General features: G+C 44.4%; 1 protein-coding gene across 1 annotated transcript; it reads left to right on the top strand.

Annotated features, from left to right (window-relative positions):
- The first annotated feature begins 62,031 nt into the window (after positions 1-62,031).
- On the top strand, positions 62,032-64,523 carry LOC143962589 (uncharacterized). The gene is made up of 3 exons (XM_077471876.1): positions 62,032-62,177; positions 63,229-63,385; positions 64,370-64,523. Exons 1-3 carry the CDS (start codon positions 62,069-62,071, stop codon positions 64,446-64,448), a joined length of 345 nt encoding a protein of 114 aa, XP_077328002.1. The 5' UTR covers positions 62,032-62,068; the 3' UTR covers positions 64,449-64,523.
- Positions 64,524-72,089: the final 7,566 nt, after the last annotated feature.

Raw genomic sequence — 72,089 nt, 5'->3', positions numbered from 1 at the left:
GGGGGTCCCTGGCGCTATAAAAAGCTGCGGCGAACCTAAATACCTACCTGCCTAACTAGCGTCACCTGTGACACTAATACAGCGATCAGAAAAACGATCGCTTATTAGGCTGGGTTCACACTGGAGCGATGCGGGAACGCCACGAATGCGCGGCGGGTTCCCGCATCGCATGCCTCCCGGCGGCAGTTCACACTGCCCTATGCGAACTGCTGGGAGTGTCAGTGAAATGTTAATGACACCCCCAGATCAGTTCGCATGTCGCAGTGCGATCTGCAAACTTGGATCGCATGGTGTGAACACCCATGCGATCCAATTCTGCTGCGGACCAAAAAAAGGGTCCCGTGCGAGTTTGCGGCGGGTGCGGCGGGTGCGACACGAATTCAGCCATACTATCTGTATAGCTGAACTCGAATCGCACAGAGATCGGATGTGATTTGCACTGCAGTGCGGTGCGAATCACATCCGTTCTCATAAACCGCTGCAATGTGAACCCAGCCTTAGTGACACTGGCGACGGGGGGTGATCACGGGGTTAAACCTTTATTGGGGGGGTTAGGGGGGTACCTTAGAACTAAAGGGGGCTAACCCTAACTGCCCTAACAGTTATTACAGTCACAAATGACACCCGCCGGGTGATCAGGGGGTTAAACCTTTATTAGGTAATAAATGGCGGGTGCCCTGAAACTATAAAAAAATAACTAACCAACCAGCGTCACCTGTAACAGTTATATGGTGATCACTGGTGAAAGGGTTAACTAGGGGGCAATCAGGGGGCTTTATGCGGTAGTATATGGGGGTCCCTGGCGCTATAAAAAGCTGCGGCGAACCTAAATACCTACCTGCCTAACTAGCGTCACCTGTGACACTAATACGGCGATCAGAAAAATGATCGCTTATTAGGCTGGGTTCACACTGGAGCGATGCGGAAACGCCACGAATCCGCGGCGGGTTCCCGCATCGCATGCCTCCCGGCGGCAGTTCACACTGCCCTATGCGAACTGCTGGGAGTGTCAGTGAAATGTTACTGACACCCCCAGATCAGTTCGCATATCGCAGTGCGATCTGCAAACTCGGATCGCATGGTGTGAACACCCATGCGATCCGATTCTGCTGCGGGCCAAAAAAAGGGTCCCGTGCGAATTTGCGGCGGGTGCGGCGGGTGTGGTGGGTGCGGCGAATGGCTGAACTCGAATCGCACAGAGATCGGATGTGATTTGCACTGCAGTGCGGTGCGAATCACATTCGTTCTCATAAACCGCTGCAATGTGAACCCAGCCTTAGTGACACTGGCGACGGGGGGTGATCACGGGGTTAAACCTTTATTGGGGGGGTTAGGGGGGTACATTAGAACTAAAGGGGGCTAACTCTAACTGCCCTAACAGTTATTACAGTCACAAATGACACCAATGCAAAAAAAAAATAAAAAAAAAAAAAAAAAAATGACATTGGTGTCACTGTGACTGAGGGAGAGGGGTAATTGGGGGGGTGATCGGGGGGTAAAGGGGGGGTGTGAGTGTGCCTGGCATGTTCTACTGTGTGTGTGTAGAGTGTTGGTGCAACTCACCGATCCGCTCTCCTCCGTGTCGGAACGAAAAATACCGACACGGAGGAGAGAATACATCACTTCCTCTCCTGTGTTTACATTACAGGAGAGGAAGTGATGTCACGGGGATTTCTATTCGTCGGGAGCGATCGCGAGGGGGTGGCCATGAATGAATGGCCGCCCCCTCGTCCCGGATCGCTCCCGGACGAAAACCGACCGCCGCAGGCACCGGGCGGGGGCCCGATCGGGCCCCCGACCCGCGGGAAGGCAGGGACGTACAGGTACGCCCATATGCCTGCCCGTGCCATGCTGTCGACGTACATCGTCGTGCGGCGGTCGGCAACTGGTTAAATATAAAATCTATCAGTTTCCAAGTCTGAAATGTGGCGGCTGGTATGAGGTGTGTGATGTCACAGTGAGCTGCAAATCTGTTCAAACCGGACTTCAGTTGTTTGAAAACATTACTGTATTGGGAGCTGACCGAATCACATTGTCAGATTGTGTCTCCTGTGATTATCACTGCTTTTTTATTCAATTATTTTGCTATCGTACTATTATTGTATATATTGCTATTATTATTATCTCTATTAAACATTTTTCTTTTTTTCAGGTACACCGGCATCAGTCACCACCACCATGCCATCATGACATTGGTCCCGTGGAAGACAATCCCGTCAGGAAGGCGGTGATGTTCAAATTGCTCACAGAACAACTTCGGAGGAGACAGGAGGAGGCAGAAAACCAGAGCTGCTCTCCCCCGAAGACACGTATGCTGGACAACACCCACCATAGTGTAACACCCTTCTTTCCAGGTGCCCTGAAAACATCATGGGGTATGCATACCAGTATCTATGTTTTTTGGTATTTTCTGCTAGAAGTAGAAAATGCTTAGAAAAAAATATACTTCAGACCATTACTACTGAAAAGGAGTCGCTTCATCCTGATTGAATCACCACCTCTCAGGTGAGCACTCCAGAACACTACTTCCGAAAAGGAGTCGCTTCATCCTGATTGAATCACCACCTCTCAGGTGAGCACTCCAGACCACTACTACCGAAAAGGAGTCGCTTCATCCTGATTGAATCACCACCTCTCAGGTGAGCACTCCAGAACACTACTTCCGAAAAGGAGTCGCTTCATCCTGATTGAATCACCATCTCTCAGGTGAGCACTCCAGAGCATTACTCCAGAAAGGGAGTCTCTGAGCGATCGGCAGTGTTTGATCCATTGGTTCTCAGTTTAGAGGCGCCGAGGGGCAGATACAACATCCACCTAGGTATTTATGGTACTGAAAAAAACACCCAGCATACAGGTCAAGAGAAGTGGTACTGTGGAGAGTCCATGCATACAGAATAAGAACAGATACTGAGAATTATGCCCAGTATACCCAGTCACTAAAATGACCATAGTATTGTTTATTTAAATATAAAATCTATCAGTTTCCAAGTCTGAAATGTGGCGGCTGGTATGAGGTGTGTGATGTCACAGTGAGCTGCAAATCGGTTCAAACCGGACTTCAGTTGTTTGAAAACATTACTGTATTGGGAGCTGACCGCATCACATTGTCAGATTGTGTCTCCTGTGATTATCACTGTTTTTTATTCAAATATTTTTCTATCGTACTATTATTGTATATATTGCTATTATTATTATCTCTATTAAACATTTTTATTTTTTTCAGGTACACCTGCATCAGTCACCACCACCATGCCATCATGACGTCGGTCCCGTGGAAGACAATCCCGTCAGGAAGGCGGTGAGGCTCAAATTGCTCACAGAACAACTTCGGAGGAGACAGGAGGAGGCAGAAAACCGGAGCCGCTCTCCTCCGGAGACAGGTATGCTGGACAACACCCACCATAGTGTAACACCCTTCTTTCCAGGTGCCCTGAAAACATCATGGGGTATGCATACCAGTATCTATATTTTTTTGTTATTTTCTGCTAAAAGTAGAAAATGCTTAGAAAAAAATATACTTCAGACCATTACTACTGAATAGGATTCGCTTCATCCTGATTGATCCACCACCTCTCATGTGAGCACTCCAGACCATTACTACCCTAAAGGAGTTGCTTTATCCTGATTGAACCACCACCTCTCAGGTGAGCACTCCAGACCATTACTACCGAAAAGGAGTCGCTTCATCCTGATTGAATCACCACCTCTCAGGTGAGCACTCCAGCCACTACTTCCGAAAAGGAGTCGCTTCATCCTGATTGAATCACCACCTCTCAGGTGAGCACTCCAGACCACTACTACCGAAAAGGAGTCGCTTCATCCTGATTGAATCACCACCTCTCAGGTGAGCACTCCAGACCACTACTTCCGAAAAGGAGTCGCTTTATCCTGATTGAACCACCACCTCTCAGGTGAGCACTCCAGACCATTACTACCAAAAAGGAGTCGCTTTATCCTGATTGAACCACCACCTCTCAGATGAGCACTCCAGACCATTACTATCGAAAAGGAGTCGCTTTATCCTGATTTAACCACCACCTCTCAGGTGAGCACTCCAGACCATTACTCCAGAAAAGAAGTCGCTGAGCGATCTGCAGTGTTTGATCGATTGGTTCCCAGTGTAGAGGCGCAGAGGGGCAGATACAACATCCACCTAGGTATTTATGGTACTGAAAAAAACACCCAGCATACAGGACAAGAGAAGTGGTACTGTGGTGAGTCCATTCATATAGAATAAGAACAGATACTGAGAATTATGCCCAGTATACCCAGTCACTAAAATGACCATAGTATCGTTCATTTAAATATAAAATCTATCAGTTTCCAAGTCTGAAATGTGGCGGCTGGTATGAGGTGTGTGATGTCACAGTGAGCTGCAAATCAGTTCAAACCGGACTTCAGTTGTTTGAAAACATTACTGTATTGGGAGCTGACCGAATCACATTGTCAGATTGTGTCTCCTGTGATTATCACTGTTTTTTATTCAATTATTTTGCTATCGTACTATTATTGTATATATTGCTATTATTACTTTCTCTATTAAACATTTTAATTTTTTTCAGGTACACCGGCATCAGTCACCACCACCATGCCATCATGACGTCGGTCCCATGGAAGACAATCCCGTCAGGAAGGCGGTGAGGCTCAAATTGCTCACAGAACAACTTCGGAGGAGACAGGAGGAGGCAGAAAACCGGAGCCGCTCTCCCCCGGAGACAGGTATGCTGGACAACACCCACCATAGTGTAACACCCTTCTTTCCAGGTGCCCTGAAAACATCATGGGGTATGCATACCAGTATCTATATTTTTTTGTTATTTTATGCTAAAAGTAGAAAATGCTTAGAAAAAAATATACTTCAGACCATTACTACTGAAAAGGATTCGCTTCATCCTGATTGATCCACCACCTCTCATGTGAGCACTCCAGACCATTACTACCCTAAAGGAGTTGCTTTATCCTGATTGATCCACCACCTCTCAGGTGAGCACTCCAGACCACTACTACCGAAAAGGAGTCGCTTCATCCTGATTGAATCACCACCTCTCAGGTGAGCACTCCAGACCACTACTTCCGAAAAGGAGTCGCTTCATCCTGATTGAATCACCACCTCTCAGGTGAGCACTCCAGACCACTACTACCGAAAAGGAGTCGCTTCATCCTGATTGAATCACCACCTCTCAGGTGAGCACTCCAGACCACTACTTCCGAAAAGGAGTCGCTTTATCCTGATTGAACCACCACCTCTCAGGTGAGCACTCCAGACCATTACTACCGAAAAGGAGTCGCTTTATCCTGATTGAACCACCACCTCTCAGATGAGCACTCCAGACCATTACTATCGAAAAGGAGTCGCTTTATCCTGATTGAACCACCACCTCTCAGGTGAGTACTCCAGACCATTACTCCAGAAAAGAAGTCGCTGAGCGATCGGCAGTGTTTGATCGATTGGTTCCCAGTGTAGAGGCGCAGAGGGGCAGATACAACATCCACCTAGGTATTTATGGTACTGAAAAAAACACCCAGCATACAGGGCAAGAGAAGTGGTACTGTGGTGAGTCCATTCATACAGAATAAGAACAGATACTGAGAATTATGCCCAGTATACCCAGTCACTAAAATGACCATAGTATCGTTCATTTAAATATAAAATCTATCAGTTTCCAAGTCTGAAATGTGGCGGCTGGTATGAGGTGTGTGATGTCACAGTGAGCTGCAAATCAGTTCAAACCGGACTTCAGTTGTTTGAAAACATTACTGTATTGGGAGCTGACCGAATCACATTGTCAGATTGTGTCTCCTGTGATTATCACTGTTTTTTATTCAATTATTTTGCTATCGTACTATTATTGTATATATTGCTATTATTATTTTCTCTATTAAACATTTTTATTTTTTTCAGGTACACCGGCATCAGTCACCACCACCATGCCATCATGACGTCGGTCCCATGGAAGACAATCCCGTCAGGAAGGCGGTGAGGCTCAAATTGCTCACAGAACAACTTCGGAGGAGACAGGAGGAGGCAGAAAACCGGAGCCGCTCTCCCCCGGAGACAGGTATGCTGGACAACACCCACCATAGTGTAACACTCTTCTTTCCAGGTGCCCTGAAAACATCATGGGGTATGCATACCAGTATCTATATTTTTTTGTTATTTTCTGCTAAAAGTAGAAAATGCTTAGAAAAAAATATACTTCAGACCATTACTACTGAAAAGGATTCGCTTCATCCTGATTGATCCACCACCTCTCATGTGAGCACTCCAGACCATTACTACCCTAAAGGAGTTGCTTTATCCTGATTGAACCACCACCTCTCAGGTGAGCACTCCAGACCATTACTACCGAAAAGGAGTCGCTTCATCCTGATTGAATCACCACTTCTCAGGTGAGCACTCCAGACCACTACTTCCGAAAAGGAGTCGCTTCATCCTGATTGAATCACCACCTCTCAGGTGAGCACTCCAGACCACTACTACCGAAAAGGAGTCGCTTCATCCTGATTGAATCACCACCTCTCAGGTGAGCACTCCAGACCACTACTTCCGAAAAGGAGTCGCTTTATCCTGATTGAATCACCACCTCTCAGGTGAGCAATCCAGACCATTACTCCAGAAAAGAAGTCGCTGAGCGATCGGCAGTGTTTGATCGATTGGTTCCCAGTGTAGAGGCGCAGAGGGGCAGATACAACATCCACCTAGGTATTTATGGTACTGAAAAAAACACCCAGCATACAGGACAAGAGAAGTGGTACTGTGTTGAGTCCATTCATACAGAAAAAGGACAGATACTGAGAATTATGCCCAGTATACCCAGTCACTAAAATGACCATAGTATCGTTCATTTAAATATAAAATATATCAGTTTCCAAGTCTGAAATGTGGCGGCTGGTATGAGGTGTGTGATGTCACAGTGAGCTGCAAATCAGTTCAAACCGGACTTCAGTTGTTTGAAAACATTACTGTATTGGGAGCTGACCGAATCACATTGTCAGATTGTGTCTCCTGTGATTATCACTGTTTTTTATTCAATTATTTTGCTATCGTACTATTATTGTATATATTGCTATTATTACTTTCTCTATTAAACATTTTAATTTTTTTCAGGTACACCGGCATCAGTCACCACCACCATGCCATCATGACGTCGGTCCCATGGAAGACAATCCCGTCAGGAAGGCGGTGAGGCTCAAATTGCTCACAGAACAACTTCGGAGGAGACAGGAGGAGGCAGAAAACCGGAGCCGCTCTCCCCCGGAGACAGGTATGCTGGACAACACCCACCATAGTGTAACACCCTTCTTTCCAGGTGCCCTGAAAACATCATGGGGTATGCATACCAGTATCTATATTTTTTTGTTATTTTCTGCTAAAAGTAGAAAATGCTTAGAAAAAAATATACTTCAGTCCATTACTACTGAAAAGGATTCGCTTCATCCTGATTGATCCACCACCTCTCAGGTGAGCACTCCAGACCATTACTACCGAAAAGGAGTCACTTCATCCTGATTGAATCACCACCTCTCAGGTGAGCACTCCAGACCACTACTTCCGAAAAGGAGTCGCTTCATCCTGATTGAATCACCACCTCTCAGGTGAGCACTCCAGACCACTACTACCGAAAAGGAGTCGCTTTATCCTGATTGAATCACCACCTCTCAGGTGAGCACTCCAGACCATTACTCCAGAAAAGAAGTCGCTGAGCGATCGGCAGTGTTTGATCGATTGGTTCCCAGTGTAGAGGCGCAGAGGGGCAGATACAACATCCACCTAGGTATTTATGGTACTGAAAAAAACACCCAGCATACAGGACAAGAGAAGTGGTACTGTGGTGAGTCCATTCATATAGAATAAGAACAGATACTGAGAATTATGCCCAGTAAACCCAGTCACTAAAATGACCATAGTATCGTTCATTTAAATATAAAATCTATCAGTTTCCAAGTCTGAAATGTGGCGGCTGGTATGAGGTGTGTGATGTCACAGTGAGCTGCAAATCAGTTCAAACCGGACTTCAGTTGTTTGAAAACATTACTGTATTGGGAGCTGACCGAATCACATTGTCAGATTGTGTCTCCTGTGATTATCACTGTTTTTTATTCAATTATTTTGCTATCGTACTATTATTGTATATATTGCTATTATTATTTTCTCTATTAAACATTTTTATTTTTTTCAGGTACACCGGCATCAGTCACCACCACCATGCCATCATGACGTCGGTCCCATGGAAGACAATCCCGTCAGGAAGGCGGTGAGGCTCAAATTGCTCACAGAACAACTTCGGAGGAGATAGGAGGAGGCAGAAAACCGGAGCCGCTCTCCCCCGGAGACAGGTATGCTGGACAACACCCACCATAGTGTAACACCCTTCTTTCCAGGTGCCCTGAAAACATCATGGGGTATGCATACCAGTATCTATATTTTTTTGTTATTTTCTGCTAAAAGTAGAAAATGCTTAGAAAAAAATATACTTCAGACCATTACTACTGAAAAGGATTCGCTTCATCCTGATTGATCCACCACCTCTCATGTGAGCACTCCAGACCATTACTACCCTAAAGGAGTTGCTTTATCCTGATTGATCCACCACCTCTCAGGTGAGCACTCCAGACCACTACTACCGAAATGGAGTCGCTTCATCCTGATTGAATCACCACCTCTCAGGTGAGCACTCCAGACCACTACTTCCGAAAAGGAGTCTCTTCATCCTGATTGAATCACCACCTCTCAGGTGAGCACTCCAGACCACTACTACCGAAAAGGAGTCGCTTCATCCTGATTGAATCACCACCTCTCAGGTGAGCACTCCAGACCACTACTTCCGAAAAGGAGTCGCTTTATCCTGATTGAACCACCACCTCTCAGGTGAGCACTCCAGACCATTACTACTGAAAAGGAGTCGCTTTATCCTGATTGAACCACCACCTCTCAGATGAGCACTCCAGACCATTACTATCGAAAAGGAGTCGCTTTATCCTGATTGAACCACCACCTCTCAGGTGAGTACTCCAGACCATTACTCCAGAAAAGAAGTCGCTGAGCGATCGGCAGTGTTTGATCGATTGGTTCCCAGTGTAGAGGCGCAGAGGGGCAGATACAACATCCACCTAGGTATTTATGGTACTGAAAAAAACACCCAGCATACAGGACAAGAGAAGTGGTACTGTGGTGAGTCCATGCATACAGAATAAGAACAGATACTGAGAATTATGCCCAGTATACCCAGTCACTAAAATGACCATAGTATCGTTTATTTAAATATAAAATCTATCAGTTTCCAAGCCTGAAATGTGGCGGCTGGTATGAGGTGTGTGATGTCACAGTGAGCTGCAAATCGGTTCAAACCGGACTTCAGTTGTTTGAAAACATTATTGTATTGGGAGCTGACCGATTCACATTGTCAGATTGTGTCTCCTGTGATTATCACTGTTTTTTATTCAATTATTTTACTATCGTACTATTATTGTATATATTGCTATTATTATTTTCTCTATTAAACATTTTTATTTTTTTCAAGTACACCGGCATCAGTCACCACCACCATGCCATCATGACGTCGGTCCCATGGAAGACAATCCCGTCAGGAAGGCGGTGAGGCTCAAATTGCTCACAGAACAACTTCGGAGGAGACAGGAGGAGGCAGAAAACCGGAGCCGCTCTCCCCCGGAGACAGGTATGCTGGACAACACCCACCATAGTGTAACACCCTTCTTTCCAGGTGCCCTGAAAACATCATGGGGTATGCATACCAGTATCTATATTTTTTTGTTATTTTCTGCTAAAAGTAGAAAATGCTTAGAAAAAAATATACTTCAGACCATTACTACTGAAAAGGATTCGCTTCATCCTGATTGATCCACCACCTCTCATGTGAGCACTCCAGACCATTACTACCCTAAAGGAGTTGCTTTATCCTGATTGATCCACCACCTCTCAGGTGAGCACTCCAGACCACTACTACCGAAATGGAGTCGCTTCATCCTGATTGAATCACCACCTCTCAGGTGAGCACTCCAGACCACTACTTCCGAAAAGGAGTCGCTTCATCCTGATTGAATCACCACCTCTCAGGTGAGCACTCCAGACCACTACTACCGAAAAGGAGTCGCTTCATCCTGATTGAATCACCACCTCTCAGGTGAGCACTCCAGACCACTACTTCCGAAAAGGAGTCGCTTTATCCTGATTGAACCACCACCTCTCAGGTGAGCACTCCAGACCATTACTACTGAAAAGGAGTCGCTTTATCCTGATTGAACCACCACCTCTCAGATGAGCACTCCAGACCATTACTATCGAAAAGGAGTCGCTTTATCCTGATTGAACCACCACCTCTCAGGTGAGTACTCCAGACCATTACTCCAGAAAAGAAGTCGCTGAGCGATCGGCAGTGTTTGATCGATTGGTTCCCAGTGTAGAGGCGCAGAGGGGCAGATACAACATCCACCTAGGTATTTATGGTACTGAAAAAAACACCCAGCATACAGGACAAGAGAAGTGGTACTGTGGTGAGTCCATGCATACAGAATAAGAACAGATACTGAGAATTATGCCCAGTATACCCAGTCACTAAAATGACCATAGTATCGTTTATTTAAATATAAAATCTATCAGTTTCCAAGCCTGAAATGTGGCAGCTGGTATGAGGTGTGTGATGTCACAGTGAGCTGCAAATCGGTTCAAACCGGACTTCAGTTGTTTGAAAACATTATTGTATTGGGAGCTGACCGATTCACATTGTCAGATTGTGTCTCCTGTGATTATCACTGTTTTTTATTCAATTATTTTACTATCGTACTATTATTGTATATATTGCTATTATTATTTTCTCTATTAAACATTTTTATTTTTTTCAAGTACACCGGCATCAGTCACCACCACCATGCCATCATGACGTCGGTCCCATGGAAGACAATCCCGTCAGGAAGGCGGAGAGGCTCAAATTGCTCACAGAACAACTTCGGAGGAGACAGGAGGAGGCGGAAAACCGGAGCCGCTCTCCCCCGGAGACAGGTATGCTGGACAACACCCACCATAGTGTAACACCCTTCTTTCCAGATGCCCTGAAAACATCATGGGGTATGCATACCAGTATCTATATTTTTTGTTATTTTCTGCTAAAAGTAGAAAATGCTTAGAAAAAAATATACTTCAGACCATTACTACTGAAAAGGAGTCGCTTCATCCTGTTTGAGCCACCACCTCTCAGGTGAGCACTCCAGACCATTACTACCCTAAAGGAGTTGCTTTATCCTGATTGAACCACCACCTCTCAGGTGAGCACTCCAGACCACTACTGCCGAAAAGGAGTCGCTTCATCCTGATTGAATCACCACCTCTCAGGTGAGCACTCCAGACCACTACTACCGAAAAGGAGTCGCTTCATCCTGATTGAATCACCACCTCTCAGGTGAGCACTCCTGACCACTACTTCCGAAAAGGAGTCGCTTTATCCTGATTGAACCACCACCTCTCAGGTGAGCACTCCAGACCATTACTACCGAAAAGGAGTCGCTTCATCCTCATTGAATCACCATCTCTCAGGTGAGCACTCCAGAGCATTACTCCAGAAAAAGAGTCGCTGAGCGATCGGCAGTGTTTGATCCATTGGTTCTCAGTGTAGAGGCGCCGAGGGGCAGATACAACATCCACCTAGGTATTTATGGTACTGAAAAAAACACCCAGCATACAGGACAAGAGAAATGGTACTGTGGAGAGTCCATGTATACAGAATAAGAACAGATACTGAGAATTTTTCCCAGTATACCCAGTCACTAAAATGACCATAGTATCGTTTATTTAAATATAAAATCTATCAGCTTCCAAGCCTGAAATGTGGCGGCTGGTATGAGGTGTGTGATGTCACAGTGAGCTGCAAATGGGTTCAAACCGGACTTCAGTTGTTTGAAAACATTATTGTATTGGGAGCTGACCGAATCACATTGTCAGATTGTGTCTCCTGTGATTATCACTGTTTTTTTTCAATTATTTTGCTATCGTACTATTATTGTATATATTGCTATTATTATTTTCTCTATTAAACATTTTTATTTTTTTCAAGTACACCGGCATCAGTCACCACCACCATGCCATCATGACGTCGGTCCCATGGAAGACAATCCCGTCAGGAAGGCGGAGAGGCTCAAATTGCTCACAGAACAACTTCGGAGGAGACAGGAGGAGGCGGAAAACCGGAGCCGCTCTCCCCCGGAGACAGGTATGCTGGACAACACCCACCATAGTGTAACACCCTTCTTTCCAGGTGCCCTGAAAACATCATGGGGTATGCATACCAGTATATATATTTTTTGTTATTTTCTGCTAAAAGTAGAAAATGCTTAGAAAAAAATATACTTCAGACCATTACTACTGAAAAGGAGTCGCTTCATCCTGTTTGAGCCACCACCTCTCAGGTGAGCACTCCAGACCATTACTACCCTAAAGGAGTTGCTTTATCCTGATTGAACCACCACCTCTCAGGTGAGCACTCCAGACCACTACTGCCGAAAAGGAGTCGCTTCATCCTGATTGAATCACCACCTCTCAGGTGAGCACTCCAGACCACTACTACCGAAAAGGAGTCGCTTCATCCTGATTGAATCACCACCTCTCAGATGAGCACTCCAGACCACTACTTCCGAAAAGGAGTCGCTTTATCCTGATTGATCCACCACCTCTCAGGTGAGCACTCCAGACCATTACTACCGAAAAGGAGTCGCTTCATCCTGATTGAATCACCATCTCTCAGGTGAGCACTCCAGACCATTACTCCAGAAAAGGAGTCGCTGAGCGATCGGCAGTGTTTGATCCATTGGTTCTCAGTGTAGAGGCGCCGAGGGGCAGATACAACATCCACCTAGGTATTTATGGTACTGAAAAAAACACCCAGCATACAGGACAAGAGAAGTGGTACTGTGGAGAGTCCAAGCATACAGAATAAGAACAGATACTGAGAATTATGCCCAGTATACCCAGTCACTAAAATGACCATAGTATCGTTTATTTAAATATAAAATCTATCAGCTTCCAAGCCTGAAATGTGGCGGCTGGTATGAGGTGTGTGATGTCACAGTGAGCTGCAAATCGGTTCAAACCGGACTTCAGTTGTTTGAAAACATTATTGTATTGGGAGCTGACCGAATCACATTGTCAAATTGTGTCTCCTGTGATTATCACTGTTTTTTATTCAAATATTTTGCTATCGTACTATTATTGTATATAATGCTATTATTATTATCTCTATTAAACATTTTTATTTTTTTCAGGTACACCGGCATCAGTCACCACCACCATGCCATCATGACGTCGGTCCCGTGGAAGACAATCCCGTCAGGAAGGCGGTGAGGCTCAAAATGCTCACAGAACAACTTCGGAGGAGACAGGAGGAGGCAGAAAACCGGAGCCGCTCTCCCCCGGAGACAGGTATGCTGGACAACACCCACCATAGTGTAACACCCTTCTTTCCAGGTGCCCTGAAAACATCATGGGGTATGCATACCAGTATCTATATTTTTTGTTATTTTCTGCTAAAAGTAGAAAATGCTTAGAAAAAAATATACTTCAGACCATTACTACTGAAAAGGAGTCGCTTCATCCTGTTTGAGCCACCACCTCTCAGGTGAGCACTCCAGACCATTACTACCCTAAAGGAGTTGCTTTATCCTGATTGAACCACCACCTCTCAGGTGAGCACTCCAGACCACTACTACCGAAAAGGAGTCGCTTCATCCTGATTGAATCACCACCTCTCAGGTGAGCACTCCAGACCACTACTTCCGAAAAGGAGTCGCTTTATCCTGATTGAACCACCACCTGTCAGGTGAGCACTCCAGACCATTACTACCGAAAAGGAGTCGCTTTATCCTGATTGAATCACCATCTCTCAGGTGAGCACTCCAGAGCATTACTCCAGAAAAGGAGTCGCTGAGCGATCGGCAGTGTTTGATCGATTGGTTCCCAGTGTAGAGGCGCAGAGGGGCAGATACAACATCCACCTAGGTATTTATGGTACTGAAAAAATCACCCAGCATACAGGACAAGAGAAGTGGTACTGTGGTGAGTCCATGCATACAGAATAAGAACAGATACTGAGAATTATGCCCAGTATACCCAGTCACTAAAATGACCATAGTATCGTTTATTTAAATATAAAATCTATCAGTTTCCAAGCCTGAAATGTGGCGGCTGGTATGAGGTGTGTGATGTCACAGTGAGCTGCAAATCGGTTCAAACCGGACTTCAGTTGTTTGAAAACATTATTGTATTGGGAGCTGACCGATTCACATTGTCAGATTGTGTCTCCTGTGATTATCACTGTTTTTTATTCAATTATTTTGCTATCGTACTATTATTGTATATATTGCTATTATTATTTTCTCTATTAAACATTTTTATTTTTTTCAAGTACACCGCCATCAGTCACCACCACCATGCCATCATGACGTCGGTCCCATGGAAGACAATCCCGTCAGGAAGGCGGAGAGGCTCAAATTGCTCACAGAACAACTTCGGAGGAGACAGGAGGAGGCGGAAAACCGGAGCCGCTCTCCCCCGGAGACAGGTATGCTGGACAACACCCACCATAGTGTAACACCCTTCTTTCCAGGTGCCCTGAAAACATCATGGGGTATGTATACCAGTATCTATATTTTTTGTTATTTTCTGCTAAAAGTAGAAAATGCTTAGAAAAAAATATACTTCAGACCATTACTACTGAAAAGGAGTCGCTTCATCCTGTTTGAGCCACCACCTCTCAGGTGAGCACTCCAGACCATTACTACCCTAAAGGAGTTGCTTTATCCTGATTGAACCACCACCTCTCAGGTGAGCGCTCCAGACCACTACTGCCGAAAAGGAGTCGCTTCATCCTGATTGAATCACCACCTCTCAGGTGAGCACTCCAGACCACTACTACCGAAAAGGAGTCGCTTCATCCTGATTGAATCACCACCTCTCAGTTGAGCACTCCAGACCACTACTTCCGAAAAGGAGTCGCTTTATCCTGATTGAACCACCACCTCTCAGGTGAGCACTCCAGACCATTACTACCGAAAAGGAGTCGCTTCATCCTGATTGAATCACCATCTCTCAGGTGAGCACTCCAGAGCATTACTCCAGAAAAGGAGTCGCTGAGCGATCGGCAGTGTTTGATCCATTGGTTTTCAGTGTAGAGGCGCCGAGGGGCAGATACAACATCCACCTAGGTATTTATGGTACTGAAAAAAACACCCAGCATACAGGACAAGAGAAATGGTACTGTGGAGAGTCCATGTATACAGAATAAGAACAGATACTGAGAATTTTTCCCAGTATACCCAGTCACTAAAATGACCATAGTATCGTTTATTTAAATATAAAATCTATCAGCTTCCAAGCCTGAAATGTGGCGGCTGGTATGAGGTGTGTGATGTCACAGTGAGCCGCAAATCGGTTCAAACCGGACTTCAGTTGTTTGAAAACATTATTGTATTGGGAGCTGACCGAATCACATTGTCAGATTGTGTCTCCTGTGATTATCACTGTTTTTTATTCAATTATTTTGCTATCGTACTATTATTGTATATATTGCTATTATTATTTTCTCTATTAAACATTTTTATTTTTTTCAAGTACACCGGCATCAGTCACCACCACCATGCCATCATGACGTCGGTCCCATGGAAGACAATCCCGTCAGGAAGGCGGAGAGGCTCAAATTGCTCACAGAATAACTTCGGAGGAGACAGGAGGAGGCGGAAAACCGGAGCCGCTCTCCCCCGGAGACAGGTATGCTGGACAACACCCACCATAGTGTAACACCCTTCTTTCCAGGTGCCCTGAAAACATCATGGGGTATGCATACCAGTATCTATATTTTTTGTTATTTTCTGCTAAAAGTAGAAAATGCTTAGAAAAAAATATACTTCAGACCATTACTACTGAAAAGGAGTCGCTTCATCCTGATTGAATCACCACCTCTCAGGTGAGCACTCCAGACCACTACTACCGAAAAGGAGTCGCTTTATCCTGATTGAACCACCACCTCTCAGGTGAGCACTCCAGACCATTACTACCGAAAAGGAGTCGCTTCATCCTGATTGAATCACCATCTCTCAGGTGAGCACTCCAGAGCATTACTCCAGAAAAGGAGTCGCTGAGCGATCGGCAGTGTTTGATCCATTGGTTCTCAGTGTAGAGGCGCCGAGGGGCAGATACAACATCCACCTAGGTATTTATGGTACTGAAAAAAACACCCAGCATACAGGACAAGAGAAGTGGTACTGTGGAGAGTCCATGCATACAGAATAAGAACAGATACTGAGAATTATGCCCAGTATACCCAGTCACTAAAATGACCATAGTATCGTTTATTTAAATATAAAATCTATCAGCTTCCAAGCCTGAAATGTGGCGGCTGGTATGAGGTGTGTGATGTCACAGTGAGCTGCAAATCGGTTCAAACCGGACTTCAGTTGTTTGAAAACATTATTGTATTGGGAGCTGACCGAATCACATTGTCAGATTGTGTCTCCTGTGATTATCACTGTTTTTTATTCAAATATTTTGCTATCGTACTATTATTGTATATAATGCTATTATTATTATCTCTATTAAACATTTTTATTTTTTTCAGGTACACCGGCATCAGTCACCACCACCATGCCATCATGACGTCGGTCCCATGGAAGACAATCCCGTCAGGAAGGCGGTGAGGCTCAAATTGCTCACAGAACAACTTCGGAGGAGACAGGAGGAGGCAGAAAACCGGAGCCGCTCTCCCCCGGAGACAGGTATGCTGGACAACACCCACCATAGTGTAACACCCTTCTTTCCAGGTGCCCTGAAAACATCATGGGGTATGCATACCAGTATCTATATTTTTTTGTTATTTTCTGCTAAAAGTAGAAAATGCTTAGAAAAAAATATACTTCAGACCATTACTACTGAAAAGGATTCGCTTCATCCTGATTGATCCACCACCTCTCATGTGAGCACTCCAGACCATTACTACCCTAAAGGAGTTGCTTTATCCTGATTGATCCACCACCTCTCAGGTGAGCACTCCAGACCACTACTACCGAAATGGAGTCGCTTCATCCTGATTGAATCACCACCTCTCAGGTGAGCACTCCAGACCACTACTTCCGAAAAGGAGTCGCTTCATCCTGATTGAATCACCACCTCTCAGGTGAGCACTCCAGACCACTACTACCGAAAAGGAGTCGCTTCATCCTGATTGAATCACCACCTCTCAGGTGAGCACTCCAGACCACTACTTCCGAAAAGGAGTCGCTTTATCCTGATTGAACCACCACCTCTCAGGTGAGCACTCCAGACCATTACTACTGAAAAGGAGTCGCTTTATCCTGATTGAACCACCACCTCTCAGATGAGCACTCCAGACCATTACTATCGAAAAGGAGTCGCTTTATCCTGATTGAACCACCACCTCTCAGGTGAGTACTCCAGACCATTACTCCAGAAAAGAAGTCGCTGAGCGATCGGCAGTGTTTGATCGATTGGTTCCCAGTGTAGAGGCGCAGAGGGGCAGATACAACATCCACCTAGGTATTTATGGTACTGAAAAAAACACCCAGCATACAGGACAAGAGAAGTGGTACTGTGGTGAGTCCATGCATACAGAATAAGAACAGATACTGAGAATTTTTCCCAGTATACCCAGTCACTAAAATGACCATAGTATCGTTTATTTAAATATAAAATCTATCAGTTTCCAAGCCTGAAATGTGGCGGCTGGTATGAGGTGTGTGATGTCACAGTGAGCTGCAAATCGGTTCAAACCGGACTTCAGTTGTTTGAAAACATTATTGTATTGGGAGCTGACCGATTCACATTGTCAGATTGTGTCTCCTGTGATTATCACTGTTTTTTATTCAATTATTTTACTATCGTACTATTATTGTATATATTGCTATTATTATTATCTCTATTAAACATTTTTATTTTTTTCAGGTACACCTGCATCAGTCACCACCACCATGCCATCATGACGTCGGTCCCGTGGAAGACAATCCCGTCAGGAAGGCGGTGAGGCTCAAATTGCTCACAGAACAACTTCGGAGGAGACAGGAGGAGGCAGAAAACCGGAGCCGCTCTCCTCCGGAGACAGGTATGCTGGACAACACCCACCATAGTGTAACACCCTTCTTTCCAGGTGCCCTGAAAACATCATGGGGTATGCATACCAGTATCTATATTTTTTTGTTATTTTCTGCTAAAAGTAGAAAATGCTTAGAAAAAAATATACTTCAGACCATTACTACTGAATAGGATTCGCTTCATCCTGATTGATCCACCACCTCTCATGTGAGCACTCCAGACCATTACTACCCTAAAGGAGTTGCTTTATCCTGATTGAACCACCACCTCTCAGGTGAGCACTCCAGACCATTACTACCGAAAAGGAGTCGCTTCATCCTGATTGAATCACCACCTCTCAGGTGAGCACTCCAGCCACTACTTCCGAAAAGGAGTCGCTTCATCCTGATTGAATCACCACCTCTCAGGTGAGCACTCCAGACCACTACTACCGAAAAGGAGTCGCTTCATCCTGATTGAATCACCACCTCTCAGGTGAGCACTCCAGACCACTACTTCCGAAAAGGAGTCGCTTTATCCTGATTGAACCACCACCTCTCAGGTGAGCACTCCAGACCATTACTACCAAAAAGGAGTCGCTTTATCCTGATTGAACCACCACCTCTCAGATGAGCACTCCAGACCATTACTATCGAAAAGGAGTCGCTTTATCCTGATTTAACCACCACCTCTCAGGTGAGCACTCCAGACCATTACTCCAGAAAAGAAGTCGCTGAGCGATCTGCAGTGTTTGATCGATTGGTTCCCAGTGTAGAGGCGCAGAGGGGCAGATACAACATCCACCTAGGTATTTATGGTACTGAAAAAAACACCCAGCATACAGGACAAGAGAAGTGGTACTGTGGTGAGTCCATTCATATAGAATAAGAACAGATACTGAGAATTATGCCCAGTATACCCAGTCACTAAAATGACCATAGTATCGTTCATTTAAATATAAAATCTATCAGTTTCCAAGTCTGAAATGTGGCGGCTGGTATGAGGTGTGTGATGTCACAGTGAGCTGCAAATCAGTTCAAACCGGACTTCAGTTGTTTGAAAACATTACTGTATTGGGAGCTGACCGAATCACATTGTCAGATTGTGTCTCCTGTGATTATCACTGTTTTTTATTCAATTATTTTGCTATCGTACTATTATTGTATATATTGCTATTATTACTTTCTCTATTAAACATTTTAATTTTTTTCAGGTACACCGGCATCAGTCACCACCACCATGCCATCATGACGTCGGTCCCATGGAAGACAATCCCGTCAGGAAGGCGGTGAGGCTCAAATTGCTCACAGAACAACTTCGGAGGAGACAGGAGGAGGCAGAAAACCGGAGCCGCTCTCCCCCGGAGACAGGTATGCTGGACAACACCCACCATAGTGTAACACCCTTCTTTCCAGGTGCCCTGAAAACATCATGGGGTATGCATACCAGTATCTATATTTTTTTGTTATTTTATGCTAAAAGTAGAAAATGCTTAGAAAAAAATATACTTCAGACCATTACTACTGAAAAGGATTCGCTTCATCCTGATTGATCCACCACCTCTCATGTGAGCACTCCAGACCATTACTACCCTAAAGGAGTTGCTTTATCCTGATTGATCCACCACCTCTCAGGTGAGCACTCCAGACCACTACTACCGAAAAGGAGTCGCTTCATCCTGATTGAATCACCACCTCTCAGGTGAGCACTCCAGACCACTACTTCCGAAAAGGAGTCGCTTCATCCTGATTGAATCACCACCTCTCAGGTGAGCACTCCAGACCACTACTACCGAAAAGGAGTCGCTTCATCCTGATTGAATCACCACCTCTCAGGTGAGCACTCCAGACCACTACTTCCGAAAAGGAGTCGCTTTATCCTGATTGAACCACCACCTCTCAGGTGAGCACTCCAGACCATTACTACCGAAAAGGAGTCGCTTTATCCTGATTGAACCACCACCTCTCAGATGAGCACTCCAGACCATTACTATCGAAAAGGAGTCGCTTTATCCTGATTGAACCACCACCTCTCAGGTGAGTACTCCAGACCATTACTCCAGAAAAGAAGTCGCTGAGCGATCGGCAGTGTTTGATCGATTGGTTCCCAGTGTAGAGGCGCAGAGGGGCAGATACAACATCCACCTAGGTATTTATGGTACTGAAAAAAACACCCAGCATACAGGGCAAGAGAAGTGGTACTGTGGTGAGTCCATTCATACAGAATAAGAACAGATACTGAGAATTATGCCCAGTATACCCAGTCACTAAAATGACCATAGTATCGTTCATTTAAATATAAAATCTATCAGTTTCCAAGTCTGAAATGTGGCGGCTGGTATGAGGTGTGTGATGTCACAGTGAGCTGCAAATCAGTTCAAACCGGACTTCAGTTGTTTGAAAACATTACTGTATTGGGAGCTGACCGAATCACATTGTCAGATTGTGTCTCCTGTGATTATCACTGTTTTTTATTCAATTATTTTGCTATCGTACTATTATTGTATATATTGCTATTATTATTTTCTCTATTAAACATTTTTATTTTTTTCAGGTACACCGGCATCAGTCACCACCACCATGCCATCATGACGTCGGTCCCATGGAAGACAATCCCGTCAGGAAGGCGGTGAGGCTCAAATTGCTCACAGAACAACTTCGGAGGAGACAGGAGGAGGCAGAAAACCGGAGCCGCTCTCCCCCGGAGACAGGTATGCTGGACAACACCCACCATAGTGTAACACTCTTCTTTCCAGGTGCCCTGAAAACATCATGGGGTATGCATACCAGTATCTATATTTTTTTGTTATTTTCTGCTAAAAGTAGAAAATGCTTAGAAAAAAATATACTTCAGACCATTACTACTGAAAAGGATTCGCTTCATCCTGATTGATCCACCACCTCTCATGTGAGCACTCCAGACCATTACTACCCTAAAGGAGTTGCTTTATCCTGATTGAACCACCACCTCTCAGGTGAGCACTCCAGACCATTACTACCGAAAAGGAGTCGCTTCATCCTGATTGAATCACCACTTCTCAGGTGAGCACTCCAGACCACTACTTCCGAAAAGGAGTCGCTTCATCCTGATTGAATCACCACCTCTCAGGTGAGCACTCCAGACCACTACTACCGAAAAGGAGTCGCTTCATCCTGATTGAATCACCACCTCTCAGGTGAGCACTCCAGACCACTACTTCCGAAAAGGAGTCGCTTTATCCTGATTGAATCACCACCTCTCAGGTGAGCAATCCAGACCATTACTCCAGAAAAGAAGTCGCTGAGCGATCGGCAGTGTTTGATCGATTGGTTCCCAGTGTAGAGGCGCAGAGGGGCAGATACAACATCCACCTAGGTATTTATGGTACTGAAAAAAACACCCAGCATACAGGACAAGAGAAGTGGTACTGTGTTGAGTCCATTCATACAGAAAAAGGACAGATACTGAGAATTATGCCCAGTATACCCAGTCACTAAAATGACCATAGTATCGTTCATTTAAATATAAAATATATCAGTTTCCAAGTCTGAAATGTGGCGGCTGGTATGAGGTGTGTGATGTCACAGTGAGCTGCAAATCAGTTCAAACCGGACTTCAGTTGTTTGAAAACATTACTGTATTGGGAGCTGACCGAATCACATTGTCAGATTGTGTCTCCTGTGATTATCACTGTTTTTTATTCAATTATTTTGCTATCGTACTATTATTGTATATATTGCTATTATTACTTTCTCTATTAAACATTTTAATTTTTTTCAGGTACACCGGCATCAGTCACCACCACCATGCCATCATGACGTCGGTCCCATGGAAGACAATCCCGTCAGGAAGGCGGTGAGGCTCAAATTGCTCACAGAACAACTTCGGAGGAGACAGGAGGAGGCAGAAAACCGGAGCCGCTCTCCCCCGGAGACAGGTATGCTGGACAACACCCACCATAGTGTAACACCCTTCTTTCCAGGTGCCCTGAAAACATCATGGGGTATGCATACCAGTATCTATATTTTTTTGTTATTTTCTGCTAAAAGTAGAAAATGCTTAGAAAAAAATATACTTCAGTCCATTACTACTGAAAAGGATTCGCTTCATCCTGATTGATCCACCACCTCTCAGGTGAGCACTCCAGACCATTACTACCGAAAAGGAGTCGCTTCATCCTGATTGAATCACCACCTCTCAGGTGAGCACTCCAGACCACTACTTCCGAAAAGGAGTCGCTTCATCCTGATTGAATCACCACCTCTCAGGTGAGCACTCCAGACCACTACTACCGAAAAGGAGTCGCTTTATCCTGATTGAATCACCACCTCTCAGGTGAGCACTCCAGACCATTACTCCAGAAAAGAAGTCGCTGAGCGATCGGCAGTGTTTGATCGATTGGTTCCCAGTGTAGAGGCGCAGAGGGGCAGATACAACATCCACCTAGGTATTTATGGTACTGAAAAAAACACCCAGCATACAGGACAAGAGAAGTGGTACTGTGGTGAGTCCATTCATATAGAATAAGAACAGATACTGAGAATTATGCCCAGTATACCCAGTCACTAAAATGACCATAGTATCGTTAATTTAAATATAAAATCTATCAGTTTCCAAGTCTGAAATGTGGCGGCTGGTATGAGGTGTGTGATGTCACAGTGAGCTGCAAATCAGTTCAAACCGGACTTCAGTTGTTTGAAAACATTACTGTATTGGGAGCTGACCGAATCACATTGTCAGATTGTGTCTCCTGTGATTATCACTGTTTTTTATTCAATTATTTTGCTATCGTACTATTATTGTATATATTGCTATTATTATTTTCTCTATTAAACATTTTTATTTTTTTCAGGTACACCGGCATCAGTCACCACCACCATGCCATCATGACGTCGGTCCCATGGAAGACAATCCCGTCAGGAAGGCGGTGAGGCTCAAATTGCTCACAGAACAACTTCGGAGGAGATAGGAGGAGGCAGAAAACCGGAGCCGCTCTCCCCCGGAGACAGGTATGCTGGACAACACCCACCATAGTGTAACACCCTTCTTTCCAGGTGCCCTGAAAACATCATGGGGTATGCATACCAGTATCTATATTTTTTTGTTATTTTCTGCTAAAAGTAGAAAATGCTTAGAAAAAAATATACTTCAGACCATTACTACTGAAAAGGATTCGCTTCATCCTGATTGATCCACCACCTCTCATGTGAGCACTCCAGACCATTACTACCCTAAAGGAGTTGCTTTATCCTGATTGATCCACCACCTCTCAGGTGAGCACTCCAGACCACTACTACCGAAATGGAGTCGCTTCATCCTGATTGAATCACCACCTCTCAGGTGAGCACTCCAGACCACTACTTCCGAAAAGGAGTCTCTTCATCCTGATTGAATCACCACCTCTCAGGTGAGCACTCCAGACCACTACTACCGAAAAGGAGTCGCTTCATCCTGATTGAATCACCACCTCTCAGGTGAGCACTCCAGACCACTACTTCCGAAAAGGAGTCGCTTTATCCTGATTGAACCACCACCTCTCAGGTGAGCACTCCAGACCATTACTACTGAAAAGGAGTCGCTTTATCCTGATTGAACCACCACCTCTCAGATGAGCACTCCAGACCATTACTATCGAAAAGGAGTCGCTTTATCCTGATTGAACCACCACCTCTCAGGTGAGTACTCCAGACCATTACTCCAGAAAAGAAGTCGCTGAGCGATCGGCAGTGTTTGATCGATTGGTTCCCAGTGTAGAGGCGCAGAGGGGCAGATACAACATCCACCTAGGTATTTATGGTACTGAAAAAAACACCCAGCATACAGGACAAGAGAAGTGGTACTGTGGTGAGTCCATGCATACAGAATAAGAACAGATACTGAGAATTATGCCCAGTATACCCAGTCACTAAAATGACCATAGTATCGTTTATTTAAATATAAAATCTATCAGTTTCCAAGCCTGAAATGTGGCGGCTGGTATGAGGTGTGTGATGTCACAGTGAGCTGCAAATCGGTTCAAACCGGACTTCAGTTGTTTGAAAACATTATTGTATTGGGAGCTGACCGATTCACATTGTCAGATTGTGTCTCCTGTGATTATCACTGTTTTTTATTCAATTATTTTACTATCGTACTATTATTGTATATATTGCTATTATTATTTTCTCTATTAAACATTTTTATTTTTTTCAAGTACACCGGCATCAGTCACCACCACCATGCCATCATGACGTCGGTCCCATGGAAGACAATCCCGTCAGGAAGGCGGTGAGGCTCAAATTGCTCACAGAACAACTTCGGAGGAGACAGGAGGAGGCAGAAAACCGGAGCCGCTCTCCCCCGGAGACAGGTATGCTGGACAACACCCACCATAGTGTAACACCCTTCTTTCCAGGTGCCCTGAAAACATCATGGGGTATGCATACCAGTATCTATATTTTTTTGTTATTTTATGCTAAAAGTAGAAAATGCTTAGAAAAAAATATACTTCAGACCATTACTACTGAAAAGGATTCGCTTCATCCTGATTGATCCACCACCTCTCATGTGAGCACTCCAGACCATTACTACCCTAAAGGAGTTGCTTTATCCTGATTGATCCACCACCTCTCAGGTGAGCACTCCAGACCACTACTACCGAAATGGAGTCGCTTCATCCTGATTGAATCACCACCTCTCAGGTGAGCACTCCAGACCACTACTTCCGAAAAGGAGTCGCTTCATCCTGATTGAATCACCACCTCTCAGGTGAGCACTCCAGACCACTACTACCGAAAAGGAGTCGCTTCATCCTGATTGAATCACCACCTCTCAGGTGAGCACTCCAGACCACTACTTCCGAAAAGGAGTCGCTTTATCCTGATTGAACCACCACCTCTCAGGTGAGCACTCCAGACCATTACTACTGAAAAGGAGTCGCTTTATCCTGATTGAACCACCACCTCTCAGATGAGCACTCCAGACCATTACTATCGAAAAGGAGTCGCTTTATCCTGATTGAACCACCACCTCTCAGGTGAGTACTCCAGACCATTACTCCAGAAAAGAAGTCGCTGAGCGATCGGCAGTGTTTGATCGATTGGTTCCCAGTGTAGAGGCGCAGAGGGGCAGATACAACATCCACCTAGGTATTTATGGTACTGAAAAAAACACCCAGCATACAGGACAAGAGAAGTGGTACTGTGGTGAGTCCATGCATACAGAATAAGAACAGATACTGAGAATTATGCCCAGTATACCCAGTCACTAAAATGACCATAGTATCGTTTATTTAAATATAAAATCTATCAGTTTCCAAGCCTGAAATGTGGCGGCTGGTATGAGGTGTGTGATGTCACAGTGAGCTGCAAATCGGTTCAAACCGGACTTCAGTTGTTTGAAAACATTATTGTATTGGGAGCTGACCGATTCACATTGTCAGATTGTGTCTCCTGTGATTATCACTGTTTTTTATTCAATTATTTTACTATCGTACTATTATTGTATATATTGCTATTATTATTTTCTCTATTAAACATTTTTATTTTTTTCAAGTACACCGGCATCAGTCACCACCACCATGCCATCATGACGTCGGTCCCATGGAAGACAATCCCGTCAGGAAGGCGGAGAGGCTCAAATTGCTCACAGAACAACTTCGGAGGAGACAGGAGGAGGCGGAAAACCGGAGCCGCTCTCCCCCGGAGACAGGTATGCTGGACAACACCCACCATAGTGTAACACCCTTCTTTCCAGATGCCCTGAAAACATCATGGGGTATGCATACCAGTATCTATATTTTTTGTTATTTTCTGCTAAAAGTAGAAAATGCTTAGAAAAAAATATACTTCAGACCATTACTACTGAAAAGGAGTCGCTTCATCCTGTTTGAGCCACCACCTCTCAGGTGAGCACTCCAGACCATTACTACCCTAAAGGAGTTGCTTTATCCTGATTGAACCACCACCTCTCAGGTGAGCACTCCAGACCACTACTGCCGAAAAGGAGTCGCTTCATCCTGATTGAATCACCACCTCTCAGGTGAGCACTCCAGACCACTACTACCGAAAAGGAGTCGCTTCATCCTGATTGAATCACCACCTCTCAGGTGAGCACTCCTGACCACTACTTCCGAAAAGGAGTCGCTTTATCCTGATTGAACCACCACCTCTCAGGTGAGCACTCCAGACCATTACTACCGAAAAGGAGTCGCTTCATCCTCATTGAATCACCATCTCTCAGGTGAGCACTCCAGAGCATTACTCCAGAAAAAGAGTCGCTGAGCGATCGGCAGTGTTTGATCCATTGGTTCTCAGTGTAGAGGCGCCGAGGGGCAGATACAACATCCACCTAGGTATTTATGGTACTGAAAAAAACACCCAGCATACAGGACAAGAGAAATGGTACTGTGGAGAGTCCATGTATACAGAATAAGAACAGATACTGAGAATTTTTCCCAGTATACCCAGTCACTAAAATGACCATAGTATCGTTTATTTAAATATAAAATCTATCAGCTTCCAAGCCTGAAATGTGGCGGCTGGTATGAGGTGTGTGATGTCACAGTGAGCTGCAAATGGGTTCAAACCGGACTTCAGTTGTTTGAAAACATTATTGTATTGGGAGCTGACCGAATCACATTGTCAGATTGTGTCTCCTGTGATTATCACTGTTTTTTTTCAATTATTTTGCTATCGTACTATTATTGTATATATTGCTATTATTATTTTCTCTATTAAACATTTTTATTTTTTTCAAGTACACCGGCATCAGTCACCACCACCATGCCATCATGACGTCGGTCCCATGGAAGACAATCCCGTCAGGAAGGCGGAGAGGCTCAAATTGCTCACAGAACAACTTCGGAGGAGACAGGAGGAGGCGGAAAACCGGAGCCGCTCTCCCCCGGAGACAGGTATGCTGGACAACACCCACCATAGTGTAACACCCTTCTTTCCAGGTGCCCTGAAAACATCATGGGGTATGCATACCAGTATATATATTTTTTGTTATTTTCTGCTAAAAGTAGAAAATGCTTAGAAAAAAATATACTTCAGACCATTACTACTGAAAAGGAGTCGCTTCATCCTGTTTGAGCCACCACCTCTCAGGTGAGCACTCCAGACCATTACTACCCTAAAGGAGTTGCTTTATCCTGATTGAACCACCACCTCTCAGGTGAGCACTCCAGACCACTACTGCCGAAAAGGAGTCGCTTCATCCTGATTGAATCACCACCTCTCAGGTGAGCACTCCAGACCACTACTACCGAAAAGGAGTCGCTTCATCCTGATTGAATCACCACCTCTCAGATGAGCACTCCAGACCACTACTTCCGAAAAGGAGTCGCTTTATCCTGATTGATCCACCACCTCTCAGGTGAGCACTCCAGACCATTACTACCGAAAAGGAGTCGCTTCATCCTGATTGAATCACCATCTCTCAGGTGAGCACTCCAGACCATTACTCCAGAAAAGGAGTCGCTGAGCGATCGGCAGTGTTTGATCCATTGGTTCTCAGTGTAGAGGCGCCGAGGGGCAGATACAACATCCACCTAGGTATTTATGGTACTGAAAAAAACACCCAGCATACAGGACAAGAGAAGTGGTACTGTGGAGAGTCCAAGCATACAGAATAAGAACAGATACTGAGAATTATGCCCAGTATACCCAGTCACTAAAATGACCATAGTATCGTTTATTTAAATATAAAATCTATCAGCTTCCAAGCCTGAAATGTGGCGGCTGGTATGAGGTGTGTGATGTCACAGTGAGCTGCAAATCGGTTCAAACCGGACTTCAGTTGTTTGAAAACATTATTGTATTGGGAGCTGACCGAATCACATTGTCAAATTGTGTCTCCTGTGATTATCACTGTTTTTTATTCAAATATTTTGCTATCGTACTATTATTGTATATAATGCTATTATTATTATCTCTATTAAACATTTTTATTTTTTTCAGGTACACCGGCATCAGTCACCACCACCATGCCATCATGACGTCGGTCCCGTGGAAGACAATCCCGTCAGGAAGGCGGTGAGGCTCAAAATGCTCACAGAACAACTTCGGAGGAGACAGGAGGAGGCAGAAAACCGGAGCCGCTCTCCCCCGGAGACAGGTATGCTGGACAACACCCACCATAGTGTAACACCCTTCTTTCCAGGTGCCCTGAAAACATCATGGGGTATGCATACCAGTATCTATATTTTTTGTTATTTTCTGCTAAAAGTAGAAAATGCTTAGAAAAAAATATACTTCAGACCATTACTACTGAAAAGGAGTCGCTTCATCCTGTTTGAGCCACCACCTCTCAGGTGAGCACTCCAGACCATTACTACCCTAAAGGAGTTGCTTTATCCTGATTGAACCACCACCTCTCAGGTGAGCACTCCAGACCACTACTACCGAAAAGGAGTCGCTTCATCCTGATTGAATCACCACCTCTCAGGTGAGCACTCCAGACCACTACTTCCGAAAAGGAGTCGCTTTATCCTGATTGAACCACCACCTGTCAGGTGAGCACTCCAGACCATTACTACCGAAAAGGAGTCGCTTTATCCTGATTGAATCACCATCTCTCAGGTGAGCACTCCAGAGCATTACTCCAGAAAAGGAGTCGCTGAGCGATCGGCAGTGTTTGATCGATTGGTTCCCAGTGTAGAGGCGCAGAGGGGCAGATACAACATCCACCTAGGTATTTATGGTACTGAAAAAATCACCCAGCATACAGGACAAGAGAAGTGGTACTGTGGTGAGTCCATGCATACAGAATAAGAACAGATACTGAGAATTATGCCCAGTATACCCAGTCACTAAAATGACCATAGTATCGTTTATTTAAATATAAAATCTATCAGTTTCCAAGCCTGAAATGTGGCGGCTGGTATGAGGTGTGTGATGTCACAGTGAGCTGCAAATCGGTTCAAACCGGACTTCAGTTGTTTGAAAACATTATTGTATTGGGAGCTGACCGATTCACATTGTCAGATTGTGTCTCCTGTGATTATCACTGTTTTTTATTCAATTATTTTGCTATCGTACTATTATTGTATATATTGCTATTATTATTTTCTCTATTAAACATTTTTATTTTTTTCAAGTACACCGCCATCAGTCACCACCACCATGCCATCATGACGTCGGTCCCATGGAAGACAATCCCGTCAGGAAGGCGGAGAGGCTCAAATTGCTCACAGAACAACTTCGGAGGAGACAGGAGGAGGCGGAAAACCGGAGCCGCTCTCCCCCGGAGACAGGTATGCTGGACAACACCCACCATAGTGTAACACCCTTCTTTCCAGGTGCCCTGAAAACATCATGGGGTATGTATACCAGTATCTATATTTTTTGTTATTTTCTGCTAAAAGTAGAAAATGCTTAGAAAAAAATATACTTCAGACCATTACTACTGAAAAGGAGTCGCTTCATCCTGTTTGAGCCACCACCTCTCAGGTGAGCACTCCAGACCATTACTACCCTAAAGGAGTTGCTTTATCCTGATTGAACCACCACCTCTCAGGTGAGCGCTCCAGACCACTACTGCCGAAAAGGAGTCGCTTCATCCTGATTGAATCACCACCTCTCAGGTGAGCACTCCAGACCACTACTACCGAAAAGGAGTCGCTTCATCCTGATTGAATCACCACCTCTCAGTTGAGCACTCCAGACCACTACTTCCGAAAAGGAGTCGCTTTATCCTGATTGAACCACCACCTCTCAGGTGAGCACTCCAGACCATTACTACCGAAAAGGAGTCGCTTCATCCTGATTGAATCACCATCTCTCAGGTGAGCACTCCAGAGCATTACTCCAGAAAAGGAGTCGCTGAGCGATCGGCAGTGTTTGATCCATTGGTTTTCAGTGTAGAGGCGCCGAGGGGCAGATACAACATCCACCTAGGTATTTATGGTACTGAAAAAAACACCCAGCATACAGGACAAGAGAAATGGTACTGTGGAGAGTCCATGTATACAGAATAAGAACAGATACTGAGAATTTTTCCCAGTATACCCAGTCACTAAAATGACCATAGTATCGTTTATTTAAATATAAAATCTATCAGCTTCCAAGCCTGAAATGTGGCGGCTGGTATGAGGTGTGTGATGTCACAGTGAGCCGCAAATCGGTTCAAACCGGACTTCAGTTGTTTGAAAACATTATTGTATTGGGAGCTGACCGAATCACATTGTCAGATTGTGTCTCCTGTGATTATCACTGTTTTTTATTCAATTATTTTGCTATCGTACTATTATTGTATATATTGCTATTATTATTTTCTCTATTAAACATTTTTATTTTTTTCAAGTACACCGGCATCAGTCACCACCACCATGCCATCATGACGTCGGTCCCATGGAAGACAATCCCGTCAGGAAGGCGGAGAGGCTCAAATTGCTCACAGAACAACTTCGGAGGAGACAGGAGGAGGCGGAAAACCGGAGCCGCTCTCCCCCGGAGACAGGTATGCTGGACAACACCCACCATAGTGTAACACCCTTCTTTCCAGGTGCCCTGAAAACATCATGGGGTATGCATACCAGTATCTATATTTTTTGTTATTTTCTGCTAAAAGTAGAAAATGCTTAGAAAAAAATATACTTCAGACCATTACTACTGAAAAGGAGTCGCTTCATCCTGATTGAATCACCACCTCTCAGGTGAGCACTCCAGACCACTACTACCGAAAAGGAGTCGCTTCATCCTGATTGAATCACCACCTCTCAGATGAGCACTCCAGACCACTACTTCCGAAAAGGAGTCGCTTTATCCTGATTGAACCACCACCTCTCAGGTGAGCACTCCAGACCATTACTACCGAAAAGGAGTCGCTTCATCCTGATTGAATCACCATCTCTCAGGTGAGCACTCCAGAGCATTACTCCAGAAAAGGAGTCGCTGAGCGATCGGCAGTGTTTGATCCATTGGTTCTCAGTGTAGAGGCGCCGAGGGGCAGATACAACATCCACCTAGGTATTTATGGTACTGAAAAAAACACCCAGCATACAGGACAAGAGAAGTGGTACTGTGGAGAGTCCATGCATACAGAATAAGAACAGATACTGAGAATTATGCCCAGTATACCCAGTCACTAAAATGACCATAGTATCGTTTATTTAAATATAAAATCTATCAGCTTCCAAGCCTGAAATGTGGCGGCTGGTATGAGGTGTGTGATGTCACAGTGAGCTGCAAATCGGTTCAAACCGGACTTCAGTTGTTTGAAAACATTATTGTATTGGGAGCTGACCGAATCACATTGTCAGATTGTGTCTCCTGTGATTATCACTGTTTTTTATTCAAATATTTTGCTATCGTACTATTATTGTATATAATGCTATTATTATTATCTCTATTAAACATTTTTATTTTTTTCAGGTACACCGGCATCAGTCACCACCACCATGCCATCATGACGTCGGTCCCATGGAAGACAATCCCGTCAGGAAGGCGGTGAGGCTCAAATTGCTCACAGAACAACTTCGGAGGAGACAGGAGGAGGCAGAAAACCGGAGCCGCTCTCCCCCGGAGACAGGTATGCTGGACAACACCCACCATAGTGTAACACCCTTCTTTCCAGGTGCCCTGAAAACATCATGGGGTATGCATACCAGTATCTATATTTTTTTGTTATTTTCTGCTAAAAGTAGAAAATGCTTAGAAAAAAATATACTTCAGACCATTACTACTGAAAAGGATTCGCTTCATCCTGATTGATCCACCACCTCTCATGTGAGCACTCCAGACCATTACTACCCTAAAGGAGTTGCTTTATCCTGATTGATCCACCACCTCTCAGGTGAGCACTCCAGACCACTACTACCGAAATGGAGTCGCTTCATCCTGATTGAATCACCACCTCTCAGGTGAGCACTCCAGACCACTACTTCCGAAAAGGAGTCGCTTCATCCTGATTGAATCACCACCTCTCAGGTGAGCACTCCAGACCACTACTACCGAAAAGGAGTCGCTTCATCCTGATTGAATCACCACCTCTCAGGTGAGCACTCCAGACCACTACTTCCGAAAAGGAGTCGCTTTATCCTGATTGAACCACCACCTCTCAGGTGAGCACTCCAGACCATTACTACTGAAAAGGAGTCGCTTTATCCTGATTGAACCACCACCTCTCAGATGAGCACTCCAGACCATTACTATCGAAAAGGAGTCGCTTTATCCTGATTGAACCACCACCTCTCAGGTGAGTACTCCAGACCATTACTCCAGAAAAGAAGTCGCTGAGCGATCGGCAGTGTTTGATCGATTGGTTCCCAGTGTAGAGGCGCAGAGGGGCAGATACAACATCCACCTAGGTATTTATGGTACTGAAAAAAACACCCAGCATACAGGACAAGAGAAGTGGTACTGTGGTGAGTCCATGCATACAGAATAAGAACAGATACTGAGAATTATGCCCAGTATACCCAGTCACTAAAATGACCATAGTATCGTTTATTTAAATATAAAATCTATCAGTTTCCAAGCCTGAAATGTGGCGGCTGGTATGAGGTGTGTGATGTCACAGTGAGCTGCAAATCGGTTCAAACCGGACTTCAGTTGTTTGAAAACATTATTGTATTGGGAGCTGACCGATTCACATTGTCAGATTGTGTCTCCTGTGATTATCACTGTTTTTTATTCAATTATTTTACTATCGTACTATTATTGTATATATTGCTATTATTATTTTCTCTATTAAACATTTTTATTTTTTTCAAGTACACCGGCATCAGTCACCACCACCATGCCATCATGACGTCGGTCCCATGGAAGACAATCCCGTCAGGAAGGCGGAGAGGCTCAAATTGCTCACAGAACAACTTCGGAGGAGACAGGAGGAGGCGGAAAACCGGAGCCGCTCTCCCCCGGAGACAGGTATGCTGGACAACACCCACCATAGTGTAACACCCTTCTTTCCAGATGCCCTGAAAACATCATGGGGTATGCATACCAGTATCTATATTTTTTGTTATTTTCTGCTAAAAGTAGAAAATGCTTAGAAAAAAATATACTTCAGACCATTACTACTGAAAAGGAGTCGCTTCATCCTGTTTGAGCCACCACCTCTCAGGTGAGCACTCCAGACCATTACTACCCTAAAGGAGTTGCTTTATCCTGATTGAACCACCACCTCTCAGGTGAGCACTCCAGACCACTACTGCCGAAAAGGAGTCGCTTCATCCTGATTGAATCACCACCTCTCAGGTGAGCACTCCAGACCACTACTACCGAAAAGGAGTCGCTTCATCCTGATTGAATCACCACCTCTCAGGTGAGCACTCCTGACCACTACTTCCGAAAAGGAGTCGCTTTATCCTGATTGAACCACCACCTCTCAGGTGAGCACTCCAGACCATTACTACCGAAAAGGAGTCGCTTCATCCTCATTGAATCACCATCTCTCAGGTGAGCACTCCAGAGCATTACTCCAGAAAAAGAGTCGCTGAGCGATCGGCAGTGTTTGATCCATTGGTTCTCAGTGTAGAGGCGCCGAGGGGCAGATACAACATCCACCTAGGTATTTATGGTACTGAAAAAAACACCCAGCATACAGGACAAGAGAAATGGTACTGTGGAGAGTCCATGTATACAGAATAAGAACAGATACTGAGAATTTTTCCCAGTATACCCAGTCACTAAAATGACCATAGTATCGTTTATTTAAATATAAAATCTATCAGCTTCCAAGCCTGAAATGTGGCGGCTGGTATGAGGTGTGTGATGTCACAGTGAGCTGCAAATGGGTTCAAACCGGACTTCAGTTGTTTGAAAACATTATTGTATTGGGAGCTGACCGAATCACATTGTCAGATTGTGTCTCCTGTGATTATCACTGTTTTTTTTCAATTATTTTGCTATCGTACTATTATTGTATATATTGCTATTATTATTTTCTCTATTAAACATTTTTATTTTTTTCAAGTACACCGGCATCAGTCACCACCACCATGCCATCATGACGTCGGTCCCATGGAAGACAATCCCGTCAGGAAGGCGGAGAGGCTCAAATTGCTCACAGAACAACTTCGGAGGAGACAGGAGGAGGCGGAAAACCGGAGCCGCTCTCCCCCGGAGACAGGTATGCTGGACAACACCCACCATAGTGTAACACCCTTCTTTCCAGGTGCCCTGAAAACATCATGGGGTATGCATACCAGTATATATATTTTTTGTTATTTTCTGCTAAAAGTAGAAAATGCTTAGAAAAAAATATACTTCAGACCATTACTACTGAAAAGGAGTCGCTTCATCCTGTTTGAGCCACCACCTCTCAGGTGAGCACTCCAGACCATTACTACCCTAAAGGAGTTGCTTTATCCTGATTGAACCACCACCTCTCAGGTGAGCACTCCAGACCACTACTGCCGAAAAGGAGTCGCTTCATCCTGATTGAATCACCACCTCTCAGGTGAGCACTCCAGACCACTACTACCGAAAAGGAGTCGCTTCATCCTGATTGAATCACCACCTCTCAGATGAGCACTCCAGACCACTACTTCCGAAAAGGAGTCGCTTTATCCTGATTGATCCACCACCTCTCAGGTGAGCACTCCAGACCATTACTACCGAAAAGGAGTCGCTTCATCCTGATTGAATCACCATCTCTCAGGTGAGCACTCCAGACCATTACTCCAGAAAAGGAGTCGCTGAGCGATCGGCAGTGTTTGATCGATTGGTTCCCAGTGTAGAGGCGCAGATGGGCAGGTACAACATCCACCTAGGTATTTATGGTACTGAAAAAAACACCCAGCATACAGGACAAGAGATGTGGTACTGTGGAGAGTCCATGCATACAGAATAAGAACAGATACTGAGAATTATGCCCAGTATACCCAGTCACTAAAATGACCATAGTATCGTTTATTTAAATATAAAATCTATCAGTTTCCAAGCCTGAAATGTGGCAGCTGGTATGAGGTGTGTGATTTCACAGTGAGCTGCAAATCGGTTCAAACCAGACTTCAGTTGTTTGAAAACATTACTGTATTGGGAGCTGACCGAATCACATTGTCAGATTGTGTCTCCTGTGATTATCAGTGTTTTTTATTCAAATATTTTTCTATCGTACTATTATTGTATATATTGCTATTATTATTTTCTCTATTAAACATTTTTATTTTTTTCAAGTACACCGGCATCAGTCACCACCACCATGCCATCATGACGTCGGTCCCATGGAAGACAATCCCGTCAGGAAGGCGGAGAGGCTCAAATTGCTCACAGAACAACTTCGGAGGAGACAGGAGGAGGCGGAAAACCGGAGCCGCTCTCCCCCGGAGACAGGTATGCTGGACAACACCCACCATAGTGTAACACCCTTCTTTCCAGGTGCCCTGAAAACATCATGGGGTATGCATACCAGTATCTATATTTTTTGTTATTTTCTGCTAAAAGTAGAAAATGCTTAGAAAAAAATATACTTCAGACCATTACTACTGAAAAGGAGTCGCTTCATCCTGTTTGAGCCACCACCTCTCAGGTGAACACTCCAGACCATTACTACCCTAAAGGAGTTGCTTTATCCTGATTGAACCACCACCTCTCAGATGAGCACTCCAGACCACTACTGCCGAAAAGGAGTCGCTTCATCCTGATTGAATCACCACCTCTCAGGTGAGCACTCCAGACCACTACTACCGAAAAGGAGTCGCTTCATCCTGATTGAATCACCACCTCTCAGATGAGCACTCCAGACCACTACTTCCGAAAAGGAGTCGCTTCATCCTGATTGAATCACATTCTCTAAGGTGAGCACTCCAGAGCATTACTCCAGAAAAGGAGTCGCTGAGCGATCGGCAGTGTTTGATCCATTGGTTCTCAGTGTAGAGGCGCCGAGGGGCAGATACAACATCCACCTAGGTATTTATGGTACTGAAAAAAACACCCAGCATACAGGACAAGAGAAGTGGTACTGTGGAGAGTCCAAGCATACAGAATAAGAACAGATACTGAGAATTATGCCCAGTATACCCAGTCACTAAAATGACCATAGTATCGTTTATTTAAATATAAAATCTATCAGCTTCCAAGCCTGAAATGTGGCGGCTGGTATGAGGTGTGTGATGTCACAGTGAGCTGCAAATCGGTTCAAACCGGACTTCAGTTGTTTGAAAACATTATTGTATTGGGAGCTGACCGAATCACATTGTCAAATTGTGTCTCCTGTGATTATCACTGTTTTTTATTCAAATATTTTGCTATCGTACTATTATTGTATATAATGCTATTATTATTATCTCTATTAAACATTTTTATTTTTTTCAGGTACACCGGCATCAGTCACCACCACCATGCCATCATGACGTCGGTCCCGTGGAAGACAATCCCGTCAGGAAGGCGGTGAGGCTCAAAATGCTCACAGAACAACTTCGGAGGAGACAGGAGGAGGCAGAAAACCGGAGCCGCTCTCCCCCGGAGACAGGTATGCTGGACAACACCCACCATAGTGTAACACCCTTCTTTCCAGGTGCCCTGAAAACATCATGGGGTATGCATACCAGTATCTATATTTTTTGTTATTTTCTGCTAAAAGTAGAAAATGCTTAGAAAAAAATATACTTCAGACCATTACTACTGAAAAGGAGTCACTTCATCCTGTTTGAGCCACCACCTCTCAGGTGAGCACTCCAGACCATTACTACCCTAAAGGAGTTGCTTTATCCTGATTGAACCACCACCTCTCAGGTGAGCACTCCAGACCACTACTACCGAAAAGGAGTCGCTTCATCCTGATTGAATCACCACCTCTCAGGTGAGCACTCCAGACCACTACTTCCGAAAAGGAGTCGCTTTATCCTGATTGAACCACCACCTGTCAGGTGAGCACTCCAGACCATTACTACCGAAAAGGAGTCGCTTTATCCTGATTGAATCACCATCTCTCAGGTGAGCACTCCAGAGCATTACTCCAGAAAAGGAGTCGCTGAGCGATCGGCAGTGTTTGATCGATTGGTTCCCAGTGTAGAGGCGCAGAGGGGCAGATACAACATCCACCTAGGTATTTATGGTACTGAAAAAATCACCCAGCATACAGGACAAGAGAAGTGGTACTGTGGTGAGTCCATGCATACAGAATAAGAACAGATACTGAGAATTATGCCCAGTATACCCAGTCACTAAAATGACCATAGTATCGTTTATTTAAATATAAAATCTATCAGTTTCCAAGCCTGAAATGTGGCGGCTGGTATGAGGTGTGTGATGTCACAGTGAGCTGCAAATCGGTTCAAACCGGACTTCAGTTGTTTGAAAACATTATTGTATTGGGAGCTGACCGATTCACATTGTCAGATTGTGTCTCCTGTGATTATCACTGTTTTTTATTCAATTATTTTGCTATCGTACTATTATTGTATATATTGCTATTATTATTTTCTCTATTAAACATTTTTATTTTTTTCAAGTACACCGCCATCAGTCACCACCACCATGCCATCATGACGTCGGTCCCATGGAAGACAATCCCGTCAGGAAGGCGGAGAGGCTCAAATTGCTCACAGAACAACTTCGGAGGAGACAGGAGGAGGCGGAAAACCGGAGCCGCTCTCCCCCGGAGACAGGTATGCTGGACAACACCCACCATAGTGTAACACCCTTCTTTCCAGGTGCCCTGAAAACATCATGGGGTATGTATACCAGTATCTATATTTTTTGTTATTTTCTGCTAAAAGTAGAAAATGCTTAGAAAAAAATATACTTCAGACCATTACTACTGAAAAGGAGTCGCTTCATCCTGTTTGAGCCACCACCTCTCAGGTGAGCACTCCAGACCATTACTACCCTAAAGGAGTTGCTTTATCCTGATTGAACCACCACCTCTCAGGTGAGCGCTCCAGACCACTACTGCCGAAAAGGAGTCGCTTCATCCTGATTGAATCACCACCTCTCAGGTGAGCACTCCAGACCACTACTACCGAAAAGGAGTCGCTTCATCCTGATTGAATCACCACCTCTCAGTTGAGCACTCCAGACCACTACTTCCGAAAAGGAGTCGCTTTGTCCTGATTGAACCACCACCTCTCAGGTGAGCACTCCAGACCATTACTACCGAAAAGGAGTCGCTTCATCCTGATTGAATCACCATCTCTCAGGTGAGCACTCCAGAGCATTACTCCAGAAAAGGAGTCGCTGAGCGATCGGCAGTGTTTGATCCATTGGTTTTCAGTGTAGAGGCGCCGAGGGGCAGATACAACATCCACCTAGGTATTTATGGTACTGAAAAAAACACCCAGCCTACAGGACAAGAGAAATGGTACTGTGGAGAGTCCATGTATACAGAATAAGAACAGATACTGAGAATTTTTCCCAGTATACCCAGTCACTAAAATGACCATAGTATCGTTTATTTAAATATAAAATCTATCAGCTTCCAAGCCTGAAATGTGGCGGCTGGTATGAGGTGTGTGATGTCACAGTGAGCCGCAAATCGGTTCAAACCGGACTTCAGTTGTTTGAAAACATTATTGTATTGGGAGCTGACCGAATCACATTGTCAGATTGTGTCTCCTGTGATTATCACTGTTTTTTATTCAATTATTTTGCTATCGTACTATTATTGTATATATTGCTATTATTATTTTCTCTATTAAACATTTTTATTTTTTTCAAGTACACCGGCATCAGTCACCACCACCATGCCATCATGACGTCGGTCCCATGGAAGACAATCCCGTCAGGAAGGCGGAGAGGCTCAAATTGCTCACAGAACAACTTCGGAGGAGACAGGAGGAGGCGGAAAACCGGAGCCGCTCTCCCCCGGAGACAGGTATGCTGGACAACACCCACCATAGTGTAACACCCTTCTTTCCAGGTGCCCTGAAAACATCATGGGGTATGCATACCAGTATCTATATTTTTTGTTATTTTCTGCTAAAAGTAGAAAATGCTTAGAAAAAAATATACTTCAGACCATTACTACTGAAAAGGAGTCGCTTCATCCTGATTGAATCACCACCTCTCAGGTGAGCACTCCAGACCACTACTACCGAAAAGGAGTCGCTTCATCCTGATTGAATCACCACCTCTCAGATGAGCACTCCAGACCACTACTTCCGAAAAGGAGTCGCTTTATCCTGATTGAACCACCACCTCTCAGGTGAGCACTCCAGACCATTACTACCGAAAAGGAGTCGCTTCATCCTGATTGAATCACCATCTCTCAGGTGAGCACTCCAGAGCATTACTCCAGAAAAGGAGTCGCTGAGCGATCGGCAGTGTTTGATCCATTGGTTCTCAGTGTAGAGGCGCCGAGGGGCAGATACAACATCCACCTAGGTATTTATGGTACTGAAAAAAACACCCAGCATACAGGACAAGAGAAGTGGTACTGTGGAGAGTCCATGCATACAGAATAAGAACAGATACTGAGAATTATGCCCAGTATACCCAGTCACTAAAATGACCATAGTATCGTTTATTTAAATATAAAATCTATCAGCTTCCAAGCCTGAAATGTGGCGGCTGGTATGAGGTGTGTGATGTCACAGTGAGCTGCAAATCGGTTCAAACCGGACTTCAGTTGTTTGAAAACATTATTGTATTGGGAGCTGACCAAATCACATTGTCAGATTGTGTCTCCTGTGATTATCACTGTTTTTTATTCAAATATTTTGCTATCGTACTATTATTGTATATAATGCTATTATTATTATCTCTATTAAACATTTTTATTTTTTTCAGGTACACCGGCATCAGTCACCACCACCATGCCATCATGACGTCGGTCCCGTGGAAGACAATCCCGTCAGGAAGGCGGTGAGGCTCAAAATGCTCACAGAACAACTTCGGAGGAGACAGGAGGAGGCAGAAAACCGGAGCCGCTCTCCCCCGGAGACAGGTATGCTGGACAACACCCACCATAGTGTAACACCCTTCTTTCCAGGTGCCCTGAAAACATCATGGGGTATGCATACCAGTATCTATATTTTTTGTTATTTTCTGCTAAAAGTAGAAAATGCTTAGAAAAAAATATACTTCAGACCATTACTACTGAAAAGGAGTCGCTTCATCCTGTTTGAGCCACCACCTCTCAGGTGAGCACTCCAGACCATTACTACCCTAAAGGAGTTGCTTTATCCTGATTGAACCACCACCTCTCAGGTGAGCACTCCAGACCACTACTACCGAAAAGGAATCGCTTCATCCTGATTGAATCACCACCTCTCAGGTGAGCGCTCCAGACCACTACTTCCGAAAAGGAGTCGCTTTATCCTGATTGAACCACCACCTCTCAGGTGAGCACTCCAGACCATTACTACCGAAAAGGAGTCGCTTCATCCTGATTGAATCACCACCTCTCAGGTGAGCACTCCAGACCATTACTACCGAAAAGGAGTCGCTTCATCCTGATTCAATCACCACCTCTCAGGTGAGCACTCCAGACCACTACTTCCGAAAAGGAGTCGCTTCATCCTGATTGAATCACCACCTCTCAGGTGAGCACTCCAGACCACTACTACCGAAAAGGAGTCGCTTCATCCTGATTGAATCACCACCTCTCAGGTGAGCACTCCAGACCACTACTTCCGAAAAGGAGTTGCTTTATCCTGATTGAACCACCACCTCTCAGGTGAGCACTCCAGACCATTACTCCAGAAAAGGAGTCGCTGAGCGATCGGCAGTGTTTGATTGATTGGTCCCCAGTGTAGAGGCGCAGAGGGGCAGATACAACATCCATCTAGGTATTTATGGTACTGAAAAAAACACCCAGCATACAGGACAAGAGAAATGGTACTGTGGAGAGTCCATGTATACAGAATAAGAACAGATACTGAGAATTTTTCCCAGTATACCCAGTCACTAAAATGACCATAGTATCGTTTATTTAAATATAAAATCTATCAGCTTCCAAGCCTGAAATGTGGCGGCTGGTATGAGGTGTGTGATGTCACAGTGAGCTGCAAATGGGTTAAAACCGGACTTCAGTTGTTTGAAAACATTATTGTATTGGGAGCTGACCGAATCACATTGTCAGATTGTGTCTCCTGTGATTATCACTGTTTTTTATTCAATTATTTTGCTATCGTACTATTATTGTATATATTGCTATTATTATTTTCTCTATTAAACATTTTTATTTTTTTCAAGTACACCGGCATCAGTCACCACCACCATGCCATCATGACGTCGGTCCCATGGAAGACAATCCCGTCAGGAAGGCGGAGAGGCTCAAATTGCTCACAGAACAACTTCGGAGGAGACAGGAGGAGGCGGAAAACCGGAGCCGCTCTCCCCCGGAGACAGGTATGCTGGACAACACCCACCATAGTGTAACACCCTTCTTTCCAGGTGCCCTGAAAACATCATGGGGTATGCATACCAGTATCTATATTTTTTGTTATTTTCTGCTAAAAGTAGAAAATGCTTAGAAAAAAATATACTTCAGACCATTACTACTGAAAAGGAGTCGCTTCATCCTGTTTGAGCCACCACCTCTCAGGTGAGCACTCCAGACCATTACTACCCTAAAAGAGTTGCTTTATCCTGATTGAACCACCACCTCTCAGGTGAGCACTCCAGACCACTACTGCCGAAAAGGAGTCGCTTCATCCTGATTGAATCACCACCTCTCAGGTGAGCACTCCAGACCACTACTACCGAAAAGGAGTCGCTTCATCCTGATTGAATCACCACCTCTCAGATGAGCACTCCAGACCACTACTTCCGAAAAGGAGTCGCTTTATCCTGATTGAACCACCACCTCTCAGGTGAGCACTCCAGACCATTACTACCGAAAAGGAGTCGCTTCATCCTGATTGAATCACCATCTCTCAGGTGAGCACTCCAGAGCATTACTCCAGAAAAGGAGTCGCTGAGCGATCAGCAGTGTTTGATCCATTGGTTCTCAGTGTAGAGGCGCCGAGGGGCAGATACAACATCCACTTAGGTATTTATGGTACTGAAAAAAACACCCAGCATACAGGACAAGAGATGTGGTACTGTGGAGAGTCCATGCATACAGAATAAGAACAGATACTGAGAATTATGCCCAGTATACCCAGTCACTAAAATGACCATAGTATCGTTTATTTAAATATAAAATCTATCAGTTTCCAAGCCTGAAATGTGGCGGCTGGTATGAGGTGTGTGATTTCACAGTGAGCTGCAAATCGGTTCAAACCGGACTTCAGTTGTTTGAAAACATTACTGTATTGGGAGCTGACCGAATCACATTGTCAGATTGTGTCTCCTGTGATTATCAGTGTTTTTTATTCAAATATTTTTCTATCGTACTATTATTGTATATATTGCTATTATTATTATCTCTATTAAACATTTTTATTTTTTTCAGGTACACCGGCATCAGTCACCACCACCATGCCATCATGACGTCGGTCCCGTGGAAGACAATCCCGTCAGGAAGGCGGTGAGGCTCAAATTGCTCACAGAACAACTTCGGAGGAGACAGGAGGAGGCAGAAAACCGGAGCCGCTCTCCCCCGGAGACAGGTATGCTGGACAACACCCACCAGAGTGTAACACCCTTCTTTCCAGGTGCCCTGAAAACATCATGGGGCATGCATACCAGTATCTATATTTTTTTGTTATTTTCTGCTAAAAGTAGAAAATGCTTAGAAAAAAATATACTTCAGAGCATTACTACTGAAAAGGATTCGCTTCATCCTGATTGATCCACCACCTCTCATGTGAGCACTCCAGACCATTATTACCCTAAAGGAGTTGCTTTATCCTGATTGAACCACCACCTCTCAGGTGAGCACTCCAGACCACTACTACCGAAAAGGAGTCGCTTCATCCTGATTGAATCACCACCTCTCAGGTGAGCACTCCAGACCACTACTTCCGAAAAGGAGTTGCTTTATCCTGATTGAACCACCACCTCTCAGGTGAGCACTCCAGACCATTACTCCAGAAAAGGAGTCGCTGAGCGATCGGCAGTGTTTGATTGATTGGTCCCCAGTTTAGAGGCACAGAGGGGCAGATACAACATCCATCTAGGTATTTATGGTACTGAAAAAAACACCCAGCATACAGGACAAGAGAAGTGGTACTGTGGTGAGTCCATGCATACAGAATAAGAACAGATACTGAGAATTATGCCCAGTATACCCAGTCACTAAAATGACCATAGTATCGTTTATTTAAATATAAAATCTATCAGTTTCCAAGCCTGAAATGTGGCGGCTGGTATGAGGTGTGTGATGTCACAGTGAGCTGCAAATCGGTTCAAACCGGACTTCAGTTGTTTGAAAACATTATTGTATTGGGAGCTGACCGAATCACATTGTCAGATTGTGTCTCCTGTGATTATCACTGTTTTTTATTCAATTATTTTGCTATCGTACTATTATTGTATATATTGCTATTATTATTTTCTCTATTAAACATTTTTATTTTTTTCAGGTACACCGGCATCAGTCACCACCACCATGCCATCATGACGTCGGTCCCATGGAAGACAATCCCTTCAGGAAGGCGGTGAGGCTCAAAATGCTCAGAGAACAACTTCGGAGGAGACAGGAGGAGGCAGAAAACTGGAGCCGCTCTCCCCCGGAGACAGGTATGCTGGACAACACCCACCATAGTGTAACACCCTTCTTTCCAGGTGCCCTGAAAACATCATGGGGTATGCATACCAGTATCTATATTTTTTGCTATTTTCCGCTAAAAGTAGAAAATGCTTAGAAAAAAATATACTTCAGACCATTACTACTGAAAAGGAGTCGCTTCATCCTGTTTGAGCCACCACCTCTCAGGTGAGCACTCCAGACCATTACTACCCTAAAGGAGTTGCTTTATCCTGATTGAACCACCACCTCTCAGGTGAGCACTCCAGACCACTACTACCGAAAAGGAGTCGCTTCATTCTGATTGAATCACCACCTCTCAGGTGAGCACTCCAGACCACTACTTCCGAAAAGGAGTCGCTTTATCCTGATTGAACCACAACCTCTCATGTGAGCACTCCAGACCATTACTACCGAAAAGGAGTCGCTTTATCCTGATTGAACCACCATCTCTCAGGTGAGCACTCCAGAGGATTACTCCAGAAAAGGAGTCGCTGAGTGATCGGCAGTGTTTGATCCATTGGTTCTCAGTGTAGAGGCGCCGAGGGGCAGATACAACATCCACCTAGGTAAGTATGGTACTGAAAAAAACACCCAGCATACAGGTCAAGAGAAGTGGTACTGTGGAGAGTCCGCGCATACAGAATAAGAACAGATACTGAGAATTATGCCCAGTATACCCAGTCACTAAAATGACCATAGTATCGTTTAATTAAATATAAAATCTATCAGTTTCCAAGCCTGAAATGTGGCGGCTGGAATGAGGTGTGTGATGTCACAGTGAGCTGCAAATCGGTTCAAACCGGACTTCAGTTGTTTGAAAACATTCCTGTATTGGGAGCTGACCGAATCACATTGTCAGACTGTGTCTCCTGCGATTATCAGTGTTTTTTATTAAAATATTTTGCTATTGTATTATTATTGTATATATTGCTGTTATTATTATTATCTCTATTAAACATTTTAATTTTTTTCAGGTACACCGGCATCAGTCACCACCACCATGCCATCATGACGTCGGTCCCGTGGAAGCAATCCCGTCAGGAAGGCGGTGAGGCTCAAATTGCTTACAGAACAACTTTGGAGGAGACAGGAGGAGGCAGAAAACCGGAGCCGCTCTCCCCGAAGACAGGTATGCTGAACAACACCCACCATCGTGTAACACCCTTCTTTCCAGGTGCCCTGAAAACATCATGGGGTATGCATACCAGTATCTATATTTTTTGCTATTTCTGCTAAAAGTAGAAAATGCTTAGAAAAAAATATACTTCAGACCATTACTACTGAAAAGGAGTCGCTTCATCCTGTTTGAGCCACCACCTCTCAGGTGAGCACTCCAGACCATTACTACCCTAAAGGAGTTGCTTTATCCTGATTGAACCACCACCTCTCAGGTGAGCACTCCAGACCACTACTACCGAAAAGGAGTCGCTTCATCCTGATTGAATCACCACCTCTCAGGTGAGCACTCCAGACCACTGCTACCGAAAAGGAGTCGCTTCATCCTGATTGAATCACCACCTCTCAGGTGAGCACTCCAGACCACTACTTCCGAAAAGGAGTCGCTTTATCCTGATTGAACCACCACCTCTCAGGTGAGCACTCCAGACCATTACTACCGAAAAGGAGTCGCTTTATCCTGATTGAACCACCACCTCCCGGTTGAGCACTCCAGACCATTACTCCAGAAAAGGAGTTGCTGAGCGATCGGCAGTGTTTGATCGATTGGTTCCCAGTGTAGAGGCGCAGAGGGGCAGATACAACATCCACCTAGGTATTTATGGTACTGAAAAAAACACCCAGCATACAGGACAAGAGAAGTGGTACTGTGGTGAGTCCATGCATACAGAATTAGAACAGATACTGAAAATTATGCCCAGTATACCCAGTCACTAAAATGACCATAGTATCGTTTATTTAAATATAAAATCTATCAGTTTCCAAGCCTGAAATGTGGCGGCTGGTATGAGGTGTGTGATGTCACAGTGAGCTGCAAATCGGTTCAAACCAGACTTCAGTTGTTTGAAAACATTACTGTATTGGGAGCTGACCGAATCACATTGTCAGACTGTGTCTCCTGTGATTATCACTGTTTTTTATTCAATTATTTTGCTATCGTACTATTATTGTATATATTGCTATTATTATTTTCTCTATTAAACATTTTTATTTTTTTCAAGTACACCGGCATCAATCACCACCACCATGCCATCATGACGTCGGTCCCATGGAAGACAATCCCGTCAGGAAGGCGGAGAGGCTCAAATTGCTCACAGAACAACTTCGGAGGAGACAGGAGGAGGCAGAAAACCGGAGCCGCTCTCCCCCGGAGACAGGTATGCTGGACAACACCCACCATAGTGTAACACCCTTCTTTCCAGGTGCCCTGAAAACATCATGGGGTATGCATACCAGTATCTATATTTTTTGTTATTTTCTGCTAAAAGTAGAAAATGCTTAGAAAAAAATATACTTCAGACCATTACTACTGAAAAGGAGTCGCTTCATCCTGTTTGAGCCACCACCTCTCAGGTGAGCACTCCAGACCATTACTACCCTAAAGGAGTTGCTTTATCCTGATTGAACCACCACCTCTCAGGTGAGCACTCCAGACCACTACTACCGAAAAGGAGTCGCTTCATCCTGATTGAATCACCCCCTCTCAGGTGAGCACTCCAGACCACTACTACCGAAAAGGAGTCGCTTCATCCTGATTGAATCACCACCTCTCAGGTGAGCACTCCAGACCACTACTTCCGAAAAGGAGTCGCTTCATCCTGATTGAATCACCACCTCTCAGGTGAGCACTCCAGACCATTACTACCGAAAAGGAGTAGCTTTATCCTGATTGAACCACCATCTCTCAGGTGAGCACTCCAGACCATTACTCCAGAAAAGGAGTCGCTGAGCGATCGGCAGTGTTTGATCGATTGGTTCTCAGTGTAGAGGTGCCGAGGGGCAGATACAACATCCACGTAGGTAAGTATGGTACTGAAAAAAACACCCAACATACAGGTCAAGAGAAGTGGTACTGTGGAGAGTCCATGCATACAGAATAAGAACAGATACTGAGAATTATGCCCAGTGTACCAAGTCAATAAAATGACCATAGAATCGTTTAATTAAATATAAAATCTATCAGTTTCCAAGCCTGAAATGTGGCAGCTGCTATGAGGTGTGTGATGTCACAGTGAGCTGCAAATCGGTTCAAACCGGACTTCAGTTGTTTGAAAACATTACTGTATTGGGAGCTGACCGAATCACATTGTTTGACTGTGTCTCCTGCGATTATCAGTGTTTTTTACTAAAATATTTCGCTATCGTACTATTATTGTATATGTTGCTATTATTATTATCTCTATTAAACATTTTTATTTATTTCAGGTACACCGGCATCAGTCACCACCACCATGCCATCATGACGTCGGTCCCGTGGAAGGCGATCCCGTCAGGAAGGCGGTGAGGTTCAAATTGCTCACAGAACAACTTCGGAGGAGACAGGAGGAGGCAGAAAACCGGAGCCGCTCTCCCCCGGAGACAGGTATGCTGGACAACACACACCATAGTGTAACACCCTTCTTTCCAGGTGCCCTGAAAACATCATGGGGTATGCATACCAGTATCTATATTTTTTGTTATTTTCTGCTAAAAGTAGAAAATGCTTAGAAAAAAATATACTTCAGACCATTACTACTGAAAAGGAGTCGCTTTATCCTGATTGAATCACCACCTCTCAGGTGAGCACTCCAGACCACTACTACCGAAAAGGAGTCGCTTCATCCTGATTGAATCAACACCTCTCAGGTGAGCACTCCAGACCACGACTACCGAAAAGGAGTCGCTTCATCCTGATTGAATCACCACCTCTCAGGTGAGCACTCCAGACCACTACTTCTGAAAAGGAGTCGCTTTATCCTGATTGAACCACCACCACTCAGGTGAGCACTCCAGACCACTACTACCGAAAAGGAGTCGCTTCATCCTGATTGAATCACCACCTCTCAGGTGAGCACTCCAGACCATTACTACCGAAAAAGAGTCGCTTTATCCTGATTGTACCACCATCTCTCAGGTGAGCACTCCAGAGCATTACTCCAGAAAAGGAGTCGCTGAGCGATCGGCAGTGTTTGATCCATTGGTTCTCAGTGTAGAGGCGCCGAGGGGCAGATACAACATCCACCTAGGTATTTATGGTACTGAAAAAAACACCCAGCATACAGGACAAGAGAAGTGGTACTGTGGAGAGTCCATGCATACAGAATAAGAAGAGATACTGAGAATTATGCCCAGTATACCCAGTCACTAAAATGACCATAGTATCGTTTATTTAAATATAAAATCTATCAGTTTCCAAGTCTGAAATGTGGCGGCTGGTATGAGGTGTGTGATGTCACAGTGAGCTGCAAATCGGTTCAAACCGGACTTCAGTTGTTTGAAAACATTACTGTATTGGGAGCTGACCGAATCACATTGTCAGACTGTGTCTCCTGCGATTATCAGTGTTTTTTACTAAAATATTTTGCTATCGTACTATTATTGTATATGTTGCTATTATTATTATCTCTATTAAACATTTTTATTTATTTCAGGTACACCGGCATCAGTCACCACCACCATGCCATCATGACGTCGGTCCCGTGGAAGGCGATCCCGTCAGGAAGGCGGTGAGGTTCAAATTGCTCACAGAACAACTTCGGAGGAGACAGGAGGAGGCAGAAAACCGGAGCCGCTCTCCCCCGGAGACAGGTATGCTGGACAACACACACCATAGTGTAACACCCTTCTTTCCAGGTGCCCTGAAAACATCATGGGGTATGCATACCAGTATCTATATTTTTTGTTATTTTCTGCTAAAAGTAGAAAATGCTTAGAAAAAAATATACTTCAGACCATTACTACTGAAAAGGAGTCGCTTTATCCTGATTGAATCACCACCTCTCAGGTGAGCACTCCAGACCACTACTACCGAAAAGGAGTCGCTTCATCCTGATTGAATCAACACCTCTCAGGTGAGCACTCCAGACCACTACTTCTGAAAAGGAGTCGCTTTATCCTGATTGAACCACCACCTCTCAGGTGAGCACTCCAGACCACTACTACCGAAAAGGAGTCGCTTCATCCTGATTGAATCACCACCTCTCAGGTGAGCACTAAAGACCATTACTACCGAAAAAGAGTCGCTTTATCCTGATTGTACCATCATCTCTCAGGTGAGCACTCCAGAGCATTACTCCAGAAAAGGAGTCGCTGAGCGATCGGCAGTGTTTGATCCATTGGTTCTCAGTGTAGAGGCGCCGAGGGGCAGATACAACATCCACCTAGGTATTTCTGGTACTGAAAAAAACACCCAGCATACAGGACAAGAGAAGTGGTACTGTGGAGAGTCCATGCATACAGAAAAAGAACAGATACTGAGAATTATGCCCAGTATACCCAGTCACTAAAATGACCATAGTATCGTTTATTTAAATATAAAATCTATCAGTTTCCAAGTCTGAAATGTGGCGGCTGGTATGAGGTGTGTGATGTCACAGTGAGCTGCAAATCTGTTCAAACCGGACTTCAGTTGTTTGAAAACATTATTGTATTGGGAGCTGACCGAATCACATTGTCAGATTGTGTCTCCTGTGATTATCACTGCTTTTTTATTCAATTATTTTGCTATCGTACTATTATTGTATATATTGCTATTATTATTATCTCTATTAAACATTTTTATTTTTTTCAGGTACACCGGCATCAGTCACCACCACCATGCCATCATGACATTGGTCCCGTGGAAGACAATCCCGTCAGGAAGGCGGTGATGTTCAAATTGCTCACAGAACAACTTCGGAGGAGACAGGAGGAGGCAGAAAACCAGAGCTGCTCTCCCCCGAAGACAGGTATGCTGGACAACACCCACCATAGTGTAACACCCTTCTTTCCAGGTGCCCTGAAAACATCATGGGGTATGCATACCAGTATCTATGTTTTTTGGTATTTTCTGCTAAAAGTAGAAAATGCTTAGAAAAAAATATACTTCAGACCATTACTACTGAAAAGGAGTCGCTTCATCCTGTTTGAGCCACCACCTCTCAGGTGAGCACTCCAGACCATTACTACCCTAAAGGAGTTGCTTTATCCTGATTGAACCACCACCTCTCAGGTGAGCACTCCAGACCATTACTACCGAAAAGGAGTCGCTTCATCCTGATTGAATCACCACCTCTCAGGTGAGCACTCCAGAACACTACTTCCGAAAAGGAGTCGCTTTATCCTGATTAAAACACCACCTCTCAGGTGAGCACTCCAGACCATTACTACCGAAAAGGAGTCGCTTTATCCTGATTGAACCACCATCTCTCAGGTGAGCACTCCAGAGCATTACTCCAGAAAGGGAGTCTCTGAGCGATCGGCAGTGTTTGATCCATTGGTTCTCAGTTTAGAGGCGCCGAGGGGCAGATACAACATCCACCTAGGTATTTATGGTACTGAAAAAAACACCCAGCATACAGGACAAGAGAAGTGGTACTGTGGAGAGTCCATGCATACAGAAAAAGAACAGATACTGAGAATTATGCCCAGTATACCCAGTCACTAAAATGACCATAGTATCGTTTATTTAAATATAAAATCTATCAGTTTCCAAGTCTGAAATGTGGCGGCTGGTATGAGGTGTGTGATGTCACAGTGAGCTGCAAATCTGTTCAAACCGGACTTCAGTTGTTTGAAAACATTACTGTATTGGGAGCTGACCGAATCACATTGTCAGATTGTGTCTCCTGTGATTATCACTGCTTTTTTATTCAATTATTTTGCTATCGTACTATTATTGTATATATTGCTATTATTATTATCTCTATTAAACATTTTTATTTTTTTCAGGTACACCGGCATCAGTCACCACCACCATGCCATCATGACATTGGTCCCGTGGAAGACAATCCCGTCAGGAAGGCGGTGATGTTCAAATTGCTCACAGAACAACTTCGGAGGAGACAGGAGGAGGCAGAAAACCAGAGCTGCTCTCCCCCGAAGACAGGTATGCTGGACAACACCCACCATAGTGTAACACCCTTCTTTCCAGGTGCCCTGAAAACATCATGGGGTATGCATACCAGTATCTATGTTTTTTGGTATTTTCTGCTAAAAGTAGAAAATGCTTAGAAAAAAATATACTTCAGACCATTACTACTGAAAAGGAGTCGCTTTATCCTGTTTGAGCCACCACCTCTCAGGTGAGCACTCCAGACCATTACTACCCTAAAGGAGTTGCTTTATCCTGATTGAACCACCACCTCTCAGGTGAGCACTCCAGACCATTACTACCGAAAAGGAGTCGCTTCATCCTGATTGAATCACCACCTCTCAGGTGAGCACTCCAGAACACTACTTCCGAAAAGGAGTCGCTTTATCCTGATTAAAACACCACCTCTCAGGTGAGCACTCCAGACCATTACTACCGAAAAGGAGTCGCTTTATCCTGATTGAACCACCATCTCTCAGGTGAGCACTCCAGAGCATTACTCCAGAAAGGGAGTCTCTGAGCGATCGGCAGTGTTTGATCCATTGGTTCTCAGTTTAGAGACGCCGAGGGGCAGATACAACATCCACCTAGGTATTTATGGTACTGAAAAAAACACCCAGCATACAGGTCAAGAGAAGTGGTACTGTGGAGAGTCCATGCATACAGAATAAGAACAGATACTGAGAATTATGCCCAGTATACCCAGTCACTAAAATGACCATAGTATTGTTTAATTAAATATAAAATCTATCAGTTTCCAAGCCTGAAATGTGGCAGCTGCTATGAGGTGTGTGATGTCACAATGAGCTGCAAATCGGTTCAAACCGGACTTCAGGTGTTTGAAAACATTACTGTATTTCGAGCTGACCGAATCACATTGTCAGACTGTGTCTCCTGCGATTATCAGTGTTATTTATTAAAATATTTTGCTATCGTACTATTATTGTATATATTGCTATTATTATTATTATCTCTATTAAACATTTTTATTTTTTTCAGATACACCGGCATCAGTCACCACCACCATGCCATCATGATGTCGGTCCCGTGGAAGGCGATCCCGTCAGGAAGGCGGTGAGGCTCAAATTGCTCACAGAACAACTTCGGAGGAGACAGGAGGAGGCAGAAAACCGGAGCCGCTCTCCCCCAGAGACAGATATGCTGGACAACACCCACCATAGTGTAACACCCTTCTTTCCAGGTGCCCTGAAAACATCATGTGGTATGTATACCAGTATCTATATTTTTTGTTATTTTCTACTAAAAGTTGAAAATGCTTAGAAAAAAATATACTTCAGACCATTACTACTGAAAAGGAGTCGCTTCATCCTGATTGAGCCACCACCTCTCAGGTGAACACTCCAGACCATTACTACCCTAAAGGAGTTGCTTTATCCTGATTGAACCACCACCTCTCAGATGAGCACTCCAGACCACTACTACCGAAAAGGAGTTGCTTTATCCTGATTGAACCACCACCTCTCAGATGAACACTCCAGACCATTACTACCCTAAAGGAGTTGCTTTATCCTGATTGAACCACCACCTCTCAGGTGAGCACTCCAGACCACTACTACCGAAAAGGAGTCGCTTCATCCTAATTGAATCACCACCTCTCAGGTGAGCACTCCAGACCACTACTACCGAAAAGGAGTAGCTTCATCCTGATTGAATCACCACCTCTCAGGTGAGCACTCTTGACCACTACTTCCGAAAAGGAGTCGCTTTATCCTGATTGAACCACCACCTCTCAGGTGAGCACTCCAGGCCATTACTACCGAAAAGGAGTCGCTTTATCCTGATTGTACCACCATCTCTCAGGTGAGCACTCCAGAGCATTACTCCAGAAAAGGAGTCGCTGAGCGATCGACAGTGTTTGATCCATTGGTTCTCAGTGTAGAGGCGCCGAGGGGCAGATACAACATCCACCTAGGTATTTATGGTACTGAAAAAAACACCCAGCATACAGGACAAGAGAAGTGGTACTGTGGAGAGTCCATGCATACAGAATAAGAAGAGATACTGAGAATTATGCCCAGTATACCCAGTCACTAAAATGACCATAGTATCGTTTATTTAAATATAAAATCTATCAGTTTCCAATTCTGAAATGTGGCGGCTGGTATGAGGTGTGTGATGTCACAGTGAGCTGCAAATCGGTTCAAACCGGACTTCAGTTGTTTGAAAACATTACTGTATTGGGAGCTGACCGAATCACTTTGTCAGATTGTGTCTCCTGTGATTATCACTGTTTTTTATTCAAATATTTTGCTATCCTACTATTATTGTATATATTGCTATTATTATTATCTCTATTAAACATTTTTATTTTTTTCAGGTACACTGGCATCAGTCACCACCACCATGCCATCATGACGTCGGTCCCGTGGAAGACAATCCCGTCAGGAAGGCGGTGAGGCTCAAATTGCTCACAGAACAACTTCGGAGGAGACAGGAGGAGGCAGAAAACCGGAGCCGCTCTCCCCCGGAGACAGGTATGCTGGACAACACACACCATAGTGTAACACCCTTCTTTCCAGGTGCCCTGAAAACATCATGGGGTATGCATACCAGTATCTATATTTTTTTGTTATTTTCTGCTAAAAGTAGAAAATGCTTAGAAAAAAATATACTTCAGACCATTACTACTGAAAAGGAGTCGCTTTATCCTGATTGAATCACCACCTCTCAGGTGAGCACTCCAGACCACTACTACCGAAAAGGAGTCGCTTCATCCTGATTGAATCAACACCTCTCAGGTGAGCACTCCAGACCACGACTACCGAAAAGGAGTCGCTTCATCCTGATTGAATCACCACCTCTCAGGTGAGCACTCCAGACCACTACTTCTGAAAAGGAGTCGCTTTATCCTGATTGAACCACCACCACTCAGGTGAGCACTCCAGACCACTACTACCGAAAAGGAGTCGCTTCATCCTGATTGAATCACCACCTCTCAGGTGAGCACTCCAGACCATTACTACCGAAAAAGAGTCGCTTTATCCTGATTGTACCACCATCTCTCAGGTGAGCACTCCAGAGCATTACTCCAGAAAAGGAGTCGCTGAGCGATCGGCAGTGTTTGATCCATTGGTTCTCAGTGTAGAGGCGCCGAGGGGCAGATACAACATCCACCTAGGTATTTATGGTACTGAAAAAAACACCCAGCATACAGGACAAGAGAAGTGGTACTGTGGAGAGTCCATGCATACAGAATAAGAAGAGATACTGAGAATTATGCCCAGTATACCCAGTCACTAAAATGACCATAGTATCGTTTATTTAAATATAAAATCTATCAGTTTCCAAGTCTGAAATGTGGCGGCTGGTATGAGGTGTGTGATGTCACAGTGAGCTGCAAATCGGTTCAAACCGGACTTCAGTTGTTTGAAAACATTACTGTATTAGGAGCTGACCGAATCACATTGTCAGACTGTGTCTCCTGCGATTATCAGTGTTTTTTACTAAAATATTTTGCTATCGTACTATTATTGTATATGTTGCTATTATTATTATCTCTATTAAACATTTTTATTTATTTCAGGTACACCGGCATCAGTCACCACCACCATGCCATCATGACGTCGGTCCCGTGGAAGGCGATCCCGTCAGGAAGGCGGTGAGGTTCAAATTGCTCACAGAACAACTTCGGAGGAGACAGGAGGAGGCAGAAAACCGGAGCCGCTCTCCCCCGGAGACAGGTATGCTGGACAACACACACCATAGTGTAACACCCTTCTTTCCAGGTGCCCTGAAAACATCATGGGGTATGCATACCAGTATCTATATTTTTTGTTATTTTCTGCTAAAAGTAGAAAATGCTTAGAAAAAAATATACTTCAGACCATTACTACTGAAAAGGAGTCGCTTTATCCTGATTGAATCACCACCTCTCAGGTGAGCACTCCAGACCACTACTACCGAAAAGGAGTCGCTTCATCCTGATTGAATCAACACCTCTCAGGTGAGCACTCCAGACCACTACTTCTGAAAAGGAGTCGCTTTATCCTGATTGAACCACCACCTCTCAGGTGAGCACTCCAGACCACTACTACCGAAAAGGAGTCGCTTCATCCTGATTGAATCACCACCTCTCAGGTGAGCACTAAAGACCATTACTACCGAAAAAGAGTCGCTTTATCCTGATTGTACCATCATCTCTCAGGTGAGCACTCCAGAGCATTACTCCAGAAAAGGAGTCGCTGAGCGATCGGCAGTGTTTGATCCATTGGTTCTCAGTGTAGAGGCGCCGAGGGGCAGATACAACATCCACCTAGGTATTTCTGGTACTGAAAAAAACACCCAGCATACAGGACAAGAGAAGTGGTACTGTGGAGAGTCCATGCATACAGAAAAAGAACAGATACTGAGAATTATGCCCAGTATACCCAGTCACTAAAATGACCATAGTATCGTTTATTTAAATATAAAATCTATCAGTTTCCAAGTCTGAAATGTGGCGGCTGGTATGAGGTGTGTGATGTCACAGTGAGCTGCAAATCTGTTCAAACCGGACTTCAGTTGTTTGAAAACATTATTGTATTGGGAGCTGACCGAATCACATTGTCAGATTGTGTCTCCTGTGATTATCACTGCTTTTTTATTCAATTATTTTGCTATCGTACTATTATTGTATATATTGCTATTATTATTATCTCTATTAAACATTTTTATTTTTTTCAGGTACACCGGCATCAGTCACCACCACCATGCCATCATGACATTGGTCCCGTGGAAGACAATCCCGTCAGGAAGGCGGTGATGTTCAAATTGCTCACAGAACAACTTCGGAGGAGACAGGAGGAGGCAGAAAACCAGAGCTGCTCTCCCCCGAAGACAGGTATGCTGGACAACACCCACCATAGTGTAACACCCTTCTTTCCAGGTGCCCTGAAAACATCATGGGGTATGCATACCAGTATCTATGTTTTTTGGTATTTTCTGCTAAAAGTAGAAAATGCTTAGAAAAAAATATACTTCAGACCATTACTACTGAAAAGGAGTCGCTTCATCCTGTTTGAGCCACCACCTCTCAGGTGAGCACTCCAGACCATTACTACCCTAAAGGAGTTGCTTTATCCTGATTGAACCACCACCTCTCAGGTGAGCACTCCAGACCATTACTACCGAAAAGGAGTCGCTTCATCCTGATTGAATCACCACCTCTCAGGTGAGCACTCCAGAACACTACTTCCGAAAAGGAGTCGCTTTATCCTGATTAAAACACCACCTCTCAGGTGAGCACTCCAGACCATTACTACCGAAAAGGAGTCGCTTTATCCTGATTGAACCACCATCTCTCAGGTGAGCACTCCAGAGCATTACTCCAGAAAGGGAGTCTCTGAGCGATCGGCAGTGTTTGATCCATTGGTTCTCAGTTTAGAGGCGCCGAGGGGCAGATACAACATCCACCTAGGTATTTATGGTACTGAAAAAAACACCCAGCATACAGGACAAGAGAAGTGGTACTGTGGAGAGTCCATGCATACAGAAAAAGAACAGATACTGAGAATTATGCCCAGTATACCCAGTCACTAAAATGACCATAGTATCGTTTATTTAAATATAAAATCTATCAGTTTCCAAGTCTGAAATGTGGCGGCTGGTATGAGGTGTGTGATGTCACAGTGAGCTGCAAATCTGTTCAAACCGGACTTCAGTTGTTTGAAAACATTACTGTATTGGGAGCTGACCGAATCACATTGTCAGATTGTGTCTCCTGTGATTATCACTGCTTTTTTATTCAATTATTTTGCTATCGTACTATTATTGTATATATTGCTATTATTATTATCTCTATTAAACATTTTTATTTTTTTCAGGTACACCGGCATCAGTCACCACCACCATGCCATCATGACATTGGTCCCGTGGAAGACAATCCCGTCAGGAAGGCGGTGATGTTCAAATTGCTCACAGAACAACTTCGGAGGAGACAGGAGGAGGCAGAAAACCAGAGCTGCTCTCCCCCGAAGACAGGTATGCTGGACAACACCCACCATAGTGTAACACCCTTCTTTCCAGGTGCCCTGAAAACATCATGGGGTATGCATACCAGTATCTATGTTTTTTGGTATTTTCTGCTAAAAGTAGAAAATGCTTAGAAAAAAATATACTTCAGACCATTACTACTGAAAAGGAGTCGCTTTATCCTGTTTGAGCCACCACCTCTCAGGTGAGCACTCCAGACCATTACTACCCTAAAGGAGTTGCTTTATCCTGATTGAACCACCACCTCTCAGGTGAGCACTCCAGACCATTACTACCGAAAAGGAGTCGCTTCATCCTGATTGAATCACCACCTCTCAGGTGAGCACTCCAGAACACTACTTCCGAAAAGGAGTCGCTTTATCCTGATTAAAACACCACCTCTCAGGTGAGCACTCCAGACCATTACTACCGAAAAGGAGTCGCTTTATCCTGATTGAACCACCATCTCTCAGGTGAGCACTCCAGAGCATTACTCCAGAAAGGGAGTCTCTGAGCGATCGGCAGTGTTTGATCCATTGGTTCTCAGTTTAGAGACGCCGAGGGGCAGATACAACATCCACCTAGGTATTTATGGTACTGAAAAAAACACCCAGCATACAGGTCAAGAGAAGTGGTACTGTGGAGAGTCCATGCATACAGAATAAGAACAGATACTGAGAATTATGCCCAGTATACCCAGTCACTAAAATGACCATAGTATTGTTTAATTAAATATAAAATCTATCAGTTTCCAAGCCTGAAATGTGGCAGCTGCTATGAGGTGTGTGATGTCACAATGAGCTGCAAATCGGTTCAAACCGGACTTCAGGTGTTTGAAAACATTACTGTATTTCGAGCTGACCGAATCACATTGTCAGACTGTGTCTCCTGCGATTATCAGTGTTATTTATTAAAATATTTTGCTATCGTACTATTATTGTATATATTGCTATTATTATTATTATCTCTATTAAACATTTTTATTTTTTTCAGATACACCGGCATCAGTCACCACCACCATGCCATCATGATGTCGGTCCCGTGGAAGGCGATCCCGTCAGGAAGGCGGTGAGGCTCAAATTGCTCACAGAACAACTTCGGAGGAGACAGGAGGAGGCAGAAAACCGGAGCCGCTCTCCCCCAGAGACAGATATGCTGGACAACACCCACCATAGTGTAACACCCTTCTTTCCAGGTGCCCTGAAAACATCATGTGGTATGTATACCAGTATCTATATTTTTTGTTATTTTCTACTAAAAGTTGAAAATGCTTAGAAAAAAATATACTTCAGACCATTACTACTGAAAAGGAGTCGCTTCATCCTGATTGAGCCACCACCTCTCAGGTGAACACTCCAGACCATTACTACCCTAAAGGAGTTGCTTTATCCTGATTGAACCACCACCTCTCAGATGAGCACTCCAGACCACTACTACCGAAAAGGAGTTGCTTTATCCTGATTGAACCACCACCTCTCAGATGAACACTCCAGACCATTACTACCCTAAAGGAGTTGCTTTATCCTGATTGAACCACCACCTCTCAGGTGAGCACTCCAGACCACTACTACCGAAAAGGAGTCGCTTCATCCTAATTGAATCACCACCTCTCAGGTGAGCACTCCAGACCACTACTACCGAAAAGGAGTAGCTTCATCCTGATTGAATCACCACCTCTCAGGTGAGCACTCTTGACCACTACTTCCGAAAAGGAGTCGCTTTATCCTGATTGAACCACCACCTCTCAGGTGAGCACTCCAGGCCATTACTACCGAAAAGGAGTCGCTTTATCCTGATTGTACCACCATCTCTCAGGTGAGCACTCCAGAGCATTACTCCAGAAAAGGAGTCGCTGAGCGATCGACAGTGTTTGATCCATTGGTTCTCAGTGTAGAGGCGCCGAGGGGCAGATACAACATCCACCTAGGTATTTATGGTACTGAAAAAAACACCCAGCATACAGGACAAGAGAAGTGGTACTGTGGAGAGTCCATGCATACAGAATAAGAACAGATACTGAGAATTATGCCCAGTATACCCAGTCACTAAAATGACCATAGTATCGTTTATTTAAATATAAAATCTATCAGTTTCCAATTCTGAAATGTGGCGGCTGGTATGAGGTGTGTGATGTCACAGTGAGCTGCAAATCGGTTCAAACCGGACTTCAGTTGTTTGAAAACATTACTGTATTGGGAGCTGACCGAATCACTTTGTCAGATTGTGTCTCCTGTGATTATCACTGTTTTTTATTCAAATATTTTGCTATCCTACTATTATTGTATATATTGCTATTATTATTATCTCTATTAAACATTTTTATTTTTTTCAGGTACACTGGCATCAGTCACCACCACCATGCCATCATGACGTCGGTCCCGTGGAAGACAATCCCGTCAGGAAGGCGGTGAGGCTCAAATTGCTCACAGAACAACTTCGGAGGAGACAGGAGGAGGCAGAAAACCGGAGCCGCTCTCCCCCGGAGACAGGTATGCTGGACAACACACACCATAGTGTAACACCCTTCTTTCCAGGTGCCCTGAAAACATCATGGGGTATGCATACCAGTATCTATATTTTTTTGTTATTTTCTGCTAAAAGTAGAAAATGCTTAGAAAAAAATATACTTCAGACCATTACTACTGAAAAGGAGTCGCTTTATCCTGATTGAACCACCACCTCTCAGGTGAGCACTCCAGACCACTACTACCGAAAAGGAGTCGCTTCATCCTGATTGAATCAACACCTCTCAGGTGAGCACTCCAGACCATTACTACCGAAAAGGAGTCGCTTCATCCTGATTGAATCACCACCTCTCAGGTGAGCACTCCAGACCTCTACTACTGAAAAGGAGTCGCTTTATCCTGATTGATCCACCACCTCTCAGGTGAGCACTCCAGACCATTACTACCGAAAAGGAGTCGCTTTATCCTGATTGAACCACCATCTCTCAGGTGAGCACTCCAGAGCATTACTCCAGAAAAGGAGTCGCTGAGCGATCGGCAGTGTTTGATCCATTGGTTCTCAGTGTAGAGGCGCCGAGGGGCAGATACATCATCCACCTAGGTATGTATGGTACTGAAAAAAACACCCAGCATACAGGACAAGAGAAGTGGTACTGTGGAGAGTCCATGCATACAGAATAAGAACAGATACTGAGAATTATGCCCAGTATACCCAGTCACTAAAATGACCATAGTATCGTTTATTTAAATATAAAATCTATCAGTTTCCAAGCCTGAAATGTGGCGGCTGGTATGAGGTGTGTGATGTCATAGTGAGCTGCAAATCAGTTCAAACCGGACTTCAGTTGTTTGAAAACATTACTGTATTGGGAGCTGACCGAATCACATTGTCAGATTGTGTCTCCTGCGATTATCAGTGTTTTTTATTAAAATATTTTGCTATCGTACTATTATTGTATATATTGCTATTATTATTATCTCTATTAAACATTTTTATTTTTTTCAGGTACACCGGCATCAGTCACCACCACCATGCCATCATGACGTCGGTCCCGTGGAAGGCGACCCCGTCAGGAAGGCGGTGAGGCTCAAGTTGCTCACAGAACAACTTCGGAGGAGACAGGAGGAGGCAGAAAACCAGAGCCGCTCTCCCCCAGAGACAGGTATGCTGGACAACACCCACCATAGTGTAACACCCTTCTTTCCAGGTGCCCTGAAAACATCATGGGGTATGCATACCAGTATCTATATTTTTTGTTATTTTCTGCTAAAAGTAGAAAATGCTTAGAAAATATACTTCAGACCACTACTACCTAAAAGGAGTCGCTTTATCATGATTGAATCACCACCTCTCAGATGAGCACTCTAGACCACTACTTCCGAAAACGAGTCGCTTCATCCTGATTGAATCACCACCTCTCAGGTGAGCACTCCAGACCACTACTACCGAAAAGGAGTCGCTTCCTCCTGATTGAATCACCACCTCTCAGGTGAGCACTCCAGACCACTACTTCCGAAAAGGAGTCGCTTTATCCTGATTGAACCACCACCTCTCAGGTGAGCACTCCAGACTATTACTACCCTAAAGGAGTTGCTTTATCCTGATTGAACCACCACCTCTCAGGTGAGCAATCCAGACCACTACTACCGAAATGGAGTCGCTTCATCCTGATTGAATCACCACCTCTCAGGTGAGCACTCCAGACCCCTACTTCTGAAAAGGAGTCGCTTTATCCTGATTGAACCACCACCTCTCAGGTGAGCACTCCAGACCATTACTACCCTAAAGGAGTTGCTTTATCCTGATTGAACCACCACCTCTCATGTGAGCACTCCAGACCACTACTACCGAAAAGGAGTCGCTTCATCCTGATTGAATCACCACCTCTCAGGTGAGCACTCCAGACCACTACTTCCGAAAAGGAGTCGCTTCATCCTGATTGAATCACCACCTCTCAGGTGAGCACTCCAGACCACTACTACCGAAAAGGAGTCGCTTCATCCTGATTGAATCACCACCTCTCAGGTGAGCACTCCAGACCCCTACTTCTGAAAAGGAGTCGCTTTATCCTGATTGAACCACCACCTCTCAGGTGAGCACTCCAGACCATTACTACCCTAAAGGAGTTGCTTTATCCTGATTGAACCACCACCTCTCAGGTGAGCACTCCAGACCACTACTACCGAAAAGGAGTCGCTTCATCCTGATTGAATCACCACCTCTCAGGTGAGCACTCCAGACCACTACTTCCGAAAAGGAGTCGCTTCATCCTGATTGAATCACCACCTCTCAGGTGAGCACTCCAGACCACTACTACCGAAAAGGAGTCGCTTCATCCTGATTGAATCACCACCTCTCAGATGAGCACTCCAGACCACTACTTCCGAAAAGGAGTCGCTTTATCCTGATTGAACCACCACCTCTCAGTTGAGCACTCCAGACTATTACTACAGAAAAGGAGTCGCTTTATCCTGATTGAACCACCACCTCTCAGGTGAGCACTCCAGACCATTACTCCAGAAAAGGAGTCGCTGAGCGATCGGCAGTGTTTGATCCATTGGTTCTCAGTGTAGAGGCGCCGAGGGGCAGATACAACATCCACCTAGGTATTTATGGTACTGAAAAAAACACCCAGCATACAGGACAAGAGAAGTGGTACTGTGGAGAGTCCATGCATACAGAATAAGAACAGATACTGAGAATTACGCCCAGTATACCCAGTCACTAAAATGACCATAGTATCGTTTATTTAAATATAAAATCTATCAGTTTCCAAGCCTGAAATGTGGCGGCTGGTATGAGGTGTGTGATGTCACAGTGAGCTGCAAATCGGTTCAAACCGGACTTCAGTTGTTTGAAAACATTATTGTATTGGGAGCTGACCGAATCACATTGTCAGATTGTGTCTCCTGTGATTATCACTGTTTTTTATTCAATTATTTTGCTATCGTACTATTATTGTATATATTGCTATTATTATTTTCTCTATTAAACATTTTTATTTTTTTCAAGTACACCGGCATCAATCACCACCACCATGCCATCATGACGTCGGTCCCATGGAAGACAATCCCGTCAGGAAGGCGGAGAGGCTCAAATTGCTCACAGAACAACTTCGGAGGAGACAGGAGGAGGCAGAAAACCGGAGCCGCTCTCCCCCGGAGACAGGTATGCTGGACAACACCCACCATAGTGTAACACCCTTCTTTCCAGGTGCCCTGAAAACATCATGGGGTATGCATACCAGTATCTATATTTTTTGTTATTTTCTGCTAAAAGTAGAAAATTCTTAGAAAAAAATATACTTCAGACCATTACTACTGAAAAGGAGTCGCTTCATCCTGTTTGAGCCACCACCTCTCAGGTGAGCACTCCAGACCATTACTACCCTAAAGGAGTTGCTTTATCCTGATTGAACCACCACCTCTCAGGTGAGCACTCCAGACCACTACTGCCGAAAAGGAGTCGCTTCATCCTGATTGAATCACCACCTCTCAGGTGAGCACTCCAGACCACTACTACCGAAAAGGAGTCGCTTCATCCTGATTGAATCACCACCTCTCAGGTGAGCACTCCAGACCACTACTTCCGAAAAGGAGTCGCTTTATCCTGATTGAACCACCACCTCTCAGGTGAGCACTCCAGACCATTACTACCGAAAAGGAGTCGCTTCATCCTGATTGAATCACCATCTCTCATGTGAGCACTCCAGACCATGACTCCAGAAAAGGAGTCGCTGAGCGATCGGCAGTGTTTGATCCATTGGTTCTCAGTGTAGAGGCGCCGAGGGGCAGTTAATACATCAACCTAGGTATTCATGGTACTGAAAAAAACACCCAGCATACAGGACAAGAGAAGTGGTACTGTGGAGAGTCCATGCATACAGAATAAGAACAGATACTGAGAATTATGCCCAGTATACCCAGTCACTAAAATGACCATAGTATTGTTTATTTAAATATAAAATCTATCAGTTTCCAAGCCTGAAATGTGGCGGCTGGTATGAGGTGTGTGATGTCACAGTGAGCTGCAAATCGGTTCAAACCGGACTTCAGTTGTTTGAAAACATTATTGTATTGGGAGCTGACCGAATCACATTGTCAGATTGTGTCTCCCGTGATTATCACTGTTTTTTATTCAAATATTTTGCTATCGTACTATTATTGTATATATTGCTATTATTATTATTATCTCTATTAAACATTTTTATTTTTTTCAGGTACACCAACATCAGTCACCACCACCATGCCATCATTACGTCGGTCCCGTAGAAGACAATCCCATCAGGAAGGCGGTGAGGCTCAAAATGCTCATAGAACAACTTCGGAGGAGACAGGAGGAGGCAGAAAACCGGAGCCGCTCTCCCCCGGAGACAGGTATGCTGGACAACACCCACCATAGTGTAACACCCTTCTTTCCAGGTGCCCAGAAAACATCATGGGGTATGCATACCAGTATGTATATTTTTTGTTATTTTCTGCTAAAAGTAGAAAATGCTTAGAAAAAAATATACTTCAGACCTTTACTACTGAAAAGGAGTCGCTTCATCCTGTTTGAGCCACTACCTCTCAGGTGAGCACTCCAGACCATTACTACCCTAAAGGAGTTGCTTTATCCTGATTGAACCACCACCTCTCAGGCGAGCACTCCAGACCACTACTACCGAAAAGGAGTCGCTTCATCCTGATTGAATCACCACCTCTCAGGTGAGCACTCCAGACAACTACTACCGAAAAGGAGTCGCTTCATCCTGATTGAATCACCACCTCTCAGGTGAGCACTCCAGACCACTACTTCCGAAAAGGAGTTGCTTTATCTTGATTGAACCATCACCTCTCAGGTGAGCACTCCAGAGCATTACTCCAGAAAAGGAGTCGCTGAGAGTTCGGCAGTGTTTGATCGATTGGTTCTCAGTGTAGAGGCGCCGAGGGGCAGATACAACATCCACCTAGGTATTTATGGTACTGAAAAAAACACCCAGCATACAGGACAAGAGATGTGGTACTGTGGAGAGTCCATGCATACAGAATAAGAACAGATACTGAGAATTATGCCCAGTATACCCAGTCACTAAAATGACCATAGTATCGTTTATTTAAATATAAAATCTATCAGTTTCCAAGCCTGAAATGTGTCGGCTGGTATGAGGTGTGTGATTTCACAGTGAGCTGCAAATCGGTTCAAACCGGACTTCAGTTGTTTGAAAACATTATTGTATTGGGAGCTGACCGAATCACATTGTCAGATTGTGTCTCCTGTGATTATCACTGTTTTTTATTCAAATATTTTGCTATCGTACTATTATTGTATATATTGCTATTATTATTATTATCTCTATTAAACATTTTTATTTTTTTCAGGTACACCAACATCAGTCACCACCACCATGCCATCATGACGTCGGTCCCGTGGAAGACAATCCCATCAGGAAGGCGGTGAGGCTCAAAATGCTCATAGAACAACTTCGGAGGAGACAGGAGGAGGCAGAAAACCGGAGCCGCTCTCCCCCGGAGACAGGTATGCTGGACAACACCCACCATAGTGTAACACCCTTCTTTCCAGGTGCCCTGAAAACATCATGGGGTATGCATACCAGTATCTATATTTTTTGTTATTTTCTGCTAAAAGTAGAAAATGCTTAGAAAAAAATATACTTCAGACCATTACTACTGAAAAGGAGTCGCTTCATCCTGTTTGAGCCACCACCTCTCAGGTGAGCACTCCAGACCATTACTACCGAAAAGGAGTCGCTTCATCCTGATTGAATCACCACCTCTCAGGTGAGCACTCCAGACCACTACTTCCGAAAAGGAGTCGCTTCATCCTGATTGAATCACCACCTCTCAGGTGAGCACTCCAGACCACTACTACCGAAAAGGAGTCGCTTCATCCTGATTGAATCACCACCTCTCAGGTGAGCACTCCAGACCACTACTTCCGAAAAGGAGTTGCTTTATCCTGATTGAACCACCACCTCTCAGGTGAGCACTCCAGAGCATTACTCCAGAAAAGGAGTCGCTGAGCGTTCGGCAGTGTTTGATCGATTGGTTCTCAGTGTAGAGGCGCCGAGGGGCAGATACAACATCCACCTAGGTATTTATGGTACTGAAAAAAACACCCAGCATACAGGACAAGAGATGTGGTACTGTGGAGAGTCCATGCATACAGAATAAGAACAGATACTGAGAATTATGCCCAGTATACCCAGTCACTAAAATGACCATAGTATCGTTTATTTAAATATAAAATCTATCAGTTTCCAAGCCTGAAATGTGGCGGCTGGTATGAGGTGTGTGATTTCAAAGTGAGCTGCAAATCGGTTCAAAACGGACTTCAGTTGTTTGAAAACATTACTGTATTGGGAGCTGACCGAATCACATTGTCAGATTGTGTCTCCTGTGATTATCAGTGTTTTTTATTCAAATATTTTGCTATCGTACTATTATTGTATATATTGCTATTATTATTATCTCTATTAAACATTTTTATTTTTTTCAGGTACACCGGCATCAGTCACCACCACCATGCCATCATGACGTCGGTCCCGTGGAAGACAATCCCGTCAGGAAGGCGGTGAGGCTCAAATTGCTCACAGAACAACTTCGGAGGAGACAGGAGGAGGCATAAAACCGGAGCCGCTCTCCCCCGGAGACAGGTATGCTGGACAACACCCACCATAGTGTAACACCCTTCTTTCCAGGTGCCCTGAAAACATCATGGGGTATGCATACCAGTATCTATATTTTTTTGTTATTTTCTGCTAAAACTAGAAAATGCTTAGAAAAAAATATACTTCAGACCATTACTACTGAAAAGGATTCGCTTCATCCTGATTGATCCACCACCTCTCATGTGAGCACTCCAGACCATTATTACCCTAAAGGAGTTGCTTTATCCTGATTGAACCACCACCTCTCAGGTGAGCACTCCAGACCACTACTACCGAAAAGGAGTCGCTTCATCCTGATTGAATCACCACCTCTCAGGTGAGCACTCCAGACCACTACTTCCGAAAAGGAGTCGCTTCATCCTGATTGAATCACCACCTCTCAGATGAGCACTCCAGACCACTACTTCCGAAAAGGAGTTGCTTTATCCTGATTGAACCACCACCTCTCAGGTGAGCACTCCAGACCATTACTCCAGAAAAGGAGTCGCTGAGCGATCGGCAGTGTTTGATCCATTGGTTCCCAGTGTAGAGGCGCAGAGGGGCAGATACAACATCCATCTAGGTATTTATGGTACTGAAAAAAACACCCAGCATACAGGACAAGAGAAGTGGTACTGTGGTGAGTCCATGCATACAGAATAAGAACAGATACTGAGAATTATGCCCAGTATACCCAGTCACTAAAATGACCATAGTATTGTTTATTTAAATATAAAATCTATCAGTTTCCAAGCCTGAAATGTGGCGGCTGGTATGAGGTGTGTGATGTCACAGTGAGCTGCAAATCGGTTCAAACCGGACTTCAGTTGTTTCAAAACATTATTGTATTTGGAGCTGACCGAATCACATTGTCAGATTGTGTCTCCTGTGATTATCACTGTTTTTTATTCAATTATTTTGCTATCGTACTATTATTGTATATATTGCTATTTTTATTTTCTATATTAAACATTTTTATTTTTTTCAGGTACACCGGCATCAGTCACCACCACCATGCCATCATGACGTCGGTCCCATGGAAGACAATCCCGTCAGGAAGGCGGAGAGGCTCAAAATGCTCACAGAACAACTTCGGAGGAGACAGGAGGAGGCAGAAAACCGGAGCCGCTCTCCCCCGGAGACAGGTATGCTGGACAACCCCCACCATAGTGTAACACCCTTCTTTCCAGGTGCCCTAAAAACATCATGGCGTATGCATACCAGTATCTATATTTTTTGTTATTTTCTGCTAAAAGTAGAAAATGCTTAGAAAAAATATACTTCAGACCATTACTACTGAAAAGGAGTCGCTTCATCCTGTTTGAGCCACCACCTCTCAGATGAGCACTCCAGACCATTACTACCCTAAAGGAGTTGCTTTATCCTGATTGAACCACCACCTCTCAGGTGAGCACTCCATACCACTACTACCGAAAAGGAGTCGCTTCATCCTGATTGAATCACCACCTCTCAGGTGAGCACTCCAGACCACTACTACCGAAAAGGAGTCGCTTCATCCTGATTGAATCACCACCTCTCAGGTGAGCACTCCAGACCACTACTTCCGAAAAGGAGTCGCTTTATCCTGATTGAACCACCACCTCTCAGGTGAGCACTCCAGACCATTACTACCGAAAAGGAGTCGCTTTATCCTGATTGAATCACCATCTCTCAGGTGAGCACTCCAGAGCATTACTCCAGAAAAGGAGTCGCTGAGCGATCGGCAGTGTTTGATCCATTGGTTCTCAGTGTAGAGGCGCCGAGGGGCAGATACAACATCCACCTAGGTATATATGGTACTGAAAAAAACACCCAGCATACAGGACAAGAGAAGTGGTACTGTGGAGAGTCCATGCATACAGAATAAGAACAGATACTGAGAATTATGCCCAGTATACCCAGTCACTAAAATGACCATAGTATCGTTTATTTAAATATAAAATCTATCAGTTTCTAAGCCTGAAATGTGGCGGCTGGTATGAGGTGTGTGATGTCACAGTGAGCTGCAAATCGGTTCAAACCGGACTTCAGTTGTTTGAAAACATTATTGTATTGGGAGCTGACCGAATCACATTCTCAGACTGTGTCTCCTGAGATTATCAGTGTTTTTTATTCAAATATTTTGCTATCGTACTATTATTGTATATATTGCTATTATTATCTCTATTAAACATTTTTATTTTTTTCAGGTACACCGGCATCAGTCACCACCACCATGCCATCATGACGTCGGTCCCGTGGAAGACAATCCCGTCAGGAAGGCGGTGAGGCTCAAAATGCTCAAAGAACAACTTCGGAGGAGACAGGAGGAGGCAGAAAACTGGAGCCGCTCTCCCCCGGAGACAGGTATGCTGGACAACACCCACCATAGTGTAACACCCTTCTTTCCAGGTGCCCTGAAAACATCATGGGGTATGCATACCAGTATCTATATTTATATGCATACCAGTATCTATATTTTTTGCTATTTTCTGCTAAAAGTAGAAAATGCTTAGAAAAAAATATACTTCAGACCATTACTACTGAAAAGGAGTCGCTTCATCCTGTTTGAGCCACCACCTCTCAGGTGAGCACTCCAGACCATTACTACCCTAAAGGAGTTGCTTTATCCTGATTGAACCACCACCTCTCAGGTGAGCACTCCAGACCACTACTACCGAAAAGTAGTCGCTTCATCCTGATTGAATCACCACCTCTCAGGTGAGCACTCCAGACCACTACTTCCGAAAAGGAGTCGCTTCATCCTGATTGAATCACCACCTCTCAGGTGAGCACTCCAGACCACTACTTCCGAAAAGGAGTCGCTTTATCCTGATTGAACCACCACCTCTCAGGTGAGCACTCCAGACCATTACTACCGAAAAGGAGTCGCTTTATCCTGATTGAACCACCATCTCTCAGGTGAGCACTCCAGAGCATTACTCCAGAAAAGGAGTCGCTGAGCGATCGGCAGTGCTTGATCGATTGGTTCTCAGTGTAGAGGCGCCGAGGGGCAGATACAACATCCACCTAGGTAAGTATGGTACTGAAAAAAACACAAAGCATACAGGACAAGAGAAGTGGTACTGTGGAGAGTCCATGCATACAGAATAGGAACAGATACTGAGAATTATACTCAGTATACCCAGTCACTAAAATGACCATAGTATTGTTTAAATAAATATAAAATCTATCAGTTTCCAAGCCTGAAATGTGGCAGCTGGTATGAGGTGTGTGATTTCAAAGTGAGCTGCAAATCGGTTCAAAACGGACTTCAGTTGTTTGAAAACATTATCAGTGTTTTTTATTCAAATATTTTGCTATCGTACTATTATTGTATATATTGCTATTATTATTATCTCTATTAAACATTTTTATTTTTTTCAGGTACACCGGCATCAGTCACCACCACCATGCCATCATGAGGTCGGTCCCGTGGAAGACAATCCCATCAGGAAGGCGGTGAGGCTCAAATTGCTCACAGAACAACTTCGGAGGAGACAGGAGGAGGCAGAAAACCGGAGCCGCTCTCCCCCGGAGACAGGTATGCTGGACAACACCCACCATAGTGTAACACCCTTCTTTCCAGGTGCCCTGAAAACATCATGGGGTATGCATACCAGTATCTATATTTTTTGTTATTTTCTGCTAAAAGTAGAAAATGCTTAGAAAAAAATATACTTCAGACCATTACTACTGAAAAGGAGTCGCTTCATCCTGTTTGAGCCACCACCTCTCAGGTGAGCACTCCAGACCATTACTACCGAAAAGGAGTCGCTTCATCCTGATTGAATCACCACCTCTCAGGTGAGCACTCCAGACCACTACTTCCGAAAAGGAGTCGCTTCATCCTGATTGAATCACCACCTCTCAGGTGAGCACTCCAGACCACTACTACCGAAAAGGAGTCGCTTCATCCTGATTGAATCACCACCTCTCAGGTGAGCACTCCAGACCACTACTTCCGAAAAGGAGTTGCTTTATCCTGATTGAACCACCACCTCTCAGGTGAGCACTCCAGAGCATTACTCCAGAAAAGGAGTCGCTGAGCGTTCGGCAGTGTTTGATCGGTATGCATACCAGTATCTATATTTTTTTGTTATTTTCTGCTAAAACTAGAAAATGCTTAGAAAAAAATATACTTCAGACCATTACTACTGAAAAGGATTCGCTTCATCCTGATTGATCCACCACCTCTCATGTGAGCACTCCAGACCATTATTACCCTAAAGGAGTTGCTTTATCCTGATTGAACCACCACCTCTCAGGTGAGCACTCCAGACCACTACTACCGAAAAGGAGTCGCTTCATCCTGATTGAATCACCACCTCTCAGGTGAGCACTCCAGACCACTACTTCCGAAAAGGAGTCGCTTCATCCTGATTGAATCACCACCTCTCAGATGAGCACTCCAGACCACTACTTCCGAAAAGGAGTTGCTTTATCCTGATTGAACCACCACCTCTCAGGTGAGCACTCCAGACCATTACTCCAGAAAAGGAGTCGCTGAGCGATCGGCAGTGTTTGATCCATTGGTTCCCAGTGTAGAGGCGCAGAGGGGCAGATACAACATCCATCTAGGTATTTATGGTACTGAAAAAAACACCCAGCATACAGGACAAGAGAAGTGGTACTGTGGTGAGTCCGTGCATACAGAATAAGAACAGATACTGAGAATTATGCCCAGTATACCCAGTCACTAAAATGACCATAGTATTGTTTATTTAAATATAAAATCTATCAGTTTCCAAGCCTGAAATGTGGCGGCTGGTATGAGGTGTGTGATGTCACAGTGAGCTGCAAATCGGTTCAAACCGGATTTCAGTTGTTTCAAAACATTATTGTATTTGGAGCTGACCGAATCACATTGTCAGATTGTGTCTCCTGTGATTATCACTGTTTTTTATTCAATTATTTTGCTATCGTACTATTATTGTATATATTGCTATTTTTATTTTCTATATTAAACATTTTTATTTTTTTCAGGTACACCGGCATCAGTCACCACCACCATGCCATCATGACGTCGGTCCCATGGAAGACAATCCCGTCAGGAAGGCGGAGAGGCTCAAAATGCTCACAGAACAACTTCGGAGGAGACAGGAGGAGGCAGAAAACCGGAGCCGCTCTCCCCCGGAGACAGGTATGCTGGACAACCCCCACCATAGTGTAACACCCTTCTTTCCAGGTGCCCTAAAAACATCATGGCGTATGCATACCAGTATCTATATTTTTTGTTATTTTCTGCTAAAAGTAGAAAATGCTTAGAAAAAATATACTTCAGACCATTACTACTGAAAAGGAGTCGCTTCATCCTGTTTGAGCCACCACCTCTCAGATGAGCACTCCAGACCATTACTACCCTAAAGGAGTTGCTTTATCCTGATTGAACCACCACCTCTCAGGTGAGCACTCCAGACCACTACTACCGAAAAGTAGTCGCTTCATCCTGATTGAATCACCACCTCTCAGGTGAGCACTCCAGACCACTACTTCCGAAAAGGAGTCGCTTTATCCTGATTGAACCACCACCTCTCAGGTGAGCACTCCAGACCATTACTACCGAAAAGGAGTCGCTTTATCCTGATTGAACCACCATCTCTCAGGTGAGCACTCCAGAGCATTACTCCAGAAAAGGAGTCGCTGAGCGATCGGCAGTGCTTGATCGATTGGTTCTCAGTGTAGAGGCGCCGAGGGGCAGATACAACATCCACCTAGGTAAGTATGGTACTGAAAAAAACACCCAGCATTCAGGACAAGAGAAGTGGTACTGTGGAGAGTCCATGCATACAGAATAGGAACAGATACTGAGAATTATGCTCAGTATACCCAGTCACTAAAATGACCATAGTATTGTTTAAATAAATATAAAATCTATCAGTTTCCAAGCCTGAAATGTGGCGGCTGGTATGAGGTGTGTGATGTCACAGTGAGCTGCAAATCGGTTCAAACCGGACTTCAGTTGTTTGAAAACATTACTGTATTGGGAGCTGAACGAATCACATTGTCAGACTGTGTCTCCTGCGATTATCAGTGTTTTTTATTAAAATATTTTGCTATCGTACTATTATTGTATATATTGCTATTATTATTATCTCTATTAAACATTTTTATTTTTTTCAGGTACACCGGCATCAGTCACCACCACCATGCCATCATGACGTCGGTCCCGTGGAAGACAATCCCGTCAGGAAGGCGGTGAGGCTCAAAATGCTCACAGAACAACTTCGGAGGAGACAGGAGGAGGCAGAAAACCGGAGCCGCTCTCCCCCGAAGACAGGTATGCTGAACAACACCCACCATAGTGTAACACCCTTCTTTCCAGGTGCCCTGAAAACATCATGGGGTATGCATACCAGTATCTATATTTTTTGTTATTTTCTGCTAAAAGTAGAAAATGCTTACAAAAAATATACTTCAGACCATTACTACTGAAAAGGAGTCGCTTCATC

This window comes from Lithobates pipiens, unplaced genomic scaffold (genome assembly GCF_037356315.1).
Source record: "Lithobates pipiens isolate NorthernLeopardFrog02 unplaced genomic scaffold, aLitPip1_a1.2 Scaffold_8, whole genome shotgun sequence".
In the NCBI taxonomy this organism is placed as follows: Eukaryota; Metazoa; Chordata; class Amphibia; order Anura; family Ranidae; genus Lithobates; species Lithobates pipiens.
The sequence above is the reverse complement of the archived record's forward strand: the minus strand, read 5'-3'. Positions and strand labels throughout refer to the sequence as shown.

What these genes read in the sequence shown, in the direction of transcription:
- LOC143962589 (XM_077471876.1), top strand. Translation starts at nt 62,069, where the DNA reads ATGGAAGACAATCCCGTCAGGAAGGCGGAGAGGCTCAAATTGCTCACA. An exon ending in CCGCTCTCCCCCGGAGACAG is followed by an intron (nt 62,178 to 63,228) that starts GTATGCTGGACA and finishes TATTTTTTTCAG; the next exon opens with GTACACCAACATCAGTCACC. An exon ending in CCGCTCTCCCCCGGAGACAG is followed by an intron (nt 63,386 to 64,369) that starts GTATGCTGGACA and finishes TATTTTTTTCAG; the next exon opens with GTACACCAACATCAGTCACC.